This window comes from Mytilus galloprovincialis, chromosome 8 (assembly GCF_965363235.1).
Source record: "Mytilus galloprovincialis chromosome 8, xbMytGall1.hap1.1, whole genome shotgun sequence".
NCBI classification, from domain to species: Eukaryota; Metazoa; Mollusca; class Bivalvia; order Mytilida; family Mytilidae; genus Mytilus; species Mytilus galloprovincialis.
The window spans coordinates 37,998,630-38,070,718 of NC_134845.1; the positions used below are offsets into that span (position 1 = coordinate 37,998,630).

At 31.6% G+C, this 72,089-nt stretch overlaps 2 protein-coding genes across 2 annotated transcripts in view; both read right to left on the minus strand.

The window, feature by feature from the left end:
• Positions 1-2,443: 2,443 nt before the first annotated feature.
• Positions 2,444-45,649, minus strand: LOC143041861 (uncharacterized). Its single transcript, XM_076213978.1, has 16 exons — positions 45,151-45,649; positions 31,243-31,576; positions 27,851-27,912; positions 20,261-20,329; positions 19,572-19,651; positions 19,051-19,171; positions 18,589-18,680; positions 17,106-17,232; positions 16,387-16,506; positions 13,913-14,120; positions 13,232-13,296; positions 12,489-12,602; positions 10,019-10,195; positions 7,561-7,670; positions 6,961-7,102; positions 2,444-4,123 (listed from the first exon to the last, which is right to left on the minus strand). Exons 1-16 carry the CDS (start codon positions 45,197-45,199, stop codon positions 3,891-3,893), a joined length of 2,103 nt encoding a protein of 700 aa, XP_076070093.1. The 5' UTR covers positions 45,200-45,649; the 3' UTR covers positions 2,444-3,890.
• Positions 45,650-71,015: 25,366 nt separating this feature from the next.
• The window catches only part of LOC143043020 (uncharacterized), a 1,378-nt gene continuing 304 nt past the window's right edge, over positions 71,016-72,089 (minus strand). The window contains exon 1 of the mRNA XM_076215518.1: positions 71,016-72,089. This exon is cut by the window's right edge and continues 304 nt beyond it. Coding sequence (XP_076071633.1) covers positions 71,380-72,089 — 710 coding nt within the window. The 3' untranslated portion in view covers positions 71,016-71,379.

Below are 72,089 nucleotides of genomic sequence, written 5' to 3' on the forward strand. Positions count from 1 at the left end.
AACCCAAAAATAACAAACACTTAAAAACTTTGTTCATTTCTAAAATATTGTAATGAACGTTTATGGTATAGATAACTGTATTAAGATAAGAAAACCAGGCGTATATATAGCTTAATAAATTCGTTTGAATTGTGTTATTGGTATTTCGGGGCATTTTATATCTGACTATGCGGTATAGGCTTTGCTCATTGTTGAAGGTCGTATGGTGACTTATAGTTGTTGATTTCTGTGTCATTTTGGTCTCTTGTGGAGAGTTGTCTCATTTGCAATCACACCACTTCTTCTTGTTTTTATCATAAGAAACCCAAGTTCTATTTTCCTTAGTTAATTTAACATTAACCTTAGAAGAATTCGGCTATTCAATTTAAGGTTTCTTTTTTTATATATAGCTGCAACTGTTTCTTCGTATTTATGCTCTCGTGGCTTAGGTCTTACATGATTTTGCTTTATATTACAGTTATTTGATCTTTATTTTCTATATGTATGAAAAAGATAAGATAAAATCAGCAAAAGTGCAATAAAACTTTGAATAATTTAAAAAAAAAAGGAAGATAAATTCAGCTTTTTCGTTCATATGATGTTAAGTTAAAAGCAAATATATGCACAATAATGTTTAGTTTATACGCAATAAGAATTGAAAAGAAAAAGCGACATGGTCAAACACAATTTCATTTTAATGGTCTTGTCATGCATATGGTTAGAATTAACATAAAATACCACCTTTACAAATTCAATCTCATTTTTTTTTATTCTTATGCATGTCTACGAATAAAACAAGTTTGTCATTGATAATATAGTTTTTATTTCGTTTGTGATGTACATATGTACTGTCGTTCATTCATTGGAGGTGTTCGTTGTTATTCTGCAGTTTACATGTGTAAAATTCTATTGCATTTTGTTTATGCATGTCTCTGTTATTAGGGTTCTTGCGTTCATTGGTATTGTATTTCTGTCAAGTAATGTTGTCATTTAAGAGGTATGTGTATCATTGCCATACAAACGGAAGGTTAGCTTTTAAACCAGGTTCAATCCATCGTTTTTCTTAAAATGTACTGTACCAAGTCAGGAATATAACAGTTGTTATTTGTCCTTGTCTCTGTATGTTGCCGTTTGTTTTTGTTGCTAATTAGTGTTTCTGTTGCTCTTGAAGTTCATGTGTTTCCCTCTGTTTTGAATGTAAACCGGATTTTGTTTTACTCGCATTCTATGAAAAAAAACCTATTAAACAGAGGTAAACACATTAAATAACTGTGTATATGAATATCAAATGATTTAGGATTAAGATGAAGCAATAGTCATAATAATTCCAAAAGTCATTCAGACCATAAAAACAATAAAGTATCAGTTGCATAACATAAACAAGATAATGTATAGAAAACTATTTAATATTTGAGAACTTATTGTGGAAAGATAGTGAGAGCGGACAAACGGTAGAACAATCAGTACGCATCACTAACTTCTTAGCGGTATATATGTTACATACAAATTGGAAATCAGTAGGATTATGAAGTTCCTAGTAAAAAATTGGATTCAATATGATAATGAATTGATCAATTCTCACTATAAAAGGATATAAACATCTATCTTTCTTAACAACTCCGCGAAATCTTTATAGATGTCCGACAAATACTTTATTTGCTGACTGATAGACGAACAGGTCAAACTGCAGTATTTACGATATGGAACCCGTAAGTAACTTATTACGAATAATTTCATCTCTTCATATCTTTGTTTTCTTTTTCCGTTCTTTCAAATAAATATGAACTGATGTTGTGTGTGTCTCTTTAGTAAATTTGAAAATACTTAATTGAAATGTATTTTGAAAATTGAAATGTCCATAAATCGACAGAAAAAAAGCTTTAAAGTAAGAACTTTTAAACAAAAATCAGGTACCATTTGATTGATTGATTAATTTATTGTGGCAATCGGATTTTATTTTTTTATTGAAGAAGATAGCCAGAGTGCCCGGAGAAAATAACTTTCCTTCGTAGAAAGTTTTAAACTTAAAGGTTGTTCATATATAATTAAGTTTGTTTACGTACTGGTTCACCGTCATGATCTTTATGTTTCATCTCATAGAGACATTACTTGAGAATGTTATTAGTAAATATACATATGTATATTGGTCATATTGTAATTCTAAGTTATCCCAAAATCAAAGTAGGGCTAGTTAAGAAATTTATTGTTAGTTTAAGCTGTAAGAAGTTTGGGACATATAAACGTTGAAAATATGCCGCAGAGCCCTATAGTTAGACCTTTGAATAGTAGTGCATATTAACTTTCTATTCTCTGAGATATTTTTGTATTCATAGTAAAAAAGGTACAGTTTTAGCCGTAATAGGAGTTCTTAAGGGAAATTCCATTGTCGATGTTTACAGAAATGCAACCTATAGCGAAGTTTGTCAATTTAATGTTATATTGAAAAAAAATAAACATCAGTAACGTCAGTAACAAAAAACAGCAACTTTATTGCATCATCTGTTAATTACAAATTATAAAAACACACTATTGTATGAATTAAAGAACTGTTTATCCATAGTTGTATTTACGTATTATCAAGTACATGCGATTAGCGATGCAATATTCTTCTATAATAAATGGAATGGTGAAGTCTTCTGTATAAAAAAAAATAATAATATCAAAACAATATCGGATTTGAAGATGATTCAAATCATGCCATCAATCAATCCATAAGAAATTACCATGCTCATTATGCTGGAATTTAAAACATTCATCCGGCTATTGCATATCTCTAAAAGTATATTTGGAAAATAAGACCAACTTCATACAAAACAAATACAAAGCGAAGTAACTTCAAAAATTCGAAACATTTTAACCTATAATATTTCCTTAAAGTTATTTTCAATGGGGATCTTTAACAAAATAACTTTGATGTGAGGTTGATTACGAAACTTTATAACGTGCATGTTTTATTATTTGACATTTTACTACTTCAAAAAATATTTCTACTATAAAGATACCTATTATAACATCACGAATAAAGACGACTATGTCTAATGACTTTACATGGTAAGAACAATTTATGTTTGCAGATCATTAAAAAGGAAGGTACAAGTTTGTCTGCATATAGTTTAACAATCATAAGAGGAACAGATTCTTCCACATATTTTGTGAAGTACGATATTCCTCCTCCTTCGACATTTCTATTTTAAATTTGAAAATATCTCGAGTAGAGAAAAATCGTTTTACACACTTCCTAATTTCCTATAACATACAATTTCCTAAAGATAACAGTAAGTTATATTTCATAAATACAATAACAAAATCACATCTTCATCTTGAACTGAAATTGTTCCAAGTGTAAAATGTCTAAATACAACAACAAAACTTAAAAATTCGAATAATCAACGGACCATTTATAAATAATACTCTTTTAAAATCTTCTAGTCATTGTGTTTGACAAGATGAAAGACTGATGTCAATATAACTTGCGATATTATCACTAGAACTTAACTACTTAGTATATAATATTGGTAACAAACGTTTATGAATTTTGTATTATACGAAATATACTATCTATACACATATTATTTACATTAATACAAAGCATTTGGTCTCAATCGTATAAAATGAATATTGATAACAACTTCGGTCTTCTCATATAAACAATTTCAGACGTATATCAATTAACGTTTTTTTTGTCATATCTTCTTCGTCTAATTAATTACTATTATACATATAACACTCTGGAACACATCTTTATACTGTCGGTAAATATTAAATAATAATGGTATAACGTATAACCTCACAATATAGTCTTGTAAAACTAGATCCACTTCATCACTCGTTTTAGCTATACTCAAACATTGCACCTTCAACATTGAACGAATTGAGTGTTTTCGAACGCGTTTTATATTGATACAAATTATTTACAATATGAATAGGAAAATGAAAACAGTAATACATTGTAAATATATTTTATAACTGTGAAATGAAGCACTATGAGATAGAGAAGATATTGACGGTTTGACTGTTATTTTGATAGTCTTAGACGATGGCACAGGTTGTTCTATTACTCTGTAAGTTATGTTTTCATCATTTTGAGGTCTTGATAGGGTAGGATTAATTGCTGGTTCGCAAACTGTTGCCTTAGACTTTTTTTCTAAAATAGAAATATATAAACTATAAAATACCTTGCAAGTAATATGCTTATATATAAACACAATCATGATCTATCACCGACGCTGCCAAAAAACAATTATGCAGTAGATATAATATCAGAACCTCTCTTAAATTCGTCGTTGATGACTAAATCCGAATGACTTTCAAATTTTTTGCATTGAGCGTTCCTGGTTTAAGTTGATACAGAAAAGTGCTTGGGGCACATACAATAGATAGTGTTATTTTCGTTGTGAGTAATACATGATTTGTTATGATTAAAGGACAGTGTTTTACAGGTTTCAAATCTGAAGTTATATTGATATGAGGAGATAAGATAGTACTGCCAAAGAGTCGACTATCTATAGCTAACTATATACAGCATGACAAATATGAAATTAAACAAAAAGAATCAACAGCCTGGTTAATGCTATTTCAACAAAGATGACACACAACCTACGAAATTCAGCGAAAATCAGACCAGCTTTTGAACATGAACGTTAAGAATGCGACTGGGTTAAACAGTAGGCACTCCAACTTGGCGTACATTAGACAGTTTTGCAACAACAAAACATAAAAGTAAACTAAAAAGCTCAGTTTAAAAGGGCTTGACTCATTAGTTCCTCATAAAAACCCAAAATTCCTCTATTTAACTTTCCGTGAACATCATTGAATTGAGGTTAACTTTATACTTTCATTTCTGAAACTTCTAAATCTACTGTGACGTGTTATTTCCAAACCACAGTATGCTGACGCCTTTGAATTTAATGACGTTGAACTAGCTCATATTTTTATGCCGATACATGTGTATATACAAAACATTTTAAATATTCCTTTTAATGATGATAGATATCTACCTGTGTGACTTTTATATTTTAAAGATCAAGATATATGTACTTTCGAACTGGTGGTGGAATACTCATTGATTGAGGTGCTCCTTTATTGGAGGAAGTTATGCAATACAAGTTACAAGTTACTTTGTCAGCAAGTGTGAACACAAAACGTTTTGCGAGCACTTACAACTTATTTCATAAGCAATAAATGCGAATTTTATCAAATCAAAAAACAATTTATTAACTTTTTTGTCATGACGTTGTCAGAGTTTTTTCTTTTAATGCCTTAGAACACCTTTTTGGTATTTTTCGGTCTCAAAATTTAAAAAAAATATCTGAAAATATCCACAGTATCCATCAATTTTTCAAACCGAAATTCGGTGACTATGAATCTGATTTTTTACTTTAAAACTAGTATATACACAGAGGGAATGATAATCTTGAATAAACTGACGACACATGTATTTCCTATTGCGAATAAGATTTTGATCCTTTCTAAAAAGAAATGTATAACCTGTGATTCATACTTGAAGGACGATATGACATCCCTTGAACTAATATAACCTTCATTGCTAACGAGTTTATTATTGAAAAAAAACCATTATGTATAATCATAGTCGTGTAATGACTAGTAGACAATTAACATTTTAAAACAATCATGCTTTCATATGTAGGACTCTAAAGTGCGATGGGGACGCTAAAGTACGATGGTCACGCTAAAGTGCGATGGTCTACGCTAAAGTACGATGCCTACACACGCTAAAGTGCGATGGTCCGCGAAAGTATAAACGTAATAAACATACTATGGATTATGACGTGAACAAACTTTTATACAAACAAAAAATGAACATGCCGAAAGATAAATGCAGAATATTTGATTAACAACTTTAAAGCGAATGTCCATGACTTTAATACTCAATTTAAACATGATAACTGTGTTTTGTCGGCTGAAGGAAATGTGGATTTTTTCGGTGCTATAAGAAGGATTTTTGTCCTGCAGTCGACCATCTTACTATACAGATACAAAAGTATACGCATTTATTTATAAATATCCTTTATCCTGTTTCTATTTGAAGCGAACGGATACATTGAAATCATTGTTTATGTTGTAGTTTACTTTGCCGTCCTCGTTCAAATATTGATTTTAATGAAAAGTAAAGACGGTAAAATAAAGGTACGTCATGTTTCCATGCGTAAATCATAAATTGTCTGCTAAAAATTAGAACGAATTTAATATTTGTAATTTACAATGACGACTTTGAGAGGAGATGTTCACATTAGTGATAGAGTGTGTGAACGGCAAGCTACACCAATTATCCAAATATGTGATACCAGCCTGAATTAAAAAAAAACATATACAGGATATATAGATTTTTGTCACACCTAAATTACCATTTTAGCAATAATTACGTGGTCACTTAAGACTATTACTCGATTTATTTCACTTGACTGGGCGGGGTTTAACCGGTTCGCTCATAATAAACCAGTCCACCTATTGATAGGCGTTTTAGGATAAACTCATCAATGAAGTGTCCAGTCATTCTTTTGTAAATTCCTTTGATGACCCTGATAGGTGATTAGAAATCAACAATAATAATAACGGCAATCATCCTTATCACACACATCTTCAAATAGACTGTCCTAATGCAAATTAAAACGTAAGCTCCGCCCGATCAGTTGAAATAACATTGGTAATACCGGTAATTATAAAGCCATTCAAATATGTCATAAAACCTTGTACTAGCTTTCGCAAGAAGACTATTTTTTTAAATCCGTGTTCTTTAATACTTTAAGCCCTTTAACATTACAATTTTAGTCCATCGTACTTGAGCGTGATAAACCATCGTATTTTAGCGAACAAACAGCCATCGCACTTTAGCGTGATACACCATCGTACTTTAGCGTAGACCATCGCACTTTAGCGTGACCATTGCACTTTAGAGTACCATCGCACTTTAGAGTCCTACACATATATTTGAAAAGTATGATTTTTTTATATCTTCCTTACCATATAACAAGTGAAAGTAATTGTGTTTATTCTTGATGAGGTGTTGGTTGACATATTCAAAGGAAGAACATTGTAAATTTGGCATTTTATAAATCCTTGTCTCAGGATATTCGAAATCATCACCAGGAAAAGTAGTAACCACCTGTAAAAACAAATAACATCTTGTTTATGAATTAAATTTTCCGAAGCTGCAGATTTCCATATAATACTGTTGGTTAATTTTCACATTGACATTGGTGGAACTGAAATGACTTATTCTTTTGAACGCTTGAGCCTTTCTTCGGGTCTCAAGAAGTTCGTGGATTTTTTATGGAGCCGTTGGCATTTTCTTCCTTTTTTGCATGTTGTGAATCATCAATATAAATAAACTATGGAGACATTGTCATTTTCAGAATGGACAATCTGCAGTTGTAATAAATAAAAAATGAGAATTAGAGTCGAATCCGTGAGTATGAATTTGGCATACAATGCCTCCTTAAATGTCTTTAATATCATCAATACAAATATAGCTGAAGCACGGTATACATGGTATAGTGAAAATTGAATTTTTATGTATTTATTAAACTGTGACTGTGTACTAAATTTTACTATACAACTTACCCAGCATATGAATTCATTTGATCCATCCATTGCTTGTGTCAGTATCATTTGAGTGGACATTTTTTCTGACAAATCAAATTCATCATTTAGGAAAGCTAAACATTTATATTCTGAAATAATAATATTAATTTCAGACATAATAGTAATAATGTACAAAGGTATTTGTGAGTCATATCTCATAAAACAAAATTGAGCATGTACTATGAAAGTGTCGAAGAGACATCAACCCGACCAAAAAACTAAAACCAGCTGAAAACCACCAATTTTATACATCTTTTTTATGGCTTTATTCCAATAAACCTTTAGAAATTCTGCATTAGGAATGTTCTTTATTTATACCTTTTACTTATATATTATGCTCATTAAAAAGGGATGATTCAATCAATTAAAGTCAAATGAAACGAGTGACTGGTGAAACATAATGCTTATTATTTAATTCTTAAACCAATGAATGTATATATAATAAACTTCTGTGCACGATTTTACCATTTCTTACGCAAAAATATCGTGTAAACGTCAATTTTGTTTGTCTCTGTCTGTTATGATTTAACAAATATAGCAGCTAATTAATTGCCGTGTTTTGAAGCCGTAGTTTAACGATTGTCACCTTATGGTAAATAATCAACAAACAAGCATGGATATTGAGCACGTGTATAACATGTACAATCATATAATAATTCATTTCAATGACAGATCCATGCGTATTGCGATCACCGGATTTTACGAGGAGGGTAACGCTATGGTCACTTGCATACGGAAAATATTTCGGCGAATTGCTTCCTGGAAAGTAAACTTCTTCTTAATGTGGACAAATTAAACAAAAATCTTAGAAAAGGTATGGGTACATAAGTTATAGTGTAAACTATTTATTTAGTTATAAAAAAAACAACATATGCATCATTTTTTTTTAATTTGCGGTTTCATATGATTTTCAGTTTCGATGTAATCTTAACGTAGTAATAGAGCACACCAAACTTTCAATGAAGGCACGGACTAGTTTAATCAGATTTACGAGATTGAGTTTTCGAGTATGATTTAACAAACTTTAGTAAAATTGTCCGTTTATAAATTCATAAATTATTTAGAAACTTAAGTTTCAACTCCCTCAGGTAAAGTTGGATTTTCACACATCGGTGACAATATAATGGATTTTAATGCGACTGTCATACAAGTGAGAGGTTTAGCTAGCTATAAAACCAGGTTTAATCCACCGTTTTTTTAAATAAGAAAATGCCTGTACCAAGTCAGGAATATGAGAGTTGTTATCCATTCGTTGGATGTGTTTGAACTTGCCATTTGATTGGGGACTTTCCTTTTTGAATTTGCCTTGGAGTTCAGTATTTTTGTGATTTTACTTTTTAGATGAATTTGGCTATTTATTTAAGGTATTTTTGACATATAACTCTTCAAAGGTTTCAGTACTTATACATCTTCGGATTTCAACGGTCTAGCTTTGAGCGTTCCTGATGAAGGTAAATCCAGAAAAGTGCTGCGGACGAAAGAAATTATTAAATGTGTTGTTTTCATTTTTTTACATCACTTGGTCGATACCTCTGCTGGTGGACTATCAGTCCCCGAGGGTATCATCAGCTCAGTAGTCAGTATTTCGGTACTGACATGATTTAACAAACTTTAGTAAAATTGTCCGTTTATAAATTTATAGATAATTAAGAAACCAAAGTTTCAGCTCCCTCAGGCAAAGTTGGCTTTAGATGAACTTTGGCTATTGATTTTAGGTATTTTTGACATATAGCTCTTCAACGGATTCGGTACTTATACATCTTCAGATTTCAACTGTTTGGCTTTGAGCGTTCCTGATGAAGGCAAATCCAGAAAAGCGCTTCGGACGCAAAACATTATTAAACGTGTTGTTTTCATTTTTTTAAGTCCTTTGTATAGTTATTATGCATTGCATTATTATAAAATACTCTTAATTTATACATAATTACCTTTTCTTTACCAATTTGCAATGCTAAGCAGTATATGAATATAGGAGTGTGCTTTCAAAACATATTGACGGAAGACAGACCAACCCGTTACAAGAAATACATGTATCTTTCATATGAAACGAAGACATACTTTAAATATGATCTTGTGAATATTGCATGTATATGTTAGTCTTGTACGGCATAAGCTAATAGTTCATATATAAATTCCGAGTAATATTGTGCGTATTCCATATATTAGGATTTTCGTTCAAGAATATATGATCAGATTTTTATTTGAAGAAAGACAACTCATTACTATTAATTGATTAACATTCAAATTTCCTTCTTATGTATACTGTTTATTTAATGTTAATTCTGAGAAATAAGGTGCATTGTAATTTCGCTTGTATGGTGTCATATATCTTCCTAAAATGTTTATTTAAATTTACTTTTTATTACACCATCGGGTAGTTATATTATGATAAATGAACCCATCATAGATACCAGGATTAAATTTTATAAACACTCACTACTTTCTGTTTTAACTCCAATGCAGTTGTTTGAAGTTATCTGTACGTGTGTATTATATGTACATGTGATGGCATTCCAATCTGAAACGTTGCCTGTACATTTGTGACCTCCTAGAACAGCTTCAAATGGAATAGTTCCAGAAAGACCACATGGTGACTCCCAAAGCTCTCCCTCTCCTGATAATAAAAATAAATTGTGATTTACAGTTTTTTCCTTATGCATCCCAGAAAACAAAGATTTTGTTTACAGCTGTTGATAACTGATAAACTTCATGTTGAAATATAGGATTTTTTTCAATTTGACTGAATACTTATAGAATAACTAATCGAAGAATTCAAATAGAGAAAAATATTCAACGAGTGAACGAACAACACATTAAATCACGAATGCTCGCAGCGCATGAGTTAATTATCAGTGTTGTTCGATCACGAGTTGAATATTTTTCGATATTTGAATTCTTTGATTAGTTATTCGTTTTACTACTTTGGCAAATGTAAATTAATGCGTTGTTCGTTCACTCGTTGAATATTTTTCTCTATTTGAATTCTTCGATTAGTAATAATTCACTGGGAAATCAATGTAATTCATTGCAACTAACGTAATAATAGGTTATAAAACTATTCTACATCACGGCCTAGCCATTTTTTTTTGAATTACCCTCTCGTTTTTGCCATTAAAAAGGTAAGACCTAAATTAATTTTAAAAATAATTATTATGGTAAATTCTGAATAATTCATGCATGAAAGTTAAGAGGTGATAACACAGATTGCTGCTGAACGAAAACACATTATCTACTTCGGCTTCATGTTACCTTATTCTCGGCTATCTTGGCCATAAAGCTATGTGTTTTCTTAATGTTATTAGGACATATTAGATATTATAACTAGATCTATTCAACATATTCATTTATAACAATCGTTTTAACGTTTAGTAAATGATGAGGGCTCTACAATCAAACAAAGGAAGCGCATAGATTAATATTGAACGTCATTAGAGTAGATTTAAAGGTAAGATTTAAAAAAAAAAGATAATATTGAGCGTCTAGTTACAAAATAGCACTGTTTGTTGTTGCGTTATGACTTTCAAATCTTTGAAATAAATATTTTTAATTAAATAAATCTACAAAATGTTGATATTGTGATAACTGAAACATAACAAAGGTTTGTATTTTGTACCACCAGTTGATCTAGTACAAAAACAAAATCTTGATGAAACATTCATACAACATTTGTAAATGCTGAGTAAAAATCACTTTATTATGGTTACTATTTGAATATCTGTTTAGCTTAACATTCTAACAGATGGTAACATAGAGAGAATCATACAATATGTCTAATTTCAAGGTTTAATCCATCATTTTATACATCAGCAAATGTCTGTACAAAGTCATGAATATAACAATTGTCACTCATTTATTTGATGTGAGTAAGTTTTTGGTTTTGCCATTCGATTACAGACTTTTCATTTTGAATTTTCCTTGGAGTTTTTTTTTTTTGTTATTTTACTTTTTAGAAATGTTAAAACGGTTAACATATACAAACTCTTAAAACAATCCGTATTGGTGATGCTTGATATATGCTATTTGAAGATAAGCATGTCTTTTTAAATGATCAAACGATTCGTAATAAAATTCGTAAATGTTTATTACTGATGACTTCTCTCATCCTCATTGTTTTCCACCACTTAACTTACGTCCTTATTCAATTCTTAACCATTATAAAATGTATACAAACCACACTGAAGCATTATATCAAGAGTGGATTTACACATTACACAGGCAAAATTTGCTCAGGTGATCTTCAGGTGCATTTCACGTGAGTTTCACATATAAGTGTTGAGGTGAAATTCACGTGAAATTGATGCAAATGAAATTTGCATACCTAGTTAATTATAGAAGATAGTATGAAAACATGACCGATATCAGACTAGAACCTATTACCAACATGAGGATTTTTTTTTTCAATTGGTCAATGTTTAATTTTTAAATAGACAGATACCATCTATTTTATCGCATAGCGTTTATATATCTCTGTTTAAACGTTACGCTCTTGCATGTTTATACCATATGTATTTCAATGAAAGGATTATGATATTCCTTACACAAAAAAACGTTCCAACAAGTCAGGAAAAATTACAACTAAAATCGACACTGCATAAGTGTTATTGTCGCCATCCTGAATAAATAGACCGGTACGATTTTTCGATGCTTAATCTTACTTTCGGTGCAGGCAAATTAAAACATACAGCAAAACTATTTTCTCCAGACACAAAACAGAATATGTACATATTTAATGGAGTGTACAATCTTTTCGTTATCTCATGTCTTGATATCCAAGTTTATAGCAGATCTATTATTATTTTTATGTACGTACTATGTTTTTAAAGATAGATGTAATGCAAAGAAGGAATCAGTTTCTTTTTTTTAGTACCTCTCGGAGCGTTTTGTGTAGGTCCATTTATAATACTTACGTAACAGATTTCTCCTTTGTGGACTCCTATATCTGCTTTTGATTCTATCTGAATATGTGTCCTTTTTGAAATTGCACATCTCAATATGATTTTTATCCTCTCGAAAACTGCGACCTTTATAAAAACATATGTGCAAATGGTCATTAGTGTGAAAATAAATGTTCATTTTTGATATGTTTGTAATGGTGCAGACATAGGAGTATACAGACATACAGACTTGCTGTTCATTGTGCAGAAGGATATAGGAAGATGTGGTATGAGTGTCAATGAAACAACTCTCCATCCAAATAACAATTTATAAAAGTAAACCATTATAGATTTTAATTGAAGACCTTATTTCAACTTATAATGGTTTACTTTTTAGACAGTGTGACTCAGGTTGAGAGTTGTCTCATTGGCACTTATACTACATCTTCTTATTTTTATCAACCGTTATCTGCATGGTTGGTTATATGTTCACTAGATAATGTTTGCAATAATGTAAAATGATATGAATGGTTCATATAATATTCAATTTTTCAATTTACATCTGGAATATTTAACCCATAACAGATAGATAGTGATAATACAAACAGACTTCCAAAACATAACTACGAACAGATGTAGATGAAAGGCAATTTAGTTTTATCAAATCATATGCTTAGTATATATGTAATTATATTTTTCATTAGGCATTGTTTAAAGAATAACAAACTATAACATGATGACAAATATTCATAGATTTAGTGATGAATTATACCAACCTAATCGGAACTGGAGAATGTTGTTATGAGGACGTTTCAATTCAATGCAAGTGTATCTCGTTGAGCTGAAATAAAAATATTTTTGGAAGCACTTTGCTCTTTCCCATGAAAAATGAAATATAAGAGTTCTAATTTGTCTGATTATGAAATTACAAGAAAGTTCAAATGAGCCTTTTAGTTGCATGTATTTAAAATACAAAAACATGCTTTTATCGAGTTAAATGAATTCGGAACGCAGGGCAACATTTTGTTTGAAACTTGTGTTATTGTCTTGTCCTTGTCAAAGTAAACTTAAGTAAAGTTATATATAAAACAGCAATAAACGTACCATGTCATAACTCTAGCGAGATATACAAGAAGAGATATTCAGTGATTTAACGAAGGCTATTCTATCCCCCTGCTTGCCCAAAGCCAGATTAATTTCTTAAATTATCATTATCAATTAATAGTTGTAAATGCCAAAATTTTTGAGATGTTTTATTCATCACGAAAATAGTGCAACGCAATTATCTCGCATTAGATATTTTTATATTTTTATATCAATTTGATGCAGAAGTTACAGAAATTAAAATCAATAATCTCATTTTTTTCTTCAAGAATCGCAAAATTACATACACGCATATAATTTCTGAATTTTCAGTTATCTTTTTTGAGATCACATAAGCTACATGAAAAAGTTACCAGCCATTATTAAAGTTGGATACTAGTTTATATAGGTACTGTGCAGGGAGAGATACTCGTTCTAAACATACAAAATGTCCAAGGTTTGAGAAATAAATATGAGTCCGATTTATCACCACTTTTTCTTCCTTATTGTTTTCAAACAACAACCACTTTCCTCGAACGAGCTCACTGAATGAGACCTCTGTCCAGAAATGTTCTTTGTTATCTGCAAAAAGTTAAAATTACGATGATAAAACTTTAAAAAAATGTTTGCTTTTATACAAAACACCTTCTAACATATCAATGCTTATAGAAGACAAGTATATTTTTTTTTAGCAGAAAGGGAGATGTGGTATTATTGCCTATGTGATTAAGATCCACTAGAGACCAAAGACGGCATTCAACAATGTCTTAAGTAAATATTATAAAATATCGTGTGCTATATGAACGTATATACAAAGAGAATATTACGTGAATTTAACAGCTGCGTGCTCAATCATATAGCATATATAACTGTTATAAAATAAAAGTACCATCAAGGTTAGGGGTCATCCATAATTGTCAACCATTTTCCAAAGTGTACAAAACGTACACTTGGGGGAGGGGGTTAAAAAATCAACATTTTTACCGTACGCTTTTTTTTTATTTCCGGAATTTATATCGTTTCCGTGAGAAAGTCGTTATTATTTTCACTTGATGATATTGATTTCGATATCATAATTCTACTCAATCGGGATTGAACGATTAAAAGATCATATCATATGAAAACTAAATCTTTCAAAAATGTGAACTAGTAAAATTATTTAAACAAAAAGTTTGCAAGCATTTCTCAGTACCCCCGATTGTCAATTTCACCTGCTTTATTATTGATCGATATCGTTTTACTCTGTTTAATAAACAAAATTGATGGAAACACTAAATTCTTTGAATGTTTTGATTTTGACAAGACGCCATTTTGTGAAAAGATTTTAAACTGGTCCTTCGATTAATTTCCTTGTAATGCATTCCAAAATAGTAAACCAGTAAACCGGAAGTAAACTTATTTTTCTTAGTATAAGCTTCTTTTAATTAGGAGCACCTCCATATGACGTTTAACCTTAACTTAAAAAATATCCAATATATGTACACGTTACAGTATATATACATAAACGATAATAGTGCCATGAATGGTATATTTACAGGGACCTTTTAAATAGAAATACAGGCGGGAAATTTAAAAACTCAAAATGTTTTTAAAACATTACACTGTTATTGATTGCTGTCTTGAACTCTGATTCCATCAACAACTGTCAGTCCATACTTTACAAATGCAATATAACCATGTATTTCCCTATCTTTGATTCTAAGCATAATTTATGTGCCCTTTTGTTAATCTTTTGCATGCTCTAGGTGCCTTTTTTGATTAGAGTTACCATCATCAAGTTCCCACTGTGTGATACGGGAAACACTAATCTTTGTACTCTTTATTCTGACAAAACACAAGCATCACAGATAGATGTCATCAAATAAAACAGTCAGATATGTTTTAGTTTTTTTTCAATGCAAATTTCTATATTAAACTAAAATATAATAGACAGGATCTTCTTTTTATTAAGAATGACGGATTCTTCTCTTGAAATCTGAAAATGGTTGATGTACACTTTTTGAGGGAGGGTGGGGGGTCTGAAAAAGTGTACGTTTTGTAAACTTTGGAAAATGGTTGACAATTATGGATGACCCCTTATTTGGTATCAACTGCAGCCTTGACATGTCTTCTTTTGAGTGAAATTTCACTTGTTATAATCTCTTTTTCTCTTTTTTTCAATAGTGATGTAATATTTAACGTTATTTTAATATATTTTAGTACAAAAACATAATAGCATTTAAGTGCGATCGTATTAACCCTAGTAATTTAACCTACTCCAGCAACTTCAACTTAACAAACGAGATATTTCCAGACAAACTAAACAAATTTAACTACAACTTATAAATATCAATCTACAATCAAACGTTACTCGTACATTTTTGTAGATCTTTTTAGACGTTACGTACGTCTGGCGTACAAAACTATAGGATAAAGCGTGGATCTTTGTTGCGATTTTGTTAAAACCAATGCGTGTATGACACAGTTTCCTTTCAATGTGTATTACGAGCCCTGTAGTCAGCATTTCTGTGTTAACATGAATTATCATTGATAAGGTACAGATAAATCAACTGCTTTCAAGACTTCAAATTATAAGTATGTTATGGACTTTGTACCCCAGTAGGTGAATACTATATCTATATTATGTCAAGTCGTTATGAATTTCTAAAATCGTGTTCTTCTTGTAAAATTTTTCGAATAAAGCGTCACTGATGAGTCTATAAGAAAACTAAACGAACATATGGCGTTAAAAATATAGCCTGGTAACTGATGACTATGTTTGCTTTATGTCATCTGTAAAAGTTATACTAATTAAAGAAGATGGACGAAAGATACCAGAGGGACAGTCAAACTAATTAAAGTTACTTACTACAGAGACCACATGTTTTTCTGCAGTGCGGAAGATATCGGTTATTTGATTTTTCACACATTCCTTTCTGGGCATGGTTTTGGCAAAACTTTTCATTCTCGTCCTCACATTCGTCTCGATCTACATATAGAATAAATAGAGTAATTCTATGTTGTGAACTTTTATTCTTTTATCCAACTGGAATGGTTTATTTTAGAATATTAGTGAAGCGACATTGACATTTTGAAGGTGTCATACATACAAATACTTTGTAAAACGAATCGTTAATTTTTTTTTTACAGTTTTTAGTTGACCGAAGCGCAAATTTTGACGTTTATGTGACTTGCATGTCATTTTGGCCTTGGGTTCTATATTCTAATAGCATTTGCTACTTTCAAGTATCGGTAAACTACTAATGTTTTTGTTCTGTCTAATTTCTTCTCTATTGTAGTTCAAGTTATTTCTTCTTTTTTTGTTTTTCTTTTATAGTTTTGTCTTTTTCATTGATTTATGATATTTTAACAGAGATAAACTACAGTGGACTATATTTACTTCACATTGCCTCTGCCATATATATTTGATGATAATCAAATGTGTTGATATGTAAGTATATTGTTAATGACTTCTCAGAAAATAAGAATTCCACTTAATATACATTTTTGGTGCATCCAAAATTGTCGTGCTACTTGAATTATGCATTGTTCATTTATTCATAATAAGTTATTTGCAAAGATCTTTACCCATTCTGTTTAAATGTAACTCATAATAGTCTATTCCTGTTGAGGGTTGACCATCTTCATGTATTGGGCATATTGGACTAAAGTATAGCAATGCAACAAATTCTTTATATGGTTTTGCAGGAAACCTCTAAAAAAACACAATATGTAGCAAATGTAGAGATACTGATATTAAGGATATTTATACGATACAAGTCGAAATGAATTTTACGCATTACAAAAATGAGTCAAAATCAAAGTCTAATTCTAGTTGTTTATATCTTATGTCAACTTAATTATCAGGTTTATTTATTTGTTCCAAAACAGTTTAACATAAAAAGTAAAAACACTTAGTTAGCCAATAACTACAAGGTAAAATGATGCAAAATGGACAGTAGACTATTGAAATAATAAAAAAAAAAACCGCCACACGCATCAACCCACATTTTAATCTACTGCTAGGCACAAATCGTGCTTCAACTATTTGTGTAATTCGAGTAAACAGACCATGATGTAATACAATACTGCAACTAGAGGTTTAATACCACCAAAGCATAGTACGTCACATCCGGTTGTATACGAAAGTAGGTCTAAAAAATATGCCCTTGAATTTAACAGTTGTAGGTAATTAATCCTACATTTTTCTGCAGTAAAAACATTTCTGTGTCATAAACATATGTCTTGGGTATTTCAAAACACCATTATTATTTTATTTTGGATTTCTATAGAAAATTTTGTAATCTTGAGGTTACATGGTGACTAAACCTTGTACACAGATAAAATAAAGGGAGAAATTTGATTGGTTAACTTCCAATGATGGTTATTTTCTTATATGCAATGAAATGTTATGTGAATTTTTTTCTATAGTACTGAACAGGATAAAACTTTACTCATGCCAAGTATTTCTTTATTTGAAACAAAGATAAATTCTGTACATTTTTTTGAAAAGTGCAAATTTAACAAAGACTAATAGGGGAAAATCAATGGTGGTATTACACCTAGAGATGTGTTTATCATGTTAAATCCCACATATGAAAAACAAAAAAACATTTATCCCTTTTGTTAAGACTTAACCGACTTTACTCCTGTTCATGCTATATCATTAGCTTTTGTGTGTTTTACTGTGTGTTTTATATTCCTAATATATTATGAGATTTGAACATTCACAATTTATGGCAAGGCAAAATTAATGAGCTTTATAATTCCATTTTTGCTCGTGCTTATTACGCCTAAATATTTATTCATGACCTGTTTGGTAGGTCATCTATCTTTTTTTCTTTAAAGATGCTTTCCTTCCAGTATTTTCATGACTTTCTATGTTTATCTCTGTCTTGGATATCTTTCCATGCATATTCATTGTTTGGCTTTATAATTCTTTTGATATGAGCGTCACTGATGAGTCTTATGTAGACGAAACGCGCGTCTGGCGTACTAAATTATAATCCTGGTACTTTTGATAACTATCATGAATATTTGTTATATAATATCAAGATTAAAGGACACTTACTATACAAAAGTGATGATTGTTATCATCTCCAGCTGCTATCATGAATGAATGATTCCCATATGTCCATCCTCCTAGACAATATAGACGCTTCCCTATGAATAAAAATAAAATGTATGAAAACAGCTGATTTTATATTCCTTTTGTATGTTTTGTATTTCTTTTAGATTTATGTATCAAAGAACCGCTTTTTTTCGGGAATACCTGTTATTGGGTTCATTCAATTTATAAATACCGTTTTCGTTGCTTGATTTTTCTCTGGCTAAAAGTTAAACGTAGCATTGTTATTTCGCATGAAGTAGGTACTACCCTTTTAGTAAATTTTTACTTTTTTCATCTATTTTCCATATTTTACCATGTCTTCGCGATATTGCAATAAACCCTTATACTTTTACTTCTGAAACGTCGTGGTTGTTGATTAAATTCGTTATCTTAATTAATACTTAACAAATAAGTAATACTTACATTCTCCCTGGGATAAAAACGGATTGCAGTTACTTCCCTTAGGCGCAAAGAAATCCATGCCATCACCTTTTAGACATTCAATTTCTAATTTTGATCTTCGCCAATCATCTTTACAAACATCCTGTAAACAGAAGCCAATATCAACAAATGTCTTTACAGATATCGACCATTTTAATTATTTGCTTATTCATTTTTTGTGCATCTATTGCATGGACAATATGTGTTGAGATTTAATTTTTCATGTGGCAAACAGTTATACGACGCGTTTATATTTTTGGTACAAAGTAGCCTGATTTAGGTTCCTTTACATTGAACTGTAAAAGTGACAACTTTTATCATTGAAGGAAAAACAATTAAAATATAGGAAGGGATTTAGGGAAGGAGGTTTCAACTTGTTTTCTAGCATTATTGCTCTGATATTTTATAAAATATTTTCAGCCTGATTTGATAACTAATTTCTCTTTTTTATACATTTTTCACAACCAAACAAATTTAAATTAAAAACAAATGACTACGAGTACCTGATTAGTCAGTCTGCTTTTCGTTCTGAATGTAAAGCCACCAGCTACAGGACAAACGGTTGGTTCTGGATTCCAACTAGCTAAAATAAGTTAACGATATTAGAAAATATAGTGTAAAATGAAGATAGATTCTACTGTTGAAACGTTTATTTAAGATTGAACAGTACTATGTATTTTAGTATAATTTTGTAGGATTTATTTACATTTTTTGACTGATTGTATAGTGTAACGCACTTCTTTCACTATTATTGTGCTTTTTCGTGGCGATCAGTGTTTGATGGTGGAGGAAGTCGAACAGGCTAGATAAAACTGTTAACCGTTGATAGGAAAAATAGCAACCCTGGTCAATTAAAATGGAATCAACTAGTTAGACCATTCGGCCACCGAACCTAGATTTTGAATATAACACCGTAAGCGACTCAAGAACATATTGAAAACTGATATTGATCTTGCCTTAAATCAATTCATGGTTATATAATTAGTTACAAAATCAGGCCATCTTCAAAATACATAATTACCACTTGTGGCGTTTACTATGTTCCAGATTGAAAAGTATATTTATAAATAGTTAAATCAAATAAATAATAAAAAGGGTCAATTAAGTACTGCTTAAAGTTTATAGAAGATGCGATTGCTCAATTACAAAATTTACACCAGGTTTAATTTCTTTAAAATAATGCTGCACCTACCAATCCACGGCCAGTCATCAACATACATATTCTCACATAAATCTGGTGCGTTGGTGCTTCTCCAAGATCCTATAAAAATACAGAAAATACAATAAATGTCATATATTAAATGTTTTATTTGTCTTTAGAGTATCATACATCTTTTGTTTAGAGATAATTGACACGTGTTGAACGGTAACGTCTAAGAAGTAATTCGCATCCATTTATATTTCTTTCAGAATATTTGCTGATGCAATAATACATCTGCTCTATCGATAAATCTATATTTGGAGATGTTCCCTGGAGAGTTCTGTCATATACTAGTTGTTGACTGCTAGGTAATCACATCTCATACTTTTTTTCACTATCTTCCGGTGATCTTGGCTATCCCTCAGGTATCTTTCGTCCCTCTTTTAGCAATTACAATGCGATTTCTTTAGTGTCATTTTAATCTGGTTAAGGACACTAATTAAACTCGTCATTTACATTTTCTTAAAATAACCATTAATTAAAGAGAAAAATATACCAATTTTAAAACAAATACTGGTGTATATTCGTAGTAATTACATTAAACAGTTGGTGTCCGTTTAGAGAGAAAAGAAAAACATTTTAATTCTTCTCTTATTATCCTATACCATGATATATTTTATTGAGCAACCTTGTAAATGTAACTTCCTTTGGGTAATTGACTGCAAGGAAAAATAGTGTTGTGTTTATTACGTCAATAACAAAGGGAATTTTATTTCAAATAGTATTTATGGTGGACATGACTTATAATTGTTCTTTGGCAATTATTGTTGAATTAATTTGATTTGCACAATTTGACTTCATCAAATCACCCAAAATGTGAAAATGTCAAATGCTAAAATAATAATTAAACAACAATCGTGCTGATAATACGCAAGTCTTATCGGTGTTTAGAGGATCACTTTGTTTTTGAAACATTTGTTTTCAAATGGCGTATGTAATTTTAATCATTGAATATTGAATAGAAAGAAATATTAAAATTGTCAAAAACAAGATTTATATTGTTTACGGTATTTAAGCATGTACTTATAAAATACTAGGTTCTGGTTTAGTACTAAAGATGGAATCATGCAACCATGTAAATTGTCTATTTATGAGACATAATAGCTATAAAATTACACGAATTACATTTCATAAACAATAACCGATACGAAATTGAACAAAATAATAAGTTACAGATGTTTTAAAATGGTGACAATAAAATTAACAGATGACAATGTTTGGAAACAACAATTATAACCTAATTATTTTCTTTTATTTTCGAATAATTAACTATTTCTGTATATGACGTTAATTATAGACATATTGATAAAGATTTTTTGTCAAATTATATCGCCATTGTTTATTCATCGATGAGATATTTGCATCCGGTTCCATTAAAGAAATAGATTATTCGGAACATTTCAAAGGCTAATTTATAATCTTCCGAAGATCTAAAAGTAAAATAAATTGTATAATAGCGAATGATTCCAAACACCATAACTTTGATTAAGAGGATGGGTGATATTGTTTTAAGAGTTATAGGAACATTTTTAATACCGTTCTGAAACACGAATGTTTTATTTTGATTGTCTTATGGATGAGAGGAAATGGGAAATACACATCAAAAAGAAAGAAACAACGCAGAACAAAAAAAAAACCCAATCAACAGGTAAAAATAAAGTCCGCAATATTAGACAACAGTCTATATATTATACAATATCAAAATCGTCCAAAGCCTTGAAAATCTACGCTATGTTGACCTCTAGTATCTTCTGATATTTTTGTTTGTTAATTCTGTAGTATTGCTGGATTGGTCTGTCATACCCAATGCCTATGTTTATTTGTTTTATTTTTTATTACTAAACATTTTGTTTTGGTAGATTTGATTTTATAAAAAAATGTATTGATTAATCTTTCATATATTGATACATTGTTTGTTAGGGTTCAAATTAAATAATAATACTTCGTGTAAAATTCAATTGTAAGAAATTTGCATACAGCAGACTATAGAACCACTTTTATTACAAAAAATACTGTCAAAGATCCATCCGATATTACAAATACAAAACGGATAATTTATACAGGTTTCAAAAGTATGAAAATACTTAAAAAAAAATTAACAGTCTTTGATAAGTTTCTGTTTGAAAAAAGGATTATGTTCGTATTCAATTTGTGGTTTAAAAACTCTTTTCTGGGAGCAATATTAAAGCTTGGAGCCGAAAAGTAAAAGTTAAAAACATTTCGTGGTTATTTCAGATCAGTGATTTCTATATACAACATATTTCGGAAAAACATGAATTGTTATATCGTAAGATAAGTTAATAAGTCATTATGTATCTAACCTACAGCAAAATAAACAGTAAAATGGTTAACATGTTAAAGTAAAATAGACATACGTCGTTCTCTTGAGGAAATATCAATAATGAGTTATACTGTAAATGATATAAGATATACCAGATGCTAAAATAAATAAAATGAGTTCATATTTGAAACTTATCCAGAGTAACTCTGTTCAGTAATACAGTATTGACACTGTATGTTTATGTTTATTTGGCTTGAACATTAGACATGCCCTTTCGTTGTAGCTGAATTTAATACATGATGAAAGTCTACTTTAAGGTCACGATGCTACTAAAGATGTTTTAATATCTCTGTTGAACATTATTAGTCCATGTAACTATCCTACTACATTCTATATTGCTACTCATACGTTTTAATTCGATTCTCAAGAGATCATCTAATGCTTTCACATCAATAATAAGTCAACAAGTGGGAACAATAATACAGAAATCTTTATTGATGCTGAAAACATAGACATATCTGTCTGTAACTTTCGTTGAAAGTCAGATGCTAAAGGGATAATAATATTGGATTATTTTTTAATTGGAAAAGATTAAACTATTTACATTTAATAACGATATTAAAATGAAACTATCATTCGTACGCATAAATGTTCTTTTTAATTAACTAAACATACTATGAAAAATGTTATGATATTTTACCGTTTCATTGAATAAAACCTAATTACAACGTTAACACCTCACACGGAGCCCTATAAGAGTCAACAGCATCTAATTGGATTGTAGCATGAACCATATTTACTTAATGAAATGTATGATATCAATTGTAAACAATTTAAACATTGACAACATTCATAATTATTGCTAAAAGACAGTTATTGGCTCTCATTGTTTTGAAGCAGAAGAAAAAGCGATGACAGAGTCATGGTTGATGGGCATTGAATTGGGTTGAAAATTACAGATGGAAAATACAAAAATGTATAAAGTTGTCGAAAACTTAGAATAAGTAAGTATATTTTACAATCCTCAATATTGCGTGTGAAATTGTACCGATACATTAAGATAAAAAAAAAATCCGACTTTGACATAGGTAAAAATGTGATTTACATCTAAGGCAACTTCTAGTTTTGATGTTTTTGATTTTAGATTTGGAATATTTCATAATAATTTTACGACTTGATGATGACACTGCAAAGAATACCCTGCCATTACATATCATCTATATCAACTGCCACCAGGCACGGAAATGGTTCCAGAATTCGCAAACAAAATAGAAATTCACCTTGTAAGCGTGATGTCAGAATGAAACTTACTATGTTATTACCTTAATTTTTTGTATTGACCGCTTCTTAATAATATTTTAAACATTTGAACAAATGAATGAATGAAATGATTTCCAATGAAATGATACAGAAAAGTACACTAAGCGTGATCAGGCATACTTTACTTCCTGAACACTAGTTATAGCATGCCAATGAAAATATAACCTTGTTTCCAGGGTTTAAAGAGAAAAATTTATAAGCATTACACTCTTGTACGAATGCCTTCAATTGGTTTTCACAATTCAATTAACCAACTTTACCACTACTTAATGTATATTTAAATATTTTGTCGGATAATTAGGTCCAAATCACGACTTGCAGCAAAGAAATCTTTATTTCTGATATAAATTCGTAATAAGTTTCGTGTACAAGGAGTCATAATTGAGATTAACTTGCGATGTATGAGCCTTTTTCTCAGCGAAGATAGACGAGATATTTTATATCAAGAACGTATGCTATTTCTCTGAATAATCTGTTCAATTTTAAAACTTTCTATTGTGCTTGATCAACATTTTCGAGTATAAATTGTCTTTGCGTTTCTTCATTTTGGCTTAGTATATATATTTTTCCTTTTCAGTTAAAACATATAAGTATATACATATAAATGACTAACATTGATTTCAAACATTTTGAAGATTCTTTTGTCTAAATTTAGAAATATGTTAGTAACGATTTTACTGTGTTCTCGTGTAAAGAAATTATTTGTTATTTAGGTTTTTTTTTCTCTTTTGTAATGAATGCAGCCTGATTTTCTAAAAATCTATTTTTACAATTTAATGACTAGATGGATAAGTCTCCCACAGTGGAGACGAAATCTAATTTCCTTCTTTATGCCTAGATAATTAATTCGATATACGTTCATATATCGCTTTTCATTTTAAAAATAAGAAAATGTAAGACTACAAATTTTACTTAAAAGTTCTAAAATGATGACGGTTGTTTTTAACTGGTTTTAATATGTTATACTTCTGGTGTAAGTATTCATATAGATTTAACAGAGGGACGAAAGATACCAGAGGGACAGTCAAACTCATAAATCGAAAATACACTGACAACGCCATGGCTACAAATGAAAAGGACAAACAGACAAACAATAATACTTTAAGCTATCATAAACGTATGTTAAACCTTCAAAAGTGTCAATTTAATGCCATTACCTACTTATCAAAATAACCAAACAGAGATCATATTTGGGATGACAATAAAATGGTTCCTTTGAAAATACTTACTAAATCTCATATGGATAATATTTAGTTAATTATGCCAGGTTCAAATAGGAGGTACAATGTAATCGAAGGTACAATGTGATCGAAGGTACAATGTGATCGAAGGTACAATGTAATCGGACGTACAATATAATCGAAGGTACAATGCAATCGAACGTACAATGTAATCGAAGTCAAAACCACACAGATTATACCTACAACTCCGTCCAATCAACCTCCTTTGTCAATTACAAGTGCTATGGAGAATCCAATTCTTATTGATATAAATTAATCACTATATCACACTTCTAAGAATAGTTTCTACTGATATACAAATACTTGAGAAAAATAAGGCAGCAGGTTATTAGATCAAATATTGGTTGACATTATAAAGACAACAGAGAAAAAGACCAAAAATAGATGACACCGTCCAAAAATAATAAAACAGATAATACTTTCTTCTATATATAAAACTTAAGAGGAAACTGTCAATAATGTGTAAGCTGTATCTTCCTGCAAATTATAATGGACGACTTTTTCTAAACATTAAGATCTCCGAGATTTTAATGTTTTCATGATATAATTTCATCACATTTTATGAAAACCTTCCAACTTTCATTAATGAATCTTATATTCACCGCTTTCAAAATATTGTCACAATATCTGTACGAAACCTTTGCAATACTCCATTATCCCTATCAAACTCGGCATTCTAAAATACCCACCGTCCTTCATCGACACAAGGTGCAGAATCTACTTATGATATGATATGATTATTTGCCCCAGAGTGTTAATCAAGAGACAATTATTAAATACATCACACTTTTGAAATTGATGCTTACATAAAGGCTTCTTATTTTATCATTTGTCCAAATTATTACAAACAATCTTATGTCGTTATCCACAATATAGTGTTAACACAAATTAAACGAAGTATATGCTATAACATACAATTTCCGTGAAAAATTAGTCATTTCCAAATTATAAAGACATTAACCCTTCTGACGATCCCAGTAAAACTATTAGGGTTCTTGCAATTCCCTCAGCTTTTTGTTTGGTTCTTTGATTCATATCTTCTGAATCAATGTTATGATATTGGAACATTGCTAAGGTACTTTTGTCTTAATTCGGAGTTATAACGATAACATGTTTGATTAAAATGCTTAAGGGGGCTTAGTTTTGGTAAAAATAGAAGATATAAAAACAACAGCAAAGATACACTTCGAATGGTGGTGAAAAACTCAACATATATACCAGGCTTAAAAGTATGAACGCGAGTCGATTTTTACGTCTTCAAAATATTCATCAGTGACTCCCTAATCAAAACAATTAAAAAGGTCATATCAATACGAAGTTAGAGTGTATTGAGGACCAAAGTTTTGAAATATAAAATTAGGCTAAATAGGAACATATACGTTGTGTGTAAACTAGTTTGTACATAGAAAACAGAACAAATTACACAGAAATTGAATTCATCAATAAATAACTTTCGATTTGTAATTCAAGCGAATCGTAAATATATATTTAGGAAGCAAATGGCGGAAATATTACAAAACACAATATAAGTCAAGCAGCCAACCAGTACTTAAATAATATAAATATAGTCACATGGGGATATTAGACTTGGTCTGGTGATAATGTGAAGATTGAACCAGTAGACAAATAAAATGTACAACAAACATGAACATATAGTTGAGATTTTGAAGTTAAAATATTGATCAGTATTTACAAGCTGTCACCTTGATAAAAAATATTACGTATATGACGTCAATGAAAAATCGGTTCCTACTATATATGACTAATTAAGATAAGCATATGTACGGGAAAAGCACGAATTTAAAAGTAGTACCATCGTGATTAGATATCAACCTAGTGACATCTTTCTTTGTTTAACTTGATATATTACAACTTTTATTCTTTCTTAAGGAATTTCAATTGAGCTCATACAATCACAAGGAGTATTATCTCCGTCCTTCAATTTTTAACTTTTTTTTCATCAAACTTATGAAAAACATTTTAAATATACTGCTTTTCAAATATCTGTCTCGTGTATTTTGTTTTTTTTTATGAAAGTCAACTATAACATACATGCTCAGGAGGAGAACAGGTAAATCAAAAAGGCAATAGGTAGACTCTGCAAAGTTTTACATTGGTGATGTCTGTTTCCTCCGGTCGTAATGGAGTTTCTAAGAAGTTCTCAGTAAATAGGGAAATACTAACCATGTAGGAGTTAATTTCAAATGTCATCATTTTTTGAAGAAAAAAATATATTGTATAACATGCACATAATTTTTTTAACGTTAAATTTTTATTTTAATATCGCATTATTTCACATTGTTATGTAATTTCAAAAATGAATTTAACAGTTTTATGAATAACGATGTTAAAAACACGTTCTTTTATCTCAAATGACTGCATAGTTTATACTATGATGCTCAATATATGAGCTTATATCCTCGTTGGAGAAGGTTTTATTCTGATAATTCTTTGAATTAGGATTTGAAATTTATTAAAAATTTGCATTTTAGTATTGTCCTGCATGTAATAGTTTTGATTTGTTTTTTGCTTTAAAGAGATGCAATCAAATTTAAAGATTTAAAAAAAAAACATGAACATGCATTATAAACAGATGAAATTAAACTTACAACTTGTTCTTCGTTGGCTTTGCAAGTTTTATTCCTCTTAAGGGATAGAATTCGAAAAAGTAAAAATCAAACTCTCTGTAAATGGTTTCTTACGGATTTAGCAAATATACTATTGTTCTATTAATATTACCTTGTGTCACCTGTATAACGTTGTTACTCCGTAAGGTAAAACTCATGCAAACGTAGACAATTCTGTAAAATAGTAAAATTGAATATTTATAACTAATAGCAACTTCAATAATTTAAATACATTTTTTTGTGGCATTATTTGGTGCTTATATTTCATTTTATTGCATCAATTTTTAATTATTTCAAGTCAACCCCATGGCAGTTTCTTTTAAATGTATTGTACTTTGCAATCGTTGAAGACAAAAAGAGGAACACTGGTACAGAGAACGGATATATTCATCGTTGTGTGGTCCTCGTGTACAGAAATTACAGCTTCTACTAAATGTTAATTGTATTATCATAAACAATTGTCACAGTTGTAGTGAAGCATTTTGCAGCTTGTTCTCTAAGCTGACAAAATGACGAATCGGACATCCAGTCTTTGTATGGCTCTCATAAATATAATACATATATTCAGTATTGTTTCTAGATCAATGGATGGGATACATACTATATTTTAGAACATTAATGAAGATTTTATATCTTTATTTTGCTTTTGGTATCAAATAAAATTGAGAAAGAAAATGGGGAATGTGTCAAAGAGACAACAACCCGACCATAGAGCAGACAACAGCAGAAGGTCACCAACAGGTCTTCAATGCAACGAGAAATTCTCGCACCCGGAGGCGTCCTTGTATTGTTTACATTATAATAAATGACTTATCATGTGCAGAATTAAATGCAGATAACAGAAACCAAAGTTACAGTCTTTCAAGTAACTGCAAATGTGCTCTATTTTAGCCTAGTTATACCAAGATAGTAAGTTTATTTTTAAATTCAAAGTGTATTTATTCAGGAAGCCCTTAAAAATTGACATGTCATGAAGTTATTCTTTAGGTTTGTGTTTAACTCTTGAAATATCTCCTTTATGATTTTTAAACATCATTGTTCTTCAACTTTCAGTTGACAAGTACATTAGAAATAGTTCTCGTGATTGATCAGTATATTGCAGAGTATTTTTTTGTGGAAACCGTGATTTCCCAAAAGATTCAGTTGAAGAAAATTTTGGCAGTTAATTAGAATTCAAAATCTGTTTGGAAAAGTGACATTAGATAGTAAGTCAGGTCTTAAAAATATTCGCTTCATTAAAAAAAAACTATTTAGCTTATGTGAGCAGGTACTCAATATCTTAACAAATTGAATTTTACAATTTAGGCTTATTTCATTTCCTGAAATGGTTAAGAAAACTCTTGATCCATCATTTTCAATCCTATATAATTAAATATACTGTTACAGGAATAATTAAGAGTATGTGATGGATGAATGGGTGATCCCGGTTCAATTAGTTCGTGCTAAATTACATCAATAAAATTAATTTCCTGGGGTATTCATTTCAGAATTATTCTTTAATATGTTGTCCAAGTATCTTGAAATTATGATTCGCTTTTATCCACAGGATACCAGAAATATTACCAGTACAAATCACAAAAATGCATTTACATGAGTAGTAAAATGTTGCCGTGGAAAACTGATTGAGTTCGGAATGTGTCAAGAGATTTGTTCTCTTATTCCCATGAAAGGCTGGTGCGTTCAGAAAGAATTTCTATTACGACGTACACAAAAGAAGAAAATGCAACTTTAGAATGCCTCGTATCTAAATGGTATTAAAGTAATAGGTATTTCAGTAATATAAAGTAAAGTTGATAAATGAATCACTGACACATAAGAGTATTATATTTACTTTTCTGAAAAGAAGATTGATTTTAAAGTAAAATCAGTTTAATACTAAATTCAATTGTAATTTACTTATTATAATTAACTAACAAATACCATATATATCAGTATTACAACCTCAATAACATGATTAAAAGTTTACATAATGTTTATAACAGAATTACAATTTTACATAACGTTGTGAAAGAAAAATAACTTGATAGAATATTGAACATATATCTCAACTGATTCAATATTCCTTAGCTTATCTTCTGTTTCCGGACTACATTTTTAGAGTGCCCCATGCAAGAAAACTGTTGAATCAAAGATTTATGGAAGACGTTTCTTCGAGTTTATTACCAGAGATCACCTCATTTTTTTTTTATTATTATTTTCTATGTTATGTTCTGTGAACTGTTGTTCGTCTGTACGTCTTTTTCTTTTTTAACCATGACGTTGTCAGTTTATTTTCGAATTATGAGTTTGATTGTGCCTTTGGGATCCTTTGCTTCTCTTTTCAAATTCTATATGGTCGCAATTTTGACTTGGTTGTTGGCTGTAATGGATTGTATGTGTCCCATATTAACACAGACATGTTTTATTTTATTTAGTCTTTGATAAAACCTGACTTAAACCTCGTTTTCCTCTCCTTCAATTGCCCTTCCTATATAATTCGCTAATAATTTTTGTCATTTTATATAGTGGATAGAACCACCAACTGCCTATCTCTCTAATGCACTTGTTAGTTTCTTTAGTTAACCCGTGATACCGGGGTCTTGATGCTCCATTCGTCACAAAAGGGCAATTATAATGACCAAGTGATCAGTCTATGTTGCGAACAGTACGCAATTATAAGACATTGGACTTTTATTTGACATTGTTTATATAATATTACATTGTTATTTTAATTATAGTAAATGAATCATGCTAGAATATTCTAGATGGATAGTGAAAGTAATTGTGTTTATTAAAGAAAGGGTTGGCAAATTCCGGAATATACCCTGTTACTAAAAATAGATTATTTATCATTTCTCTAGTTAATTATAGTTTGTTCTAGATTTAGAATGTTCTTATGCTTTTAGTATATAAGTTAAGGGTTTTTATGAATAATTACCATTGTTAAAATAGTAGTAACAAAAGTAAAGAAGTACATTATCAGCTGAACTAGAAAAAAAGACGGATTATTCCAATGTGGTATTTATATTAACTGTACATTACTGTAAATAACTGTTAGTTATTGGATTAAAGATATTAAAGGATTCTGTGTTAGTCTGATTTCGCCACAGTCTATCATTTCTGAGAATGTGAGTTTGAACTATGCTCATGGCGTATATTTTCATATTCACAGTTGGGAAACATTTTAAAATGAGCATTTATTTTTATATATTGAGAAAAAAAATCGTTTCAATCCTGGTATCTATGATGAGTGTATTGAATATATGGAACGTTAAATATTTGTTTTAATAAATAGAATGTTTACAAGTTATATAGTTGTTTGTAAAGTTTAAATTGTCGGTGTATTGTGTTTTGTTTTGTTTTTTTAGTTTCATCGGTTTGTTTTGTGTAGACTTTTGCTGAAAATCTACCGATGACACAATTCGTTCTATTTAAATAATTATCTGCATTCTTAATAGTAAAAGTTAATTAAAATTAAATACAATAATTGCAAATGAAAATGTTGTAAATAATAGAAACATTTACCCTCCGTCGTCAAACTGTGCTATTCTGAATTTATTATTTTCTGGCGATATACATTTCCTTTCATGGTGTTTTTTAGTCATGGAACACTCTTCTTTTTGGTCTGATTTAGAAAATGGTGTGAATCTCCGACTTTTACGTGCACAATTAATTTCGTCTTTTTTATAAACAACACGCATATCAGATCCATTGACATATATCTCATGTTGTTCCTTCATCCTAGGATTGTCTCTTATGTTAATCCACCAGGATCTAGTTATCCAAGGTCGTAGCTCACCGTCTATTCTTCCATTTTGTAGAAACTCGGGGAAATGACAAACGTCCAATTTGACACATCCTGAAAATGATTATAAAAACATGTATCACGAATCACAAAAATATCTTTTAAATTAATTTTTAATGATATTCTAAAAACGGTGCAAAATCCATTTATTCAAAAGGGTATCTACGAATGGAAACATTAACAAGAACCAAACCAGGTGTCATCAATAGATCCTACAAATTTTGATGCGTAAATAAAGTCAACAGTAGTATACCGCTTTTCAAAACTCATAAATCCATGGACAAAAAACAAAATCGGGGTAAAAAACTAAAACCTGGGGGAAACGCATTAAATATAAGATAACAACGACATAACATTAAAATGTAACACACACAGAGAGAGAGAGAGAGAGAGAGAGAGAGAGAGAGAGAGAGAGAGAGAAACAGACTAAGCATTAGACAAAATCCTATGAGAATAACAAATATAACACCAAAACCAAATACATGAATTTGGGATAGATAAGTACCGTGACACGTCTTATAGTAATGTTAATTCACACTCAAAAAAAGAGAAAACAAACGACACAACGGAATCACAACGTTAAAATGTAACACACACAGACACGAACTATAATATAACAATGGCCATATTCCTACAGGACATTTTTAAAGGAAAAAATGGTGGGTTGAACCTGGTTTTGTGGCATGCCAAACCTCCCTCTTTTATGGCAATATGAAATATAACACTAAAATGACAACACAACATTACAGGACTACAATATGAATAAATAGGAGAACACAATCGACAAAGAAACACACGAATAATAGCTAACAAAAGGCAACAGGTTTAAAATGTTTAATACGCCAAAAGTGCATTGTGTCCACACAATACTTACTAGTGACGCCCAGATACAAGATTGAAAGCCGAAACAAGTACAAAATTGAACAGCATCGAGGACCAAAAGTTCAAAAAGTTGTGCCAAAAACGGCCAGGTTTTCTGTTAGGTACCAGAACATCCCTATTATTTAGAATAATTTATACTTTTGTAAACAGTAAATTTTATAATATGACTATACAAAAAGATGTACATGATAAAACTGAAGTATTAGCTAATTACAGGAAACAACCGAAATACATTACATAACCCGACAAAATGCAACACATCCGAATAAGTTTAAACCTCAACGCCAAGGGACGTCATATTAGAAATCGTTAAAAATGACAAAAAAATGACGTCACATTTGAATTTGAAAAACAGATCCTCAAAAAATGAAAAATGAGGTCACATTTGAATGAATAAGATAGAATTAGGATTGATTTAATTAGTTATCAAAAGTACCAGGATTATAATTTTATACGCCAGACGCGCGTTTCGTCTACATAAGACTCATCAGTGACGCTCAGATCAAAATAGTTGAAAAGCCAAACAAATACAAAGTTGAAGAGCATTTAAGATTATATTTGAACTAAATACTGATATTACATTTAATAACAATGAACATTTCAATACTTATTAATAGCAAACTAAGGTAGCAATTAACTATATTATTTAGCTATGTCCGGTTTGTTTTGAAGCTAACTTCAAACGTAAAACATCGTACAGATTACGTTGAACAAAATCAAATCTAATAAATGAAGGCGGTGATTAATTTTCTTTACCATAACACATGAATATAATAGAAAAGACGTCTACACATTTGACAAAATCCGATGAGAATTACGAATATAACATTAAACATTTAAACTAAATACATGAATTTGGGATAGATAAGTACCGTAACACGTCTTATAGTAATGCGAATTCACACTCAGCAGAACAGTCACAATCGGGAATAAGTCACGTTTGGTAATTAAAAGATTAGACGACGTAATGACAAAACACAATCTACCATGTAGTAAAAAAGTCCTTAGCTAGTTTGGTCAAAGACACATCGTATGGATCCACCAATTGGTGATGGTGTCCATAAAATTTACGGAGTGTCAATTTTAATCTGTCCTCATCATAACTTTGTTAAAGCAGTTTTTGCGTAAGGAGCACACTCCTGTATATGAAGTCCGTAAAGTGTGAACAAGCACGAGAATAACGTATCAATTGTGATATGTAAACACCATACGAAGGGGCAGAGGGTATGTTACTGCTGAGAAATGGGAAATTGATAATTGGAAAGTTGAAATCGTCCCGTTTATCATAGATTTTCGTGTGAAGTCGTCCATCTGCGTCAATATTGAGGAAAAGATCAAGGTATGAAGCAGTCCTTCTAGTATCAGAAGTATCCTTAATTTCAAGTTCACTGGGATATATGAGATGTAAGTATTGGCTGAAAGGTAAATATACTTTGAAGTGCTATTTAACTTAGATTTGTTCAACTATCTTTTTTCAAATCTGTAAAATCCGTGAATAAATATTCATCTTAAGAAAACGGATTCATGATTTATCAGATACAGATTGTTGAATTTTAAAAATTTGTTGAAAGTTTAGAAACTATTTTCATTGAACATGAACTTTAAAATAGCCATGGTTTAGTTTTAATAATCTATAATGAATTTGAAGCACAGTTTGCATTTGTTGAGACTTTGGGAAAGACATATAAACAATTCTATAAATGTGGCAAAGATGTGACAAAGATGCTAACAATACTCATATTTATCATTGACTATCATAAACAAATTTCTTTACTCTTTCAGAACAATTTGTATGACTCCGATTGAGTTGGAGATCGTATTGGATTTAACGTTTAACTTTGTGTTATGTTCTGTTAGTTCAGTATTTTATTGTTTATAACCTGTATCAACGGATGAGACACAAATGTAATAACTTAGTCTTCTGCAGCTTACATAACATAATTATCCACATGACTTTGTTATATTCTCTCTCCCAGCTTGCTATCATTTTTGCGTTATGTATACTATTTTTCAGTATTTGTTTTTGTTTTAACATTGACGCTTCGAAACTCCTCTATCCTGTTACATTATTCAGTGTTCATTCGTATGGAATGCTTAAAAAAGTAATTAACAAATACGATTTTTCTTTTCCAGACATCATAAGAGAAAGACGAAATTGATTTTGAAACCCGATTCATGTTCACCTATTGAAAACTGTGAGTTTTGAGAATAGAGAACCGTAGAATAACATCAACTTTGATAAATGTCCTGCGTGATTATATTTCTATTTTCTTAACTGTGAATCTGCACTAAAAATACCAATATAAAACTCCTTCGGTGGTTTCTACAAAATTTGGTTACAACAAGTCTAATAAGTTAGAAGGAGTTTTCATCTAACCATTGCGTGACTAATTCTGATTATCTATCGAACAGTATGCGTGTAGAGTTATAATCGTAAGATTTTTGTTAGACTAAAAGATATTGAAATATAAATATTTCTCTTCTTTTTGGTTTAACTTATGTTTTTCTTATATAATCGTTCTCTAAAGGCTACAAAGCTAGACAAAAAGACGTCCGGAACAATTTGTATTTTAACATATTCTATAATTTGTAAAGTATCGTAGATGAAATGAGTTGGTTTAGTCTTATTTGATTAGTTCTAATATGATCAGGCTAATTTAATTGTGCTCCACCGTCGTTGACGTTTCTAATACAATTTGTAGACAGTTTCTGTCTTAGAACGAGCAATTGGACTGAAACGCGCTTAATGGGCGAGCAGCATTGTTTATAATTGATGTTGACGCTTATACAAAGTGAATTAGACCAAATGTGATTTATTGCTAACTTATGGTATCTTTTTTCTAAGAAGATATTATACTATCAATATAATTTATAGGCTCAAAGAATGAAGTTTTATTCTAAAGGCTTTGTAAACAAAATATGACATTAAATTTCAGTCAATCAAAGTAAAGGGAACTAATTAGATTTTCTTCATGTTAAGCATTGCTGTAAATCTTATCTTGTATAACATTTCCTTGATTTTGAAGACAGTCTATAGGAATATAGATCTGGTTGTAGTTGGTTACCCTAGAGGAAATGTAGTGAAAGTGCCCTCTTGATAATCATAAAAGCGTTTGTTCTATATCTTTTTCGATTACAATAGTCTGTGTATGTTGTTTGAAGTTTCTTTTATGTACTGGTTATTTTTTTTGAAAGGGGTTTTGATATGGCATCGTCAGTTCGTTTTCAATCTATGAATTTGGTTATCCCTTGTATATCTTTCATCTCTCTTTTTCTTTTAATAGATGAGGTCGATCAAAAGCACTATTAGTTTACCCTATGTATGGACAACTATGAAAAGATACAGAATCGGTCAGAAGTACATATGTCCCCGATTTCCGCCGAGAATCACATCACATGGTTTTTTTTGTGCGTGCTATAAGCTATTCCGTGGCAATACTACAAATATAAAATAAGGTGTGGGTTGATTGCCAATCAGACAACTATCCAACAGAGAACAAATGTGCAGATGTCGGCAACTACAGAACACACGTACAGTCTTCAAAAATATGCAAACCCCATCCCACTTAGTAAGCTATGTGATGTCCCGACGACGAAAGGTGAAAATTAAAATGAAAAAATAACGGCTTGATTTATGACAACAATAAACAAAAGCCAATTATGACAAATACTAAGCAACAACAACCACGGTATTACAGGCTGTATACATGCTTTCAAATACCAAATATATAGTTAAATGATAAATTGAAGGCAATAAAAAACCAATAAACAGACAAAAAACTGCCTTCTACCATCCATGGATGCTTCAAAAAGAATATGATATTAGTTATTGGTATAAGAGGTGCACTGCTATATATACCTTTCATTTCAGTTTTGTTTGTAATTTCACGTTCATAAAATATTCTTTCTAACTGTTTTAAGACCTAATAGATTGAATGTTAACAACACAAATATTATTGGCTAACGAAACGTTTGATCTCAAACTTACTTGACTAAGTTTACCCCAAAACAATTAACATTCACATAAAGATTATTTTCATATGATTCGTTTTGCCTTACTTAGAATTGTTTTTACTTTATTTTGTTATTTAATGTGTTGTTGTGAGTAGATAGATTCTAACGAGATTTGATGGCACCAATTTGCCAACGTTCTTGATAAGAATTACTTTGAAATATTTAACTAAGGTTAGCTGGTTAAAAAAGTGTACAAATAATACAAGATGATAAATGGCCCAAGATGGCAAAAGAATATTTTCTTCAAAAAGCAAAAATCATAGTTCATATCTGATTTCTCTCTAGGGATTGGAAGTCTGGTCTTAAATGAAATTGCATCGGATAATAACAAAACGAATTATTGTTTAAATACAAATTAACCATGAATCGCGTGTCAATAAATAAGTGCAATTGACTTCAATTTGCCACCAATAGTACAAATAAAAATCAGTTTAAATAAATTCCACAGAGGTTAAAAATAGCACATTTTCTGCTTAATTTGTAAATAGTTTTATACATCCGAGCACCATCCATCAAATTAGGTTACTTTAACATCTATATATTTCGAAGCAGAAGCCATTAGGGGTTAGAGGTTACAGCAATTTAAATTGTCTTCAGGGAACTATTAGAAACAGCTTAAAGCAATAAAGATTGTAATTATATTATCTAAAATGTAATCATGGTAATTGTTTTATGATTAATGGTAGATGTTCATGAACAAATAGAGTTTATATGACTTGTTTATCTGAATAAAATACAAGGTTTGAAATTACCAATAATAAGTACATTTTTAGAAATAAAAAAAAATCTAACACATAAAACATAATTGATTATCTGTTAGTTTGGTGACGTCGGGTCGGAAATGTTTCACAATATAATGAATGTTGGGGCCAAAATCTTAACATTTTATGTATCACCGATTTCAAACCGATCTACGAAAAAAAGAGATAATCAAAAAAGAGATAGACGAAAGATACCAAAGGGATTCAAAATAAACACTGAGCATCACACACGTCATTAAAAGCTGTTGGTGATCCCATGTGCTCTGGTAAAGTTATTTGTTCTTGCTTCACGGATTGGTTTAACGTCTTCGAAAGTTGGCGCAATGCTTGAAATTAACGTTTGTAAAAATGAAACTCAAATAGATTAGATAACTTATCAGTATTACTTCCGCCTAAGTCACTATAGATGCTCAGCCTTAATAGACATAGATTTATCATCGTCAAGATTTATTTTCGAGATTTTTTTGTTGCCTTGAAGTATTAATATAAGGGAAGGTCCAATTGTTGCATGTTTGTGTTATATGTTTTACTTGCGAAAGTTGCGACAGTAAATCGCACGCAAAAATAAGTTGGTTAACAGTATTTGAAGGAACACTATCTATGTATGGTAAGGAGAATATAGGCTGCTGCTATATTTTGTTCAACCTGGATGTGAAGACACTATAACAACTTATCATATGAAAAAAAAGTTAGTGTTAAAAGGAGCACAGTCGGATCCCATACAAATTTCAATGATCTTTTACTGAAACAATTACTTTCGTATGAGAGAGCTTTAACAAACTTTAAAGGTATCGTCTGATTGACATCATGTAATTCTAAACTTATCATTCTATTGGTGGAGATTTATTTAATACACAGATTCACAAGCCCAGTAGTCAGCACTTTTTGTGCTGACATGAACTATCATTGATATGGTTATATTTATAAATCAACTGTTTACAAACTTTTGATTTTTTTTTAAATACTAAGGCTTTTCTACCTCAGGCATAGATTACCTTAGCTGTATTTGGCAAAACATTTAGGAATTTTGGTCCTCAATGCTCTTCAACTTCGTACTTTATTTGGCCTTTTTAACTTTTTTTGATTCGACTGTCACTGATGAGTCTTTTGAAGACGAAACGCGCGTCTGGCGTATATACAAAATTCAGTCCTGGTATCTATGATGAGTTTATATATAAGAAACATCGCCTGCATTTTAAGTTATGAAAATTTATATGCAAGTTTCACTGGTTTTGAACACAATGCATAGTAATTAAAAACAATGTCGCAATTAACTTGTAAATGACATTGAATCCGTAAAAGAATCATTGTAATAACTTGTCCACCTGTAGAAAAAGAAACTGATTTTTTTTAGATTTCATTTATTATAGTAATATTCAAATATAGTGACATATAAACTTAAAAACCAAAACATTCTAGTGTATTTCCTTTAGTTGCAGAACCAGAGAATAAAAGACTTGCACTGAGAAATATCGTACAAAGAACAGAATTAATTCTACTTTTGTAAACTAGATCCTGATATAAAAATTGCTGGATAAAGTTGAGTACAAATGTCAAGTACAATCTTTATGACAACAACTTGATACAGTTGTCTAATATGGTTAACCAGGAGTACATAGTACGGCGGCTTTGTGAAAAATTGAGCACATCCTGCTACAAGCATGAAATTTGGCATTGACCTTCCTCAATTATTTCTCCTTTATTTCAGATAGAGAGGCTTTTGAAAAAAATGTCTCACTTCCGGTAAAATCCAAATAGCGGACATCGTACTTAAATTAGCCCAATATCGAAGGCTAGTATGTGAAAAGTTGTTATTAACATGCTAATATCCTAATATTTGGTACAAACCTTTGTTATGTACTAGTTTTGGATATAAGATATAGATTAGATGTCTTCAAAATTCCTACTTACGGTAAAATACAACATGGTGGACATTGTACTAAAATAAGCTTATTTTTAGGGAGGGTAATTGAAATGTGTTTTAAAGTATTGCTACTATCATTATATAGTGCAGGAACCTTTCTTTGGTGCTTCTCATGGATACAGTGTATAAGACATATGTCTTTAAAACCCTTACTTCCGGTGATATCCATTATGGCGGACATCGAAATATTGATAATTTTTCATTTTAATATTAAACATTTTTCAAAATATACTTGCTGACAAAGACTAAACCGAGTCGTGAGAATAGCCTCAATAAGTATGTCCGCTTCCAAAAACACATTTGTTGTTGCTTCGTTAACCCCATATGATAAGTTTGTTCGATCTTACAACAAAATCACCTATCGTTCTATCAATGACATTGTCAAATCCATAGCTTGTGATGTTGGCTGATCAAGCATCATTCTAAATTATAGAGTCACATCTTTAAACACCATCCATGTCACCAACGCAGTTCCTTTTCCAGCAAACGTGTAATCTCTCAATGCCTAGTGTATTTGAAAGGTCATGGATAGATATATATCAGAAGCTTTTCCCACTTCCAAATGCAAGCCAAAATTTGTCTGCCCCTATGTCACTGAAAAGCGAAACAGCAATAACAGCAACATCAGTGTCGACTGTTCGAGTCATGACTCAGTTAAGTCAAGTTTCACTGCACCAAACACGTGCATCTTGATTCAAGTGTCAGCCTCTTCACGTGAACATGGTGCTAAACTTGAAACATCATCATGAGGTGGATAACACAGAACATCCTGAGCAATTGTTGCTACATCTACCTTTTCCTCAAAATCTATTGAGCAAGCTGTTGCGAATGAAAACGTAAAAGTTCTTTCTTATTGTCGTCATCTTGTTTTGATTCTAAAAGTAGCTCTTGCTTCTTATAACAAATGCTCAGTATATTCTATCTTATCTACCTCGAGATGTATTTCAAGTTTATCACCATGTCCACATTAACAGGCTGACAAAAGAATCATGGTGCATGTGTCTGATGCAATGAAACACGAACTTGCACGAGTCAGAATTCGAATAGTCGTTACTGATGATGCTGTCATTACTGTTTCGCTATTCCGTGACAGTGGTAGACGAACTATGGATTGTGTTTGGGAGGGCCAATAGCTTTGGATAAATATATATGAATGACCTTTCAAATAAACCTGGCAATGAGTGAATACACACAGTTATTGTGATGCATGTCTTATGATGCAGTTGTGATATGGTTCTCTGATTGCTCGAAAAGGAAAAAGATACTGCGTGGGAGAAATTGATGGCATTTGAGGATGTAACTTTAACAAAAAAAATGATGATTGATCAGCCTAAATCACCGAGGTTTAACTGTAAGATCACACAAACTTATCAGATGGGGTTAATATGGTTAACGAATCAAGAAAAAAACTATTTGCGCAAATTGAGGTATTCCTTCAACTTGGTCTAGTCTTTTCCAGATGTAAAACGTGCAATGTACTAAGGCAGGTGTTTTGGGGGACGAGCTTGGAATTAACTCTAATGCTACCCATTTCAGGCGCTAATGAATGGCGAAGGGACAAAGAGGATCACTTTTAAATAACTCTTTCTATGGCCTCATCATTTCAGAAGCTTGTACATTGTGGATGTACTGCGGACTGCGGTTCAATGCCAAAAAATGCTACACCCTAAGAATCCGAAACATATCCATACAATCTACGGTTTAAACATGTTAAATGGACACATAAGTCAAGCATTAGCCGTACCTAGGCCTACAAATTTCGGAAGACCTTAAATGGACCACCCACCTATTAAACGTGGCAAAGTAAGCAAATTCAACACTAGGCTTTCAAAGAAGAAACTTGAAAAACTGCCCACAAGATTGCAAAAAAATCTCGCTCGTTGATCAACGATGGAATATGGAGCCTTAGTATGGGATCCTTACACGGTAACAAACATAAATAAGCTAGAAAGAATGCAACGTCACGCGGCAAGATTTATCACCATAGATTACAAGTCAAGAGAAGACGGGTGTACGTGTGTCTCCAATATGCTTGCCCAACTGTAACTTCAAGACTTCCAGACAATTGCAAGACGAACAAGCTAGAAGTTGATATTTATGTACAAAGTGGTTTATTCCCGCTATTGAACAAGACGAATTTCGCAAAGAAGTACGTCCTAAGAGAAACAAAACTTCCAAGAAGTTCGAAGAATACCACGCAACAAATATTGTGGAAAAGCAAGTAAAGAATCACTCTAAGTGTTTTGACATTCCACTAAGCAAAACACCACAATACTCAAACTCGCTAGACGACACTGTAGTGCGCGAATCAAGTATAGAGAGCGTCAAATCTGCTCTAACGCCTCGTCAATAAATCGGTGGCGCTCTCTGAAACCTTTATATTAAAGCCAGAATAGGTATCGACAACGTATTCATACAGATACAGATACATAGGATGTCGCGGTCGTTGTTAATGTGGAAAACCGTGTCTCCCGTGCACTGCTTTGTTTGCATGTGGTGGTAACTGTGAATAAACATGTATTTTTAGCCAAATAGTAGTACTTTGAAAAATGTTTTAGTACTTCAGTACAAATCTATCTAAAACTCTTAATCAAAGATATGGACTCATTTTTGAAATTTACACCTTATTGGGGTTTTTTTTACCGGAAGTGTTATTTATAAATTTACAACAGAAGAAAATTAGTGGTTTTGAGGATGACTAGAAGCCAATAGTGTAATGACAAGCAAAAAAAAAACCAAACAACAAAAAACATTTTCTTTACATTTTGAAAAATGATGAATATTAAAATAGAAAATTTATATTTCTATGTCCGCCATTTTGGATATACCGGAAGTAAGGACTGTAAAGAGATATGTCTTATACATTGTATCCATGAGAAGCACAAAAGAAAGGTTCCTGCACAATTTAATGATAGTAGCAATACAATAAAACACATTTCAATTACCCTCCCTAAAAATAAGCTTATTCTGGTACTATATCCGCCATGATGGATTTTACCGGAAGTAGGGTTTTTGAAGACTTCTGATCAATATCATATATCCAATGGTAGTATATAACAAAGGTTGGTACCAAATATTATGTTAGTAGCATGATAATACACCTTTCACATACTAGCCTCCGATATTGGGCTGATTTATGTATGATGTCCGCCATTTTTTTTCAAATGCCTACCTTTCTGAAATAAAAGAGTAATAATTAAGGAAGGTCTATGCCAAATTTCATGCTTGTAACAGGATGTGCACAATTCGTCCGAAATATGCTTGTAGACGCCGGACTAATAGGCTAGCTACGCAATTTATTTAATTTATCTACAAAAAAAACGGGAGTCATTTCATATAAGATTAATATTAATGCTATTACGTTTAATTGGAGGTAAGGAGATGATACACTGGGACTATATAGTTGTCATGTGTAAACTTATCCATCCCTTTAATAAATTTAAAAAAAAAACATAACTGACGACGTTTCGTCCCCGAGGATATCACCAGTCTAGTACTCAGCACTTCGGTGTTGACATGAATATCAATTATATGGTCATTTTTATAAATTTTCTGTTTACCAAACTTTGAATTTTTCGAAAAACTAAGGATTTTTTTATCCCAGAAATAGATAACCTTAGCCGTATTTGGCACAACTTTTGGGAATTTTGAATCCTCAATGCTCTTTAACTTTGAACTTGTTTGACTTTATAATTATTTTGATATGAGCGTCACTGGTGAGTCTTATGTAGACGAAATGCGCGTCTGGCGTACTAAATTATAATCCTGGTACCTTTGATAACTTTTTTGATTCCCACAAGAAAAATAAAAGTAGTTACTGTAAAGTTTAAAAAAAATTGATACCAGTTCCTGGTCAAAATATTATCATCTGGATCTTGAGTCTTGCAATATTGACAATTGTAAATTGTAGCGACAGGTTTCCTGGAAATTCCAGAAGATGCATGGTGTTTCATTATAAGACAAATACTACAAATTCATAAATCAGGTTAATTCTCTTGTTAAAGATTATTGTTACTTTAAGTGTATTCTTTGAAATGACTGTCAGGGCGTTTAGAATAGCGCGTATTTAAATTATCGAACAATATGATTTCCAGTACAAACGTACTAAATTTTTAATTATATAAAAATTGGATGAATAATAAATTCATAAATAAAACAGGTGAAGTGAAAATTGTTTATATCATTCTATATTTAATATTTAATGCATAAACAAAACGGAAGCTTACTGAATTCAATGATTTCTACAAAAAAAAAAAAAAAAAAAAAAATATTCAAAAAAAAAAAAAAAATGCTTCATATGATCAAGCATCAAATTAAATATATAATAGATAAAAGCGAACATTGTCAAAAAAACATCAGAACCAAACGGAAAAACGCTGACAAAATTCAACTTTAAATGGAAACAGTCATCAAAGCTGAACATCAAAACTGAATATGTTTCATGGTCAAGAGTACTAGTCTTTTTCAAAACGTCAAATTTCTTTGGATGAATGACGAAGGACGGGAAAAACTAACAATATTTGAATTTTCGTTTGTGGCAGCATCAAAGAAATAAAATTTCAATTTACTGTTCAATCTATGTGGCCTTCCAAAGAAATTTGATTTTTTTTTTTATTAACGAGATTGGTTATTTAACTGCCATGATACATTTCTGTTGAAGAACGAGGTGTAGGGTATGCAAAATTAACTTCTTTACTGTCATTTATGAACGAATGGGGATGCCGACATTTTACATGTATTTTTCCCCTGTTTAAAATTTTAATGCTGTTTTTGATCTTATATTTTAGTCATTTAATCATTTTATAAACCTCTGTAGTCATTTAATCATTTTATAAACCTCTGAAGGTGACAAGCAAAAAAATATATATCCAAAACCGAACACATTTGAGTGAGTGGCTTTTTTCGTTTCCGTTTTTTTCTTTTCGATAGATTGATAATTTTGTTAGTGTGGTGTGTGTATGCGTGGAAAGGGGAGACAGGTTACAAAAACATAAAATGATTGAAACTATGATTAAATCAGGAGAGTAACGTAGGGCTGCACTTTTCACTTTTATCAATTCATGTAATATATATTGAAAAGATGCAATAGGAAGCAATATAAAAGAGGGGCGAAAGATACCAGAGGGACAGTCAAACTCATAGATCGAAAATAAACTGACAACGCCATGACTTATAAATAAAAAGACAAATAGACAATTAGTAGTACCACTAAGCAACACAAACCCCACCAAAAACTGCGATGAACTCAGGTTCTTCGGAATGGTATGCAGATTCTGCTCTACATGCGACACCCGTCGTGTTGCTCATGTTATAACAAACCCGATAAATAGTCTAATTTGGTAAGTCACATAAAATACGTTTAAAACGTAGGCTTCAGAACTTTAAATTATCTTAACACTCATGACATTTTACACTGTAATAGGAGAGCCAGACAAATATAACAAACAATATTGAACAAGATAGAAAGGGAAAATATAACAAAATCAGTGAATTTGTTATGTAAAAGTACATTTGACCTATCGGCAAAAAATATACAATTACAGACATTTCAAGTTTTTTAAGTGAAAATTTCCAAATTATTCAAGACATTTACATTACATAAAGACAGCTGAACTTTCATCTTATCATCTCTAGGGTTTACACTGTTGTAATTTGGTATAAACATGTGTCGTAATCTTGTTACTTCGTTATTATGACACATAAATAAATAATGAATTTGATTACCAATGCAATTATCAATACGTAAAGTACAAAATATTCTTTCTTTTGGAAATTTATATCATAGATAAAAGAAAGGTTAATAAAAAAAAAATTCATACATATACTTGTTAAAAAGACTCGATTTTAAATCTACAAATCTGGTTCAAAGAGCTTACTTTTAAGTACGTAAGGAATTTCAAAATATAAAATATACACGCACACGTTTACATAAGCCTTCTCATTCTCCTAACTGGACATGCAGATGTCTCGAAACAATAATGTAAACACATTTCATCTACAAAATAATAACATAAATGTAAGAAGAAGAAAAACATAAAATAACTCACCTATGATGCCACAGAAAACCAGAACTTTCCACAATGTAACAGTTGTCATCTTCTTAATGCTGTATTTTTTACAAGGCTGTTCACAATATATATATAAGTCCACATTTCTAAATTTTTACAATTGCATTCTGACTACTGTTAAAAGATCTTCATCGAATAAGACAAAATGTTACCGAAAAGGATTTCTTCAGAGATTTATTAATACTATGTTCCGTGCGCAGATAATCAACATAGTGAACGGACTACTCATGTAAAAAAATCCGAGTTATTACAACGTCAGAACGCACCTGACGTCCCCATTGATGCCTAGGTTAAATATTCTAATTAGAGCAGCGTGTGGTGATTTAGTAAATCTCTGCTCTTAAGTATCGATTGGTTTCTAAGAACCTTCTGTTCAAATATACCTGTAACAAAAAGACAATGATTATTATTTTTGATGATATTTCCCAGTCATTCTCCTATACTCTATTTCATAGATGATAATGTTTGAGTCTCTTTAGCAAACATACTTTTGTCTAAAAGTAAACATATTGAACGTTAAGAACCAACGCATGACGGCCTCAATTACGGAATGTGTATTGGTAAATTCTGCCTTAATAGATAAACACAATAGCAGTAAGAATTAAAAACACAATCCATTTTAAAAGTTTAATGTAAAAGTTTTTAATTCATCTGAAAATTACTTGAAAAGTCATCGACATTGATTTAATCTGTTTAATATAGAAATGATTTATAAAATGATGTTCTTATCGAGGCATATAAATGTTATTGATGCAAGCTTGAAATAGAATGCTGGTGCAAAAATCATTGTAAGCCTACTTAACTATTGAATATAGATACATTAAGTATTTAACAAGATAATAGCATGACAAACTCATAAAACGGCCCATGCCGAGATTTTAGTCAGTTATGATTTGGTTAAACGTTTTAATATTTTCTTGACTTTATATTTTTCAAAAAGCGACAATTGGAAGATTTTCATTCCTGGGATATTTATAACTTTTATTGCATCTTTACGAAAATATTTATTTTGTTTTCAGCCATGAAGAAATTAACAAAGCAGTTTGGTAACTTGTCTGCACTATAAATAGTATTGTTATAAAATGCTGGGTGTAAAATATCACTTTAGATCATACATCCTACAACTCAAACAATCCATTTTAAAAGTCAAATCAGGGTAGCGGGTTGTCCTCTAAATTGAAATGCTGAGGGATCGATCCACATTTTTAACATTCAAATACAGTTAATCTGCTAATCAGAGTAACTTATACAAACGTTGAAATAGGAAAAAACAGACATAAGGTATAGAAAGTCGATTTGTCTTGCAGCAGATTGTAGACTGTACAATTTAGCATTGCGTGGAAAAAAACTCAAAACTCAAATTACGTATCAGTTCAGTGAAAAGCATAGTTTGCTTGAAACTATCAATAAAGGCAACAGTAGTATACCGCTGTTCGAAAGTCATAAATAGATTGAGAGAAATAACAATTTATCGATGAAATTCAAAAAGTGGTGCACTCTTAAAATGCATTTCTCGTCATTAAGTACTTGACAATTTATATTGGAAATCCAAAAATAGAAATGAAAAATCCGAACGATATATATGTAAAATCTTAAATGATGGCGCAATTTATATTAAAAAAAAACTAGCAAAAACCAGAATAGGCAGACGTAAGAATTGTGAACATAACTCAACAGATTTTGCGTCAGTTTTGTTTTTCAAATAAAAAAGTGACAAAGATAATGCCTAATCATGCCTTAGTATATAAACACTTGATACTTCGCTGAAACATCGTCGTTCTATTATGAATCTTTTATGCGATGTATTCCTCTACAAAATAGAAGAAAACATACACTTGTTTCTCTTAAAAATCATTATTACATCGAAATTTGAAAACAAGAACAACTAACCGTAACTCGCCACAATCGTACTTACATATTAATTATTCAAACGGAATAAATATTGAATAAACTTACAATCTTACTATTCGAAACATTGCTTCAGTTCACATCAACTGCTTTTAACATTGAAGCTATTACGATCATTAGCAACAACAAGTTAACATGACAATACATATAACGTGAGGACATCTTTTTCTCTCGTCCTACATCTTTTTAAATTACGTAACACTTAAGAATCTTAATACTTGCTTGTTGATTTTTTTTTAATAGTTATAACACGATATGATGTTTTTTTTTTTTCAATTCCAATAATTGCGTCAGAAATGTACTTATATCGATGCGAAAAAGTTCATTAAAATCTGACATTTTAAGTATAAAACAAAATATGTACCGAACACCACGGTATTCCTTCGGTGCACTTCTAAAGTCCGGATGTATGCCGTAGAACCTTTTATCTGATGTTTTGTTTCACTAAATTCATTTTTCTTATTAGCTTTGACATTTATAATTAAATAGACAAAAGATGTGATTTTGTTCAATTAAGAATCAATGAATATAATATCTAACGCAGAGTAAAATCCGATGAATTCCGATAAGACTTGCTTTTCAATTTCATGTCCAATTAATGAATTCTAATGATTTCTGATCATTTCTATTAAGTTTCACCCGAGATGAGTTCAACAGTTATTTTATTTCGAAACTAAAATATATTTATTTCCCAATAAACGAAATGAATATTTATCTGTTTTTTGAATCCGCAATAAAGTTCGCCTGTTTAATATATAACAGTTTCCTGTAGCTGAAAATTAAGACTGCATAAAATAAATGGCGCCTTGTCTGTATTCAAATTGAAAAGAAGTAAAAATAGCGTTAAATATGGTCAATCTAAACGGGTTGTTGTATGCGTTAGTGATTTAATGTAATGAATCTAAACAGCAGGTATTAAAATTGGAAAATTTGTAATTCTTGCAGTGTTTTTACACTTAATTGTGAATCTTAGTTTTAATTGATTGATAGTTCCTGATTGAACAAATTAAAGGACAGTTAAATATATCTATTTATTTGCGTCACTGAATGATTTTTATGATTCGAACCATTATCCCAGTGTGAAAATCCCTTATCAATGAATATTTCTTCTGAAGAGAGGAAAACCGAATTTGTTAATAAAAAAAAGTTGGCTGATAGTGGTCATATTGAATGGACAATAGTTCCTAAAAATTACAAAACGCTTTAACAGCTTAAAAAAATAAGACAGTATTTTAGAAAACTGCCAAAATTGAGTCTCAGATATAATAAAGATAATAACCACTCAAATAACATTATGCAGCTGCATTTAAAAATAAAAAGATAGTGCTGCGGCAAATATCTTTATTCTATAGCTATTCGACAAATCTTTGTTTCCTGAGACTTTTAAGTAGTACATGTAGTATTCAAATATTTGATGGCTTTAAACAGTCCATAATTCCGAAAAAAAAATGATCACATCATTATTTATGATAAATTTAGGTTAAAACAACAGAAACATTTATTTTTTGATTTAGTGCATCAATGTTTATTCTAAATGTTTCCTAAAAAAAACAATCTATGCCCTACAAAAACAAATAATATTAATAACAGTAAACTTGTTACGATTTCCCTACTATCTGTAGTTACAATTGTGATGTGCACGACCTTAAAGATACCACACAATACCAGTCGGAAAGAAATGTAAAATTTCTTGAGCTTCGGGCGAAAGAAATTCCTTCTGAAGTTATTTTTCGCAAATTTCTAACCTAGCATGCTATATCTGTATAGAATATCAATAATAATGGTTTAATTTTAAAACTATTAGATTCGGACTAAAAATCAGTGTTCTTTGGTTATCAAGACGTTTGGAAAACAGTCGCATTTAAATAAATGCACAAATGATGAAGCAACTCTGAAAAGAATAAATAGATAATGAAAAGGCATATACATGCGCTGGAGAAATATAAATGATAATCATTAAATAAAAGCAATAACATTCAAAATACACTGCCTATCAACCATTCAAAATCCAGTTTATTTAAGTAAGGTGTAAGCAGTATACAATGCACTGCATAAACTCATGCACACCAAAGAAGCCATGCTATTTTTTTAATATTAGTACAACTGCATTGTTAAAGCGGACCAAAGAATGTATGGGAATTATTTGTTTAAAGCAACTCCATTTGAAAGGTGTCTGAAGTTACGTTCAAGATCAACGATTCCTAGAATGGCATCTCGTATTTCAATAGCACGTATATTGAAAATTTAGATTGCAGATTTTACTACTTAACAAACGTGCTTAATCCAGTCTGAGACCACGTTGCAGAAATGATTGGAATGATATAATTTTCTTCCTCACCAGCAATAAAGATCAACCAGTATATAACAAGTTTTTGAATAATTTATATATGCCCGTCTAGGAAATTATAGTCGAAAGAAGACTGTGTTAAATTTTTCTGTAATCAAATGCATCAGCCTCAGTGAGGTAATCCAGTCAACATGGTGATAAATTTGACAGTATGTCATGTCAATAGGACTATGGAAAATAATGTTTGACATAACCAGAAAAAGAGGCCAATGTTTGTCATCAGTTCATAGCTATCACAATGATAAAATAAATGTTAGTATTGTTATACTAAATTTCATTCTTTAGCGCTTAAAGAAATATGATGATGGTTTGAATTTCTAACGACCTTGACTGGCTATGTGTTTCCCTCAGTTTTAGTTTGTTACCACGATTTTGTTTTTTGTCCATAGATTTATGAGTTTTGAACAGCGGTATACTACTGTTGCCTTTATTTATACAGCCCTCGTGCGGTCGGCTGTTATCAAGAAATATCCTCTTAAACAAGCTCGATAATTCTTTGCCTAAAGTACCACGAAACAAAAATATTGTAGTACTGTTTTGCTTTCACCTCACTGTATTATACTCCCTATGTCCCAGGGTAATACGATTTTGGGGAAATCGGGATCTAATATTAACTGTACGTTAACCACGCAACATACTCAAGTGTCTGTCCAAAGTCAGAAACTTTTCAAAATATTGTCTTATTCGATATCTTAAGGTGGTACCCAACACTTTCACTAAAATTAATTTGGCTCGTTTAATTTTCATAAAAGTTTTACAAAGTATTTACTTTGACACTTTAACAAAAATATAAAAATTTAAAATTTTTTGAACCAACCGTTTTGCCAGAAAAATTACACTGGTTATATAGCAATTTGACAAACACCAATTTTGATCATTGAGAAGCTTAATATTCCTTTTACAACACAACGTAATTAAAACGTTTAAGGGCATACGATACAGTTACAGGGAATGTAATGACGTTGCTAACGTAAAATGTTATTTTCGCGACGTCAAACTCTGACATATTGGGAAAAGATGCATTTTTCGACTGATTTTTATCATTCAAACTGATTTAATTTAAAAACGAATGCATGGACCCCTATTTTTTAAAACAGCAATTTGTTTCATTTTGCAAGGAGATTATGTGACCCAAATTTTATAAAACTGTAAATAGCGCAATTTTTTTAATTTTGATAAACATGCAGCAAAAAATGACGTTTTTTCCTCTATTCATGAACATTTGATAAATATTGAGTTATTTCGGAATAAAAATTGCATAATTTTTAATGATACTTATAAAATACAGAAATTACCGATTATTTAACAAAAAACATTTTGTGTTTATCTTTTAAAACAAAAAAGTTATGTCTTTCTTTCGAAAAAGAAAATACGGACACAAATCTGAATTTTGAGCAAATATACAAAATTTCGAACTCATTTTACTCAAAAAGTAGCACATGAAGGTATATTTTTTATTACATATTTGATTTAATGAGGTAAAAAATAGCCTATATGCAAATGTTCATCAACTTGTAAATACAGGTTCAATACTGTATCGTATGCCCTTAAGCTGACTTTACAGAGATATCTCCCTGTAGTATTAGGTACCACCTTAATTACGTTTTTTTAAGCATTTGGTGTTGATGCCAAATATCTGATAGGTCCCAATAAACTTATCCAAAACTTTTTTTTTCAGAAGCGAGTGATGTTGAGCCTATTACAATAATCATATATTAACTAGAAGGGATAGTACGTGATGATTCGCATCCCCCTCCATATATTAGCTACTGGATACATTAAACACAATCAAATTATTTGAGATATTTGATTAGTAGAAATGTCGATAATTAACATAAAATGTAAATTTATCTTTAGTAAATGATCTTCTGATATAAATTTCGAAAAGTTTATTTTTGTACTAGTTATTCATAGTTATTTATACATGTAAATTGTTCAAATTAAAAGCTCGGTATTTTCAATTAAAAATTGCAATACTTTGGACTGAAATGTTATATAAGATTCAACGGAATAATGATTATCGCTTAAACAATTAAGTTCAGGTTAAGTATAATGGCATGAAATCCATATAAAAAATGAATGAATATTTTGTTACATATTTGACATCATACATTTTTTTTTTCAATACTGACCAAATAATGAAAATTCCATTTATATACTTGTAAGAACGCATCAATATTATAGTATGTCAGTGGCTTACTTTGGCTAGAATGCGGCAGGTTATTCACAGCATTTGCACACACCACATTATGGAAATCTCACTTAAACAAAACACGTGAGAAGGCCGAGCAAATTTTAAAGAAATAATGCTATACGCATGAAGATAAATAGAAGGTATTTTAGTAGTATAAGAATTTTTTTTTCAACAATTTGCTGGATTTGCATTAAAAGAATTGTTACTCGATGTCGACCGTATTGGTTACCCTTTCGGGATCATCGTGATGTTGCTAAATTCGCTACTTTAGAGTTAAAGTCATATAAAACCTCAAATAAAAAAAAAAATATGCATATGTTTTTTTTAAAACTAAATGGATAGTTTTCATTATGCAACTTATGTACATATACTTTTTTCTGAGGAAAATTCTTTAATTTGTCCACATTTAGAAGAAGTTTACTTATTTTTAATTTCGTGCTGCCAGGAAGCAATTCGCCGACATATTTTCCGTATGCATAGTGACCTAAGCATGACCCTCCTCGTAAAAATCCGGTGATAGCAATACGCATGAATCTGTCATTAAAATAAACAATTACCTGCTTGTATATGTTAAACACGTGCTTAATACCCATGCTTTTGTTGATTATTTACTATAAGGTGACAATCGGTAAACTTCGGCTTCAAAACACGGCATTTAATGAGTAGCCATATTTGTTAAATCATAACGGACAGATAGAAAAAAAAATTGACGATTATACGATATATTTGCGTAAAAAATGATAAAATCGTGCACAGAGGCCTAAGTTTATGATATATACATGCATTGGTTCAAGAATTAGATGAACATTATTTTTCACCGGTCACTCGTTTCTTATGACTTTAAGCACAGCATTCACTTAATCTAAAAAAATCAGTGCATTCAGAGTTGACTCATTAGAATGATTTCGAAAGAGCGAAAGAACAAAAACAACAAACTAAATACACCAGACTTGCCAGTAGATAAAACTAGAAAAGCACATCTTGAATTATTTAGTCGATATTTTTTCTCCACAAATTGTGTCATGTTAATGGGGGGATGTATCAGCTTTGTTTTTAAACGAGGCAATTAGTTTTTACAATTTTCTTTATCATTATTTGAAATTTTGCACTATTTTGTCAACATAATTGAATAACATATGCCATTTCACGTGTATCTAGGGATAAAATAATTAAATTGAAGGAATTCAATTTTCTCGAATTTCTCCAATTCGTAAGAATAGAAATTAGAACTAATCTTTTAAAATATAACAGGTAGTATTTCTCAATTACATCAGTATAGATAAGTTTTAAAGCTGTCGTGTGTACTTTTGTTAACCAAGTAATTCAATAAGGAAGGTTTTGAGTTAACGAAAGAAAGTTATCATACTAACGTGTCTTCTTTATTGCTTTTTGCGAATGTTTTCAGAGAATACCAAATTAAATTCTTAAAAAGGGTATGCTAGCGAGAAAGATTCCGAAAAGAGCTTAATTTAACATATATCATTTGGAAAACTTGTCCATTCTTTAAGGGATTCACATAAATATAATAACCTTAAAATCTTACTCCATAAAATAAAATGTCTCACTTTCAATAACTGATATTCTGAATTGCAGATGCCTATAGCGAGTTTCAAATTGGCAAAGTGAAAACATTATGTAAATCAGCATTTTACGATAACCAGCTTAAAATCTTCATAATGTACCTAGTATTTCATGTTTTAGACTCCTACACACATGTGTAGACGAATGGCTTCTGACGCAGTATAGTATTTCAAAATGTGAAACAAGAACCTAGAAAACCTGCATAGCTAGTCTCATGGTAGATACTCTATGAACCAGTATTTTAAATAAATTATATTCACAAGGCGTCATGGTCAACCGAATGGCAAATTTTCTAAAATTGTTTCTTGATGAGATTACCCCTTCGCAAGTTTCGGAACTGATTCATTATCCGTCTGGTCACCGGTATTATAGCTGTCAAGGATTATGCAGAACAATGAGTGGAAACGCTTCATTTTAGGAACACATCTTATTTATGTAGAAAAAGAAGGAGCATAAAGCGGACAGTAGATACCAAGGGAACAATCAAAAATCGTAAGTCGAAGAAAATTGACAAAACTTGACAGAAATAAATGAAAAATGTGTCTGATGACACGAATTCCCTCGCCAAAGCATTGCAATGTTTCGTGTTATAAAGGGCATACCTCTAGAATGGTTAATGATAAACTGCCATAAACATGATAATATAAACTCTGTCTGCGTATTGCAGTTGCGGATGAGTTTCTTAAAAATTCAAATGAGGCCAAATAGATTTAGACTGCGGGAACGAAAAGTTAATGCATTTTTACAAATAATAAAGGGCATTCCTTTAGAAATATAAGTCACTCACTTCCTAAATTTGAACTCTGTCTGTGTGTTTTGAGTGTTAACATTGTGGTAAGTTTCGTAAAATTTGGACGAGGTAAACTTAAGTAAGAGTCCATGAAGTAAAGTAATGAAGATGGGACGGACAGAAAGACAGAAAACAGACGGAATGCAGAACGAAAGACGGACGGTCAAGAATTACACGTAATGTACCGAAAGACAAACTACAGTTTAAAAAACAGTACACGGAAAACTAAATACTGAACAACACGAACACCACTTACAACAGGGCTGCCGTTTGCAGTTCCGGAAGGGTAAGCATTTCCTGTTCCACTAGTCAGTGTTGTTGTGTTGCTCATGGTATGGACAAAGATGGCGATAAGGCTCCTTCGGTAAAGTTATAATCATAGAAAATAAGATGGGATTGTGGCAACGATAATTGGAACGTAATCGTTATCATCTGTAACACAGATATTCCAAAACTCTCAAACAAAATTTGATGGTGTTTGTAAACCATTTGAAGAGATTTCATCATCTTGACAATATGAATCCTTTATGGTATAGTATTTCCTTGTCAGAAGCACCCCTAAACACTATTTGTCAGAGAAATTATGATAGGAAGTGCAAGATTTGGCTATATCGTAAAAAAATGGAAAATATTTACTCGTTCATGTTGCTTAGTTTTTAGTTTTCTATGTTGTGTCGTGCGTACTATTATCTGTCTGTTTGTCATTTTCTTTTGTAGCCATGGCGTTGTCATTTTTTTTTCAATTTATGAGATCGAATGTCCCTCTGGTATCTTTCGGTTCCTCTTTTGTCCAGGGTTGTATTATTATATATAGCCTTCCCCCAAAGAAGCTACGTATACTGTTAATGGTTAACACCAAATATCTATCATTATATATGAAGTTAATTTGCATAACATCATTTGGTTAAAACTTGGAAAGGATTTGATTTCTATTTCAAAAATTATTGTTTGGACACATCTAAACTTTAAATAGCTTCATATTTTTCATATCAATCTTAGACCGTAACGTTGTACATTGCTGGTTTGCACTTATTTATCACATTAATCGGCTATTTAATTACAGAGTTCAAAGTTCGGTGATTCTTTAGTAAGATTTATGTCTTGCGTATTGTAAACTTTTGAAATGTACTATGCGATTTTACTTTTTGATGTTGAATAAATTAGAAATAAAGCTTACCTTTCAGTCGATTCACATCGTAATTAAAAACAAAAAATCACAGTGGGTATATAATTGCCTTTAAACTTTTCTCATTGATATATGATAATCAATATTGACAGATATGGAAACATTTGAGCAAAGTGAATTACCTTCACAAAACCTGTTTTATTCGTCACAAATATAATATTGGTATCAAATTAGTTTTCCTTTATCAGATGTAGCAAAATTGGCGCTTCTTTCATTGATATCATTGGTTGCAGACGTTTTCATGATTTCCGGTCATTCAGCTCAAATCAAAACCTAGCTTATGTGTATGTAACCAAATTAGATCTTTTCTTTAAGAAACCAAAACTGAATAGATCGATATGAATTAGATATTTTATGTTCTCCCCAGATACCGCAAATTCTCTCTCAGAATCATTCTATAAAGTTAACAATATTTTTTGGAATGGAAGCCACTGACGTGCATTGTTTTCCTCTAAATTAAGCATCAATTATTTAAGTCAATTGTACGGAAAGAAGATGTTTGAGCAATAAATAAGCATAAAACTGAGATATCATCAATTGTTCAAGAAGTAATTAAAGCAGTCGAGATAGATTAAACACGTTCATTCGATATCACTCTCAATTATATGATTGCTGTAACTTCTGCAGAATTTTAATATGTTTGTTGCAATGAAAAACAAGTTTTATGAAAAAGAAAAAGCAAAGCTTAATTAAATATGTTCAAGCAACTTCGTTATTGAGGCATTTTCCTTGAAAATATTGAATGCATTTTGTACTTCTAAAAATTCGACAAAATAAAAGAATGTCAACATTATTTTGTCCTTCAAATATTAAAACGATTAAAAACTTTGCTCAAACGGTCAATTCAAGGGTGCACAATGTCAGTTGGGATATTATTACATTTGTCGACTCCTTTAAGAGTTCACTTAATTTTTGTCCCTGTTTGTTTTTGTTTGATTTATGGTGCTTAACTATCGGTGCTTAATTAATGTTGCCGCTTTTTCATATCTTTATATAACCTTTTATCCAAAAATGTTTACCAAAAATGTTTAACTGATGATGGGTTCAGCAGAAATGTACTAAAGTAATCAGGGTTTAATCAGCAAAAAAAAATAATAATCACTTAAATACAATACTTTGATTCAAGAATTAACACATGCGTTCCCTCTATTGATATCTAACATCTATGATGCAAACATGTGTTTGCTTATATATTACAGAGGCAATCACTATTTACTGAGTGGGTTTTATAGAATTTACCATCTTAAGTTGACAGCACAGTGTTTCTAATTACAATAATTTCTAGGAATTAGGCCAATCTTTATGTTAAAAAAAGTTAACAATATGACACTTTCGTTTCCTAAAATATTTAATACCCCCGACTTTGCTGCTTGCCTCTTTTTATGTGTTACATGCGAGAACTTAGAAAATCATTTGCGTAATTGTTTATTCGTTGTCGCAGGTGGTAGGTGGTATTAGAAAGCTTCCGGGATTTCATTTTCTATTTGACATGTTTTTGACTTATTAATTTTACTTGCAGTTTATCCTTGTATTTGTGAGCATTTTCCTGAAATCAAATAATCACTCGAATCACTTCGGAAATGAGATATAGACAGGTTTATATACAGATAGTCGACAACTTCTTTGAGATCTCGTCACTTTTGTAAGAGTTTAAGTCTCGCTACGGATATATGCGAAGGTGAAAAGGTAATTTGCCATTTGCTTACTTTGCCATGAACACATGTACCGAATTTGTGGGGATTTTTATTATGTTCATAAATTTTTTTTCAGAACCTTCCTCCGATAAAATTTTTTTTTTCTTATGAGAAGGAAAGCAAAATTTTTTTTCCTATAATGTGGAACAGAAATACATTTTTTTTTCTCAAAACCATAAAATTTACATAAAATTCATTTTAATTTTTTAATTGATGTAAAATGTAAAGTGCATGGCTCTGTCTGTATCCTGGCATTGGCTGTTGTCTCTGTTGTTTTTTTAGCCCACTTTCTACATTATGATATTCTCTGAGTCCGTCATACAGGTACCACAGTCCTTGAATTTTAATACTGCAATTGAAGTGGCCACCATTGCCATGATATGTAATGGCAAAGAGTGAGTAGCTCCAAATTATAAACATCCACTGTTTCAACTATGATAATTGACATTCCATTGAAAAAAGAAGTATAAAGAATGATACAGAATGATACAAAGGAAAATACTACAGGTATACAAGTCTGTGTCATACACAATCAGGGCTACTTTAAAAGACTGTTTTAATATGATACCATATCTATCCCTGTTAAAAAATGACCATATCATGTTTATAATAGTTGCAGTTTTAAAGGGGCACTAGCTACGATATATATAAAAAATCTAAAGTTTTTTTTTTTTCTGTTCAATCATTAACGAAAGTGAAATAGTGAAATAACAATTCGCTTTTTGCGGCCAAAAAGGTTCAATTTTGTCAAATTACGCTAAGAAACATTGATAATTAGTAATTCACTTGCAAGTGAATGAGTCAACCTCTTTAAATCCGTATTCATGTGAACTTCAATTTAACCCCTAGCTAGAGATTGACAACGCATGCATTGTACGTATACTGGTTATTTAAAGAAAAAGAATGTCAACAATGAAAGTGAAACTACGGTAAATCATTTGATTACTAATTCGATGCACATAAAATCATTCTTATACGGTTAGGGGACGACCATTTGATATTCTGGGGGGGGGGGGGGGGGCAGGAGGATTTTGAAAATAGATAACTCAGCCTTGATAATCACAAAAATAAATAGTTTGTTCTGTGGTAGTTTGAAAATAAATTACCTGACTTGCAATGTATAGAAAATAAATAAATCAGCAGGTCTAATCGAAAGTATATGAGATGGCACCAGATTCTTCATAAATTCATCTTTTTTCCCAAAAAAAATTGGGAAACACTTCCCAAATTTTTTAATAACAAAAGTATAAATATTATTTAAATATACTTGAAATGTCTGAAAATTGGTTTCAATTAACTTGAAGTATATTGTCTCAGGAAACCTTACCTCACCTTTATTTTAACAGGGTCGTAACTCCATGTAGGAAATTTCAAAACCAAACGCTTGTCTCCATATCAAATTGTGTTCACGGCCTTGCAAGAAGAAAGTTCTGTTTTCCCTCAGACTTATAGCCCTGATTTTTCGGGATCAATGTTTCTTATTTATTTGTCTTTTGTTCATTGATTGCCCTTCTGTATTCTGTTAGTGTTGCATTCCTTTTTAATCTAGTAATTTTGTTATGAACTTGATCATGAGTTTAAAAAAAAAAAACAGCAGCCACAGGCTCAACTATGTGAATTCCATTTTTGCTTTATCATGCACATTGGTCTTTTGATGTTTTCCCTAGAAACTTCAGTCTTACACTGAATTTATACATTTTGCTTTGAGACCAAAATATTGTCAAAAAATTATTAAAACAAAACTTCATTTTCAGATTATGAAAGGGTCTTCCGAACACCCAGAAAGCATGATTTTGCATCATTTGTTCTATAGCTTCTTGGGCCTTCAGTGGCTCCAAAACCCTTCAAAAAATTTTTTGCCTCGCTCCGCTCGGCATAGTAGGTTTGCCAAAACATTTAAAAGTGCCTAGTTATAACTAAACTTAATACTATGTGTATATGCAGTTGGGAATTTAAAAGATTCATTTCTGTAGAGGGGGATGGTTAATCTAATTAAATGTTACATAATGACTTGACTATACTATATGTATTATTTATAAACAAAACATGTATGTTTTTCGAATATCAAAAATATAGTTGTGAAAATGAATAATCAGTCCCTTGCTTTAATGAAAATAAAAAATCTTGCTTAATTAGTGCAGAAAATGAATAATCTGTCCTCTTAGTTTGCAAAAATAAATAACCGATCAAAAACAAATCCTCCTGCCCCCCCCCCCCCCCCCCAGAATATCAAATGGTCGTCCCCTTAAAAACAATGACAAACATCTATTGTTAATCTGTAAAATAAAATCAAACAGACCTATAAAAATCTAATTGCACGTGTTGGTTTAATCTATTCATATCTTTATTTATGTTTACATCGCTTATATAGTCATCTGAGGTCAAATCGATAGGTAATTAGATGGCGTCTGGACTAAAATACACACGAAACGAACCTATATATTATCTACCCTATGCTCTGTAAACTGTTTATTTTAGACTTTTGATAGTTTGGATAAATGTTTTACATTGTTATAAATCAAATATGAGAATTTGAGTCAAATCGGTGACCATGAATTTGACAGCTAGTGCCCCTTTAAGTATGTCTTAATGTAGTAGCATACATGTGGGAGATTTGGAATGCTTTTAAATATTTCTGGATCAAACACTATTACAGGAAAATACAAAAAGTAATAAGGTATAAATATAAATCTTAGCTTAATCTGTAGACTGGACAGATGTTTATAATCTGCTGTTCCACTGTCTCAACTGTTGTTATTTTCACTATTCTCAAATTCAGCAGTGCAATTTTTTTTTTTCTCAAGCAGGTGACAGCATAATTTTTTTTCAGCTACAGTGCAAAACATAATTTTTTTTTCGTTCAGCTAGGCCATCAAAATATTTTTTTCAAAAAAATCCCAGGTCCCTCCCAGATAAGAAAATGGTTGTTGCCTAAATTCATTGTCAAAAGAACGACTTTTAGGCTCGTTAATTTGTTACATCTAACCGGTAAAAGTAAAACCTGAACAGGGAATAAGTTTCTATTTGACATTGTCACCACCTACTCAATCGTCTGTCGACCGTGAACTACTTTCGGATCAAATTTATAACAATTGCTGGAACGTACGCTATAATTAAATTTCACCAGTAAAATAATGGCGCGTGTACCAAATTTCAAAACGCATTTATTTGAGTAAGAAGTCTCAGTCAAACAACAAATCCTAATAATTCTGTAATATATATACTTTCCACATGAATTGAAGCGAACCATTAATATGACTCATTGTAAGTAAAACATTTCCCTTAGCAGACGACATCGCTTTTTAGATGCAGATTAAACCAGGGAGTTTACTACCATAGGCTCTTTAGTGATTGCAGAAAACCCCTCAAATGTGATTAAGACGTCATAATGCCCAGATTGATTTCATTGTAGATAAAAATCATAAAATAATAGCCACTATTTGCCTACGTTCAAGATGTACATCTAAAGTAATATGTCCGATTTAATAAGCAAAGTCATCATCTTTCCCAGAATCTTTATTTCGCATTGTAGAATGTTATTGATAACATGATAAATGGACAGCAATGATTCCAATTTTATTTGTATGAATTTAATAAGGCAATGCTATGATAGAAAACAATGTGTCAATTTTTGTTCTGTTTGTATTTTAGATTGAAAACAGCGCCATAATCTGATTTCTGTCCTTAGAACACAAAGGAGTCTTTTGATTTCCACTTAATAAAATCGTTTCTTTTGTATCGTTTGAGCAAATTCAATATGTTTTCATAGAAATGTTTTGATTATTTGTAGAGTCAAATCTAAGATTAATATGGGAAATTGAACTTCATAAATCTACAAGGTTACTGCACAATAACAGATTATGTAGTCTTGCATATATAATGTTCTTGTGGTATCTACATTGAATTTAAAAGCTTTTGTTGATTCTGGTTTTGCATACATCATTTACACGTTGCTTAACGTTAACACAAATCTAAAAAATTCTGCACTGAGTCTTGTACTTGTTTGTCTCTTGTCGTTTTTTGTTTTTTTTTTTCGAGAATTGATCTGTTTTTCAAAGAACTTTTTAATTTTACTGTTTATCCATTTTTGTACATATTCATTTAACCCATGAAAACTATGCTTTAACGTGAAAATTTTTATATTAAACATATCCTTAAGTTCTGAAAATGTTGGGCAAACGTGATTCACTAACTTGGTTTTAAAACCTTATTTACGGTTCAATGATTCTTATATATACGAATTATACTTTTAGGGTTGTGGATTTAACATTGTAGGGTAAACATCAATATGAGAAGAAGTATAATAGATAAGTTTTAGTTGGCCCTGAATAACTCAGTTTCACTCGACGGAGAACGTCTGTCGTGCATATATGTTAGGGTTTTTTCGGAGGTGGGGGGGGGGTGTAATTGTGTAATTTTGTAATTGTGGTGATTACCTGTATCCACAGTTCATGTTGCAACCCTAATTATTTGTATAACGTGTATTTGTTTGGTATTTTTGGAGTGATTGTTATTGGCGATCACATTTTGTGTTTTATTGATATGAAAATGTAAGTGACCACCGTGATAGTTGTATGTCTTTTAAGTACAAATGTACATGTATAATAGATATCAGAAAAAAACTATCCTTTTGCAGCGTGATATTGTCGCGCCGTTATGCTGATTTTAACCTTTTATGCGCTTATCAATGTACATAACAAGACAAAAAGATGTATTCTAAAAAAAATAAATGAGTCACATATCCAACTTTATATTTAGGTATTTCGAATTCTTTGATATTTTTTTTTTCTGTCGATTAACAGTCAATGCGATAGACATGTATCTCTTGTGTCACACAATATGTTGTATTCATTTATGAAACAGCATAAGTTCACTTTCATCAACATCTTTGTTTGTTTTTGTTTTTTATCGGGGGGGGGGGGGGGAGGGGGAGTTCATATTGCAAAATCTATATTTCGCTGTTGCCTATTGTTTATATCTGGACAAGGTGTATGTTACCTCTAAACTTCATATTCTTTTTCAGCCATTTATGAAAATTCAAAAGGATTCGGTACTCTCTGGTCTAAAGAAGAGATCTTTACTTAAGAACCTTTCAAAAATCAATTGTCTTTAATTAAAGAAATGCATGTAACATTCAACATTTACTTGAAGGGTGAGGTAACATGCTTCAAGCTCGTTACTATTTTATTAACAGTTAATTGCACATCTATAGGAAAGGCCTGCCTCGTTTTAATTGGATCCCCTGGGTATCGTAGCTAAGATGACGGATCAACCTTGACTTCTTTGTCTGATCAAAGGAAGATATCTGAATAAGTTTAATTACTTGGTTCATATGTAGTACTGTAGTTTACAGTGAACATGATTGCAAACTTACTGTATAAAAAAGAAAAATCACAAAAATACTGAACTACGAGGAAATTTCAAAACGGAAAGTCCCTCTTCAAATGGCAAAATCAAAAGCTCAAACACATCAAACAAATGTTTAACAACTGTCATATTCCTGACTTGTTAAATAAACCTTTATCTTTCCCTTCCGTATTTATCACAAGGAGTAAGTAGAAATATAACACATATTGAAGATACAATAAACTCTGGGAAACCATTATAAAATATCTTCATCAACTTATAGCACTAAAAAAATACTCTATCTTGTTCAAGATGTATTTTTGGATACCTCAAATTTTGTGATGTTTCATATTTGTTAAGAATTCTCTGCTAATGTCAAGACTGTTTTGTTAACAATTCAGAACACAACAAATAGTCACCCTCCATAATAAAAAAATGTCTTGGCTCCTATGATAAACGGTTAGCAAGTTTTGTTATAAACACGTAAGTTATAGTGCGAAGCTGTACTAAAACGTAAAACGTCCTTTGAACTTAAAGCATACAAAACATATTAATAAGAAATAACACGAAAAAGAAAAAGGAAGAGTTGGAAAATAATAATAAAAGGTAATTTTAAGATGCGAAATAGGGAAAGAAGAGCCCATTATCTATTAGTGATATTATTAAAAAAATATAAATGCATTTAAGAAGGCAAGACCGTATCGAAACCGTTTATTGGCATAATTATAATGGGAGAGTTGTCAATTATCACACTTTTGAGATATATCTAAAACAAAAATATAACGAAAGGAAATAATGCTACAATTGTAATATCAATAAAAGATCCTCTAGAACTGTAAATATACCGAAACAAGGCATGACATATTGGGCTATTACACGAAAAAGATATCATTAAAGTGAACTATATTTGTATACATTACAAAAGGAAGAGATGGAGATTTCAAATTTCAAAACTATTTTAAGCCCACCAAATATACATGTGCCTTCGCAAAGTCAGGAGCCTCGTCAAATATATCGTTATTTTTCGTAATTTGTAGAAATGAGTGTGGTTGGTTGATCTTTAAAAAAGTTTTGCGTAGTTTACTCACAATTTTATAAACTTGAGCAATCTACAGTATGACATATTTTTATGTATGCTTCTTTCTACTGTTGTTTACTGCAGTACTTCCTCTAGATATAGTTGGTTATTTATGTCGTTCGGTTGCCGTCTCATTACTGTATGCCTATTCCTAATGATACAAATAAAGGCAACAGTTGTATACCACTGTTCAAAAGTCAAAAATCGATTGAGAGAAAGCAAATCCGGGTAACAAACTAAAACCTGAAGAAACACATCAAATATAAGAGGGAAACAATGAAACAACAGAACACTGAAGTGCAACAAAATCAAACAACAATGCATTACACACAGAAACGAACTATAAGATAACTTACACACAGAAACGAACTATAAGATAACTTACACACAGAAACGAACTATAAGATGACTTACACACAGAAACGAACTATAAGATAACAACTGCCATTTTCCTTACTTAATTCAGGACTTTTTTTTAGAATAAATGGTGGGTTGAACCTGGTTTTGTGGCTAGCCAAAATCGGCACTTTTATGGCAATGTTAAATATAACACTTAAATGACAACATCACATGACAGGAATACAGTACAAGTAAATGCTAGAACATTCAGGACAAACGTGCATTTTTACGAGATTTGTGCAACAACCCAAGTACTGTTCTATTGCGTATACCAGTAGTAAACATATCGAAAACTGATACATCATGGCAGACAATGTAACAAAGCTGATATGACAAACAATTTATAATTCTGATTTATCAATTTCACGACTTCAATAAAACTACACGATAAAGTTGTCAAACGTGTCTATATCCACGTATAAAACGAATGATAATTCACAATAAATTCAACAGCTTTCTTTAAATATGCATACAAATTCCATCAATACAAACATCAAATTCTAGGATTTGGTATATTGCTACATGGATGAGTTGTTAATAATGATACTTTTGTCATTTTTGTGTTGCAGGCGCGGCACTTCTAATCACGGCAGATTACTTGAGATGATCGCGTATGAATTTTTAAGATGATAGGATCTTTATGATAGAAGATATAAAACGTCAAATTAATGACGACATATAAATTGCTCGTCTGCAAAATAAACATTGGTTATAATTGGAACTGTTTGTGATATTTGGAAGTGTAATATTGTTAATAATTTTCTGCAGCAATGGACGTAGGCAGATATTAAAGCAAGAAAACTATTACTTAAACTTATTTTTTGTCTCGAAGCAGAATTTCTCTGTTATTATTCTTTTTATGTAATTCTTTTACATAATTTTCTTGATATTGAAAAGTTACTCCTCTAAACTACAAACTATATATGAACCCAAAATAGTTTTACGTGAACTTAAAAGATACCGACAATAACCTACAAATTATCAGATAAATTTAATTTGAATAATATATCAAATAACGATAAAAAGTGGAGATGTATTATATATTTTATAAGATAGTATTAACAAGGCCACATGCTAATCACATAAAATATTTAAAAATGCAAGACAAGATTTTCAAAGTCAAGGTTAACTAACAAAATTTCCCATAAAAGGCAAAGTATAATTAAGAACCAATAAATACTTTTAATTAGTTAGTATTATTCAGAAATTGTTTATTCATAAATTTATTATTTGGAATTACTGATAACTGGTGAAAATACAAAATATATGAGAATAAATGCGATTGCAAAACTTTTGTGAAACATACTTATGAATGCGATGTCTTATTATTGCTAACCTGATGCTGTCGCAATTTTTATAAAACATGCCAATTAATAGTTTCTAAATTAAGATTTGATACATGTATGTATGGTTTAATTGACTTATTGACTGACGTTGTTTTACGCTGTAATAGCGCAAAACTGCTATAAATGATTATCGCTTCAACTTATATTCGATGTAAAAGATACAAATTAGAGCAACACATCTCTCTTATCGGACAAACTTTAAACTTTAATTAGGACAGAAAGATTCCAATAAGCCACATATTTTTGGAATGACTTTATTCATAATGGATATTGATAACTAGGCTGAAAACCCTATAAAAATATTTACGACTAAAAAGACCTTCTCGATTGTTTCTTTGTCTCCTTTTAAATGGTGATGTTCCCTTGTCCCCTTCTTACGGTTTGTTTATCTTACAACTTGTTCGCAATGCTCGTGTAGTTAGTGGCGTTTTGAATTTCAGTTAAAGTAATTTATGTAGATTTGGATACCACATTTCAATAAAAACCTTTACACATTTTTTTCCATAGACATTTGTAACATTTATCAATTTCAATTGCATTTTTGCAATCTTGTTACAACTTTCTTTGCCATATAGATGCCTTGAAACAAACAAAAAACAGTTGTTGGCATGATACGGATTATGTTCTTCTCATATACGTTATGATGGTATGATACGAAACCCCTAACGGGAAGGATTGTGCCTGATGTTCATATGATGAAATCATAATCTTTCAGTCAGTTTAATTGAAGTCTGGAGCTGGCATGTCACTTAACTGCTAGTAGTCTGTTGTTATTTATGTATTATTGTCATTTTGTTTATTTTCTTTGGTTACATCTGTAGTCGCACTATCTGGGCGTAAATAATAGTTGACTATGTATAGGGTTCTGGATAGTTTTATTAATCAATGAAGCATCAAAAGAAACCCTGTAAAATAATATTACATTAAATAACAACGTATATAAATCAATTCTCTTAAAACATGTATTATATCAGTCTGATAAATTTACGTAATATGTACATGTGTACTCAAAATAATTAACCAATTTACTGTAAAATACGTCACAGTTCATGAAATTATCAAAATGTGCAATTAACCTTATCTAATCAAAATATAACTTTCTGTGACATCCGAAACAGAATTTAACTTGTCAGAAAAGCAAAATAGAAACATAGTTTCTCATTTAACAAAGCATTATAATATACGAATTAGCCGTTAAAACTATAAACAAACAGTCTAAGCAAAATAAGCATTAATTAAGCCAATACCAAAAAGCAGTTAACTAATAAAGCTAAGCTAAGCTAAACAAAGCAAAATAACTAAGCTAATAAAATAATAAGCAACTACAAATGAACACTCATTCTTACCTCGTATGAGGTACAAAGGTTATGCCTCTACGTATATCTACATCATATGCAGAACCCTGTCAAATACCTGTATAACAAATACTAAATTATAGTTACTATGCACAGACTTATAAAGTACTTAAAATCTATCTATCGGAGACAAAAATATTATAAAGACTCTGAAAAGTATTTATCAAGTTAACATTTTACTCATTTACTCTCGGACTCATTCTGCTCAAATATTCGGCATTCAATACGTTTATATTTACTCTATTTATTTCCAGGCTTAAATTATGTAGCTCAAATGTAAATCAATCATGTGCCTGTTATAAAAGTTACGTTAACCTTTTAAATAGTTTACAACATTCATTCACCAATCACACGATACACATTCTTACTACGAATTCATGCTAAAATGGAAAGTTACTCATGCGTGAAATACTGATTAATCCGGTAATAAAATTACAATGAAAGTAAGACAAAGACAGAATATCTAAAGAGATAAGTAAGCAAACTGACCTGAAATAATCGTGGAATTCCTCCAATACAAATAGTACAAAATATGAAACAGCAAATAAAGTATAAGAAACGTCTGTTCGGTTTGAACATCAATCCACAATTCAATATAGACTGAATAGAAATAAACCGCCAAAAGATATATAACCAATGAAATAGCAGAAAGTGTGCGGTCAAATCAAGCGTAAAACACTGACCATCAGAATAGTAGAAGTGAGTAACAATCAAGGCCGAACTAGTCAATCGTCAAAGTCCGTGAATATAAAATACGAATAGCACAACTCATAATTAATTACAATCCGTAATTAATCTATTTGAAAACGAAAACACAAATATGAATTAGGAATTAAATCATCTTTATTAAAAGCAAATTCAAATCGGAAATAAAATATACATTACAAAATCATAACGGTATTTATTCAATCGTGAATAAATACACGCTAGCACATACTCCTCCCTGATCTGAAATGACGTCCCGTCATTTGCTCTGTGGAGTTTTCACAATAGCTAAAATTGTCTTTGCTGCTTCTGTTTGTAGATCTCCAAATAAGTTGGTTCCTGCTAATGACGTAATACACTGGATCCTCTGGTACCAATCCTTTTCTGTTACCAAACTAGCTGAATGCGATGTATCATAATTACCTGACCGCATCCAAGCTGGTTTTCTTCTTTCCCTGGTAGACCGTCTAATAGTCTGAGAAGATGACGACGAACTGTCTTCAGGTGGATTCTCCTGCTGTTCTATGTCATTTCCACTATCTAAAGCGCTTCCCTGTTCTTCTTCGGAATCTGTCTCATCAACTGTCGTAACTGAATCAGTCTGAGAAAGGGCGTCCCCATCAGATCCTGAAGCTTCTGTCTCTAATACCTCATTTTGCTCTCCTTGCTGCGATGTTAAATCTGTAACGGATGGGTTACTGTCATCATCAGCATCTGAATGTATAATGACCAATTCAACTGACTCCTCATCAGAAGATTCATTCTGTCTGTAGTCCTGAATTGGTACTGGTCTATCGGGTATCATTGTAGGTGGTACTTTTGTTGGCTTTCTTTTTCTTAGTGTCTGTACTGGTTTGTTCTCTTCATTATGCTCATGTGTTTCCGTGATGAATCCTACAGGTAGTAAATGGTTCCTGTGCAAATTTCGCTTCTTTCCACCACCATGTTCTTTTTGCACTGTATAAACTGGAATGTCTTTATTTGGTTGATCAAGAACACGGTAAGAATCTTTTTCCCATTTGTCAGATAGCTTATGTCGTCCTTCAAATGCGTTGATTCGTACCAGTACTCTGTCTCCCTTCTGTATAGTTGCACCACGTACCTTAGTATCATAACCTCCTTTCTGTTTCAATTGAGATTTCTTCGACATTTCTGCTGCAGCCTTGTGTGCATACTCTAGTCTATCTTTGAGGTTGTTGATATAGTCTTGACTCTTTGCTTCCTTCCTTAAACCAAAAGCAATATCTACTGGTAATCTCGGATTTCTCCCAAACATCAAAAAGTATGGTGAATAGCCTGTTGAATCGTGTCTGGTACTGTTGTAGCAATATACCAATGGTCCAACATAAGCCTTCCAGTCTATCTTCTGTTCAACCTCCAGGGTTCCAAGCATACTCATTAATGTCCGGTTAAACCTCTCGCATTGTCCATTTCCTTGTGGGTGATAACTGGTGGTGCGGGATTTTACCATTCCTGTTAACGTACAGAGTTCCTTAATAAGCTTAGACTCAAATTGTGCTCCCTGGTCTGAGTGAAGTCTTTCGGGAAGTCCATAGTGAACAATGTAGTGGTTATACAGTGCTTCAGCTGTTGTTCTTGCTGTCATATTCCTTGTTGGTATAGCTTGTGCAAACCTGGTGAAATGGTCCGTAATTACTAAGACATACTGTTGTCCTCCCTTCGATGGTTCCAGGGTTAGATAATCCACGCATACAAGCTGTAACGGTGCCGTGGTCTGAATACTTACCAGAGGTGCTCTGTGATTAGGGATGGTTTTCCTCCGTAAACATCTGCCACAGTGTGAAAGCCATTCCTCTACATCTTTCGCCATACCTGGCCAATAAAAGCGGTCCCTGAGTAGTGATAGAGTCCTATCTTTTCCCTGGTGTCCTATATCATTGTGGTATGCTTGTAAAATGGTGGTGATAAGTTGTGATGGTAATACAAGTTGTTTCTTCACTTCATCTTCAGTATTAACTACTCTGTATAGAATATCATCAATAATCTGTAGGTGGTTAAATTGTCTCTTCAATATGGGTTCTCCTTTATCAGGTTTCTGCTGTTTTTCTACCATCTCTATCCAACGTGTTATCATCTTGTCCTGTTGTTGGGCTTTCTTCCAATCTATGATGTCAGTGGTTGATGGCCCATCTAACACATTGTTCTCTTCGTCCTGAACTAAGTTGGGGTTAATGGCTAAACATTCTGCAAAAGGTGTTGGTACAACTGCATCACAGATGGCACGTACGGAATCAATGTTGATGTCTGATCGATCTTCAGAAACTGGTAGCCGGCTGAGTCCATCTGCATCTGCGTTTGTTCTTCCAGGGCGGTACTTGATGTTGAAGTGATAGCTGGCTAAGTCTGCTAACCATCGGTGACCTGTAGCATCCAGTTTTGCTGTTGTCAGAACATATGTGAGTGGATTGTTATCTGTCCATACCGTAAATTGTTGTCCAAACAGGTAATCTTTAAACTTATCTGTAATAGCCCACTTCAATGCCAAAAACTCCAATTTATGTGGCGGGTAGTTCTTTTCCGCTTTCGTCAGACCCCTGCTAGCATAGCTAATAACTCGCTTTTCACCTTTCTGTTCCTGATATAAGACTGCTCCTAATCCAATTCCCGAAGCATCCGTGTGTAACTCAAACGGTAGAGTATAATCGGCATATCCTAAAATAGGTGCTGATGTAAGTAGTCGCTTCAAGGTGGCAAAGGCTGTCTCTTGATCTGGTCCCCAGTTCCATGCTATCTGTTTCTTGGTCTTTCCTTTGCTTCCTTTCTTACCTGTTGGTGATGGCATCAAATCAGTGAGAGGTCTACTAATCTGGCTGAAATTCTTGATGAATCTTCTGTAGTAGCCTACAAACCCAAGAAATCGTCTGACATCCTCTGGCGATGTTGGTTTCGGCCAAGTAGTTACTTTGTCTGTCTTCTCTGGGTCTATCTCTTTTCCTGCCTCTGAAACTATATGACCAACAAACTTCACCCGTCTCTTAAAGAAGGAACACTTCTTTGGCGCTAGCTTTAAGTTGACTTGCCTTATTCTCTCCATCACTAGCCTGAGGTTCTCTAGATGCTCCTCATACGTCTTCCCAAAAATGATAACGTCGTCTATGAAAACACAGCATATCCTCAGATTGTAGTCGGCTAAGCAGTCCTCCATCATTCTCTGGTAAGTGGCTGGACTGTTGGTTAAACCAAACGGCATCCTGTTATACTCATAAAAACCCAATGGACCGACTGTAAAGGCTGTTCTTTCTTTGTGTGGCTCATAGATCTCAATCTGATGGTACCCTGATTTCATATCTACGACCGAATAGTACGTCGATCCTGCCAGACAATCCAGAAGTTCATCTATTCTTGGGAGTGCATAACTATCTTTTTTTGTAGCGTTGTTTAGCTTTCTGTAGTCTACACACAGGCGCAGGCTGGAGTCTTTCTTCCTCACTAATACCACATTGGACGCAAAAGGACTGTGTGATGGTCTAATAATCCCCATATCCAGTAACTGCCTCAAATGTGCCCGTACCTCGTCATATGCTGTTGGTGGTATGTGGCGGTATCTCTCTTTAAACGGTTTATCTTCAAGAAGGTCGATTCTATGCTGCACCGTGTCGGTGTGACCCACATCATCATCCCTCTTTGAAAAGATGTCCATGTACGAACGGATAAGTGTACGTCCTTCCTCAAATTGTTCATCCGTGAGATTACTTTTGGTGAATTCCATCTTCTCCATAATACTTACCTTTTCATCATCTTGTGTTGTTGGTTGCGATGGTTCGATGGTAACTGGTTGGATCTCACATATTATGGCTCTAGGTGGTATACTTACAGTTCTGGTAGTTATGTTGGAAATGCGTATCTTCACCGGTCCATTCTTTCTGTGTTGGTAGCTGATCTATGATGGTTGAAAGCATGTTTGTTCCTAGTAGCAGCGGTACCTGTTTGTTGTATCTACTGTCTGGTATAACTAGGAGTATACATGGGTATTCCTGATGGTGACCTGGTATCTGTATGCAAGTTTCAGTATAGCCAAGGTATGGTAACTGTTGCCCATCTGCACACTCTATATCTAGCAAGGTTGTTATGTCCATTAATGGTGTCTGTATATACTGGTTGAAGAAAGATTGGCTGACTGTTGACACTGTTGAGCCGGTATCTAATAAGGCTGATGTTTCCATACCATTTATGTTCATCTTTACTTCTGTTGGCTGACCAAAGAGTCCTGGTGGTGTCTTTACCCGACTGACTTTGGGAACCTTGCTGTTCTCTAAACCTATGGACGTTCCCCCTGCATAGGCTTGTTGGAGTTTAAATGTTGCTGACTATGATCCATTCTAACTTTGCATCCTATCTTCAGATGTCCTGTCTGTCCACATCTCCAGCATTGGTAATCTCTATCTGGATTATCTCTTCCTCCTCTGTAGTTGTTCTGTCCTCTACCTCTATTTGAATTTCCTCCTCTACCTCTATATCCTCCTCTATTTTGTTGTTGTTGTCCAAACTGTGGTTGCTGTTGCCATGGTGATGACTGATTGGGCTGCTGCCATTGTCTCGACTGATTTGGTGGTTGAAATTGTGGGGGTTGTGTATGTTGTTCCTGATGGTTCCATGGTGCTTGCTCCCATCTTTTATCATTACAATCCAGTCTGGTATGTATCTGATTAATCAAACCTTTGATCTCCTGTAGACCTTCGTCTTCAGGTTGGGTTGTTATAGCCTTGTTTATGTGTGTCTTGGTCTCTGCTGGTAGTGTTTCACTTCTGCTGCTATGATCGCTCTCTATCTGCCTTAAAGCTACACGTAGTCCATCAAAATCACCAATGGTATCATATTTATGTCCTGAAATATCCTTCAAGTGTGGTTTTAATCCTGTCCAAATCATTGCATGAAGCATGTTATCAACATCTTGTCTCTGTACAAGTCCTCTATCAACTGCTTTTCCAATAATTCCTTCCAGTCTACAACTCCAGGCTGTTACACTTT

Bases quoted from the DNA above. Each gene is read 5' to 3' on its own strand.
- LOC143041861 (XM_076213978.1), bottom strand. From the start codon at position 45,199: ATGACAACTGTTACATTGTGGAAAGTTCTGGTTTTCTGTGGCATCATA. The intron at 31,577-45,150 runs GTGAGTTATTTT...AATCATTTTCAG, and splicing joins GGTTTTCTGTGGCATCATAG to GATGTGTCAAATTGGACGTT. The intron at 12,603-13,231 runs GTTGGTATAATT...GTTTTTATAAAG, and splicing joins CATTCTCCAGTTCCGATTAG to GTCGCAGTTTTCGAGAGGAT.